Below are 71,336 nucleotides of genomic sequence, written 5' to 3'. Positions count from 1 at the left end.
CTTAGTTGTTTATAGTGCTTTTCTTCATATTTATTATTGAAGAATTGTTTTTGCCTGCTTGAGTATTAACTTTTTTCCTATCTAATCATTTACTTGTGATATGATAATAGCTGCTGTTCCTACAAGTTTCTGTTGTAGTAGACATTTTACATATGTAGTTGTCCCTGAGTATCTTTGGGAAATTGGTTCCAGAACCATCTGTAGATACTAAAATTTGAAGATGCTTAAGACCCTTATATAAAATGATGTAATCTTTGCACATTCTCTCATGTACGTCATGCATCACTTAACAATGGGAACACAGTCTGTAAAGTGCCTTGTTAGGCAAGTTCACTGTGTGAACATCAAGGAGTGTACTTAAACTAAGCAATAAAATCTTATGGGACTGCTGTCAAATATGCAGACTTTTGTTGACTTAAACATTAAGTGGCTTATGAATGTATTTGAAATAATCTCTGGGTTACTTATATTACCTAGCACCATGTAAAAGCTGTGTAAATAATTGTTACACTGCATTGTTTAATGATAAGAAAAAAGTCTGTACATATTTAGTACAGATAGATTTTTTCCAAATATTTTTTATCCATGATTGATTGAATCCGTGGATGCAGAAACCAAAGAAGTGGGACCTGTGGATATATGGAGAGCCAAATATATTATCTCAAATCTTCAGACAACCTTATGAGGTTGTATTGACTCTTTTATTGATGAGGAAGCTAAGAGTTTAATTTGTTCAAGATCATGCTGCTAGTAACAGAATTAGGCTTCAAATTTAGGACACTTAAGCCCCAAGGCCCATATACCACCCTACTATGCTGTCTTTCTTTTAATTCAGTAAATTCCTCAAATTTACCAATCCACAGATTACTGTCTTCCTCTAAGGTAATAAAGTATACCTTTTAATTATTGCTTGAGTGGCATACTATATGCCTAGTATGTGATTCCAGAAGACCAAAACTATATAAAAATGCAAATGGAGTGTTTGCTTGTAAGTTATGAATTGCTCATACTTAGAAAAAGAATGGAATGTTTCAAATAATGAAAACAGAGATAATATGTGTTCAGCCTAAAGTTTTGGCAGTCAGCTTAATTATTCCTAATTAGCTAGAATTAGAATTCATTTTTGTAGCCAGGCATGGTGGCTCACACTTGTAATCCCAGTACTTGGGAGGCTGAGACAGGAGGATCACGGGTTTGTGGCCAGACTTAGCTATTTAGTGAGGCCCTCCACAACTTAGTGAGACCCTGTTCTAAAATAAAGAATAAAAAATAGGGCTGGGGAAATAGCTCAGAGGTAGAATGACTCTGGGTTCTATCCACAGTACCCCACACACACACACAAAGATTTCTGCAAGATACTGTATTTAATGCAGTATTATATATCATAATTTGCTGCTCTTTTTTTCCTCTTCTAAAAAAAATATTGTCAGGAGCCGGGTATGGTGCTGCACACTTGCAATCCCCAGTACTTAGGAGGCTGAGACAGGAGGATCACAGGTTCAAAGCCATCCTCAGCAACTTGTGAGGTCTTCTGCAACTTAGTGAGACCCTGTTTCAAAATAAAGAATAGGGGTGGAGGTTTAACTCAAAGGTAGAATGCCCCTGGGTTCAATCCCCAGTACCACAAAAAAAGAAAAATATCATCGGGAAGTTAAAACTGAATAATGGTTTCTTTGTAATGCCCCGGATTTAATGCTCCAGAAGTGTAATTAAAATATATGAGAGTTAATGTGTCTTGTTTTTTATACTATTGTTACTTTTTCTCAGTTTAAATATTTATAGACTTTGCTACTGGAAAAGGAAGCATACAAAGTACAAATGACTTAGCTGCTTTCATTTGTCATTTTAGTCTAAACCAGAAATTCAGTATGCGCCACAGTTGGAGCAAGAGACGACAAATTTGAAAGAATCATCTCTAAGCAAAATGTCCTGTAAGTTTTATAGTAAATAGATTGGATGAAAGGATTAGCAGCCATAGCTGCTTCACCTCCAGTTTCCAAACTGCTGGTTCAGGAAAGGATCTGAGAATTTGCATTTCTTACAAGTTCCACATTCGCTGATGCTGCTAGTCTGGGGACCACACTTGAGAACCAATACTTCAAAATCACTTTGTGTTTTTCTGAGGATGCTTTGATTATGAAGTAATCATTCTGGTATTACCCAGTGAATTAACTAAATATTGAAACTACCCTCAAAGTTTGAGTCCCTTGTTCTATGTTCTCTGTACTAGAAGTAAAATTTAATTCATAGGAATAAAAAACAAAATTCTAAAGCAGAGGTATTACCATTTAAGTTTTACTAACTACCTATGTTAGATACTAACTTAATTACTCTCTGATTATATTGGTGGGTGGGAATGGGTAGATAATAGGACATAAGGCCATCTTTGATTATTATAAACCAGATTGTATCATTCAAGCCCACAAGTAGTTAAACAGCATCAATGTCAATAAGAATTTGAAAATAAGGCCGAGTGTGGTGGTGCACACTTGTAATCCCAGCATTTGGGAGGTTGAGACAGGAAGATCACAGTTCGCGGACAGCCTCAGCTACTTAGTGAGGCCCTTTGCAACTCATTAAGACCTTGTTTCAAAATAAAGAATAAAAAATAGGGCTGGGGGTGTAGCTCGGAGGTAGAATGTCCCTGGGTTCCATCCCCAATACCGGGGGGGAAAAAAAAAGGAAGCCTATAATGTGGGAGAATATGGTTTTTTTGTTGTTGTTTTGAAGTACTAGGGGATGGAACCCAGGGGCATTCTACCTCCAAGCTACATCCCAAGCCCTATTTTTTATTCTTTATTTTGAAACAGGGTCTCACTGAGTTGCAGAGGGCCTCACTAAGTAGCTGTGGGTGTCCGCGAACCACGATCCTTCTGTCTCAGCCTCCCAAATGTTGGGATTACGAGTGTGCACCACCAGACCTGGCTATGTATTTGGATTTTGATGTACCAAAGGAACTTTATACATATTATGAGACATGTCAGATAATACTTATAAAAACAATTAGATATCTATAGAATGTATATAGCTAGGTATAGTCATATGAGACTAGATTTTAGAATATGGGATATAATAAATGTACACCTTATTATTTCAGCAGATCTGCAAATGAGAAGTTCACAAGCACACAGGAACTATCTTGAAGATGGAGAAAGTGATGGCTTTTTAAGATGCCTCTCTCTGTATGTATTTTCCTTATGTCTATTGAAGATAAAATCTGGTTTATCAGAGAGTTACATTCCTTTTTTATTATTTGAAAATTATACTAGCAGCTCAAAAGTAAAAATATATATATTTTTTGTCTTTTCCCTTCCAAACTTGTACTTTTTTTTTTTTTTTTGGTGGTACTGGGGTTCCTGGAAGCCCTTCTACCTCCGGGCTACACTCCCAGACCTGTTTTTACATTTTTATTTGGAAACAGACCTATTTTACATTTTATTTCGAAGTGCGCGGCTGGCTTCAAACCTGCGCGATCCTCCTGTCTCTGCCTCCTAAATGCGGGGATTAAAAGCGTGCACCACCACGCCCGGCTTTTTCTTTTATATCTAAAACAGGGTAGCTGACCAGGTATAGCAGTGCAAGTTTGTAATCCCAGTATTTAGGAGGCTGAAAAGGGAGGATAAAAGGTTCTAGGCCATCTTCAGGAATTTAGACCTTTTGCAACTTAGGGAGATCCTGTTTCAAAATAAAAGAATAATGCTAGGCGTGGTGGTGCATGCTTGTAATCCCAGCATTTGGGAGGCTGAGACAGGAGGATCACAGTAAGCAGATAGCCTCAGCTACTTATTGAGGCCCTCTGCAACTCAATGAGATGCTGTTTTACATTTTTATTTGGAAATAGGGTCTCCTAAGCCAGCACGCGCGGCTGGCTTCGAACCTGCACGATCCTCCTGTCTCTGCCTCCCAAGCGCGGGGATTACAAGCATGCGCCACCACACCCAGCCTCCAAACTTGTACTTTTGAGTAATGTATTTAGAAGGTAGTATGCTTACTACTTTTTTTTGGTACTGGGAATTGAACCCAGGGGAATTCTGCCTCTGGGGCTATACCCCAGCCCATTTTATTTATTCATTTATTTATTTATTTATTTATTTATTTATTTATTTATTTATTTATTGATTGCGGTACTGGGAATTGAACCCAGGGCATTCTACCTCCAAGCTACATCCCCAGCCCTATTTTTCTTTATTTTGAAATGGGGTTTCACTGGGTTACAAGAGGGCCTTACTAAGTAGCAGAGGCTGTCCGTGAACCACAATTCTTCTGTCTTAGCCTCCCAAATGCTGGGATTACAAGCATGCGCCACCATACCTGGCCCTTTTTATTTTTTATTTTTATTTATTTATTTATTTATTTTTGGTGGTACTGGGGTTGGAACCCAGGGGCTTTTCTACCTTCGGGCTATACTCCCAGACCTATTTTATACTTTATTTGGAAACAGGGTCTCACTAAGTTGCTGAGAGCCTCACTCAGTAGCTGAGGCTGGCTGAACCTGTGCAATCCTCCTGTCTCAACCTTCCAAGCACTGGGATTACAAGAGTGCACCACTACACCTGGGTTCTTTTATTTTTTATATTGGAACAGTTTTGCTGAGTTGCTGAGGCTGGTCTTGAACCTGTGATTTTTCTGTCTCAGCCTTCCAAGTACTAGGACTATAGGCATGCATCACCTTTCCTGGTCATATTGCTATTTTTATTTATACATAATTGTACAAATTTGTGGGATACAATGTGATGTTTGACACATTGCATTGTATGCAATGTATAATAATTAAATTAGGAAATTATCGTATTCATTACCTCAAACATTTATCATTTCTTTGTGGTGAAACATTCAAAATTCTCTCTTCTAGTATTTTGGAATATATATCACTATTTATTGCACCCTACTATGCCATAGAACATTAGAACTTACTCTTTCTATCTCACTGTACTGTGTACCCATTGGCCAATCTTTTTTCTTCTTTGCTCTCTTGCTAATTTAGTAAGCCCAAACAAATATTTGGGGTTTCCCCACAATATAAGAGCATTCTTGTTAGGATTTCTTGATTAATGTTAAGAAATGTGCTTCTCCAGACATTTAAATTAAGTTCTGATTTCAAGTATGAATGAATGGTTCCTGGGCATGGTGTTGCACTGTATTAAAATTCAAACCGCTGGGCGTGGTGGCACACACTTGTAATCTCCATGCTTGGGAGGCGGAGACAGGAGGATAGCACAGGTTCAACGCCAGCCTTGCTGGCTTAAGAGACCCTGTTTCCAAATAAAATATTAAAAATAGGTCTGGGAGTGTAGCCCAGAGGTAGAAGGGTTCCATCCCCAATACACACACAAAAAAAATTCAAACCTATTAGCCAGACATGACACCCTGCACCTGTGATCCCAGAACTTGGAAGGCTGACACAGAAGGATTGCAGGTTCAAGGCCAGCCTCAGTGAGACCCTGTTTCAAAATAAAAAAAAGGGCAAGAGATATACCTTGGAGGTAGAATGCCCCTAGGTTCAATACCTTATAAAAATTTATTTCAAAACTTAGCTATTCTTTTTTTTTTTTTTTCCAGTACTGGGATGAAACCCAGGGACAGTCTACCTCCAAACTACATCCCTGGCCCTATTTTTTATTCTTTATTTTGGAACAAGGTCTTGCCGATTTGCAAAGAGCCTAAGTAGCTGAGGCTGGCTGCAAACCACAGTCCTCCTGTCTCAGCCTCCCAAATGAAGGGATTATAAGCATGCACCACCATGAACTTACCTGTTCTTTACGTTAACGTTTTTTTTTTTTTTTTTCAATACAAGGCATTGAACCCTGGAACATTCTACCTTCAAGCTACATCTCCAGCCCATTTTTCTTTTTTTCTTCTTTTTTTTTTTTTTAGTACTGGGGATGGAACCCAGGGGCATTCTACCTCCAAGCAACAACCCTGGCCCTATTTTTTATTCTTTATTTGGAAACAGGGTCTCACTAAGTCACAAATTGAGGCTGTCTGCAGACTGCATTCTCCTGTCTCAGGTTCTCAAATACTGGAATTAAAGCATCCACCACCATGCTAGGATTCCTATTTTTTTATTCTTTATTTGGAAACAGGATCTCACTAAGTTGTGGAGGGCCTCACTAAGTAGCTGAGCCTGGCTAAGAACCTGTGATCTTCCTCCTGTTATAGCCTCCCAAGTACTGGTATTATAAGCATGCACCACCATGCTCAGCTTTTACCTTAAGTTTTTGAGATAATGAGTTTTCTTAAAGTATCATTGTAATACCTTGTCAAAAATAATACATGACATTTATATGTCTATTCAATTTATAAAACACTTATTTGCCTTATTTAGTAATTAGAAAATATTCTATTTATACCACTTCTGCGTATTTTTCCAAAGGGACTGAAATCAGAAAATTATAAAAATAAATGCAAATCCGTGTTTATAGCAACACAATTCATAATAGCTAAATTAATGGAACAAACATAGGTGTATTCATTAATAGATGAATGGAGAGCCAGGTGGGGTGGTGCATGCTTATAATCCCAGCATTTGGAAGGCTGAGACAGGAGATTTGGGGTTCACGGCCAGCCTCAGCTACTTAGTGAGACCCTGTTTTAAAAAAAAAAGAATAAAAAATAGGGCTGGGGGTGTAGCTCAGAAGTCGAATGCCCCTGGGTTTCATCCCCAGTACTGAAAAAAAAAATTGATGAATGGATTACAAAATTATGGGATATACACATAATGGAATTCTTCTCAGCAATAAAGAAGAACAAAATCAAGGCTTGGTGCGCACGCCTATATTCCCAGTACTTGGGAGGCAGTGACAGGAGGATCAGAGATTCAAGGACAACCTCAGCAAGTAGTGAGACTCTCATCAACCTAGAGAGACCCTTTTTCCAAATAAGAAATAAAATTGAGCTGAGGATGTAGCTCAAAGGTAGAATGCCTCAGGGTTCAATCCCCCGTAGCACATACACAAAAATAATAAGGTAATGTCATTTGCAGGAAAATGGATGGACCTAGAGACTATTCAGTGAGATTAGCCAGTCACAGAAAGTGGAGAGTCATGTTTTCTCTCATATCCAGAAGCTAGAGAGCAATCAGAATACTAGAGGGACTTCAGATAATGGAAGAGAAAATCCAGTGGAGACAGACAGGGAGGTGGTGTAGGGAAAGGGGGTAGAGAGAGGGAGGACCAATGGATGAAAGAATCACTTCTATTGACTTTGCGTGAATATGTGAAAATACCTGTGTCATTCTCAATATCCTCTGTGGGGAGAAGGGAATGGGGAGGCAGGGGGTGGTAGGGGAGAAAGCCTACCAAGTGCTGTGTACATGTTATCACCATCACTGTAAACTACATTATGATATGAGACTATAATGCACCAGTAAACGTATATAAGAAAAAGAAAATACTCTTGACAATAATTTAGTTTAAGTTTGTAGAAAGCCAGTGTGTCTGATTTTATTATTATTGTCATTATTTATAAAAACTATGCAGCCATGATGCAGAAATTTTTTTTTTTTTTTTTTTTTTTTTTTTGACAGTGCTGGGGATGGAACCCAGGGGCATTCGACCTCTGAGCTACACACCTAGCCCTATTTTTTTTTTTTTCGGGTTTGGGGGTGGAACAAGGGCATTCCACCTTCAAGCTACATCCCCTGCCCTTTTATTTTTTTTTATTTATTTTTTATTTTTGGTGGTACTGGGGGTGGAACCCAGAGGCTTTCTACCTCTGAGCTATACTACCAGACCCATTTTATATTTTACTTGAAAACAGGGTCTCACTAAGTTGCTGAGAGCCTCACTAAGTAGCTGAGGCTGGCTTCGAACCTGTGTGATCCTCCTATCTCAGCCTCCCAAGCGCGGGGATTACAAGCATGCGCCACCACGCCCGGCTAGCCCTATTTTTTATTCTTTACTTTGAAACAGGGTCTCACTGAGTTGCAAAGGACCTCACTAAGTAGCTAAGGCTATCAGTGAACTGCAGTCATCCTGTCTCAGCCTCCCCGAATGCTGGGATTACAAGCATGTGCCACCATGCCCAGCTGCAGAAACTTTAGAAACGGGGGAAAGAGCATTCTATCACCCTAATACACTAGGTATTAACATTGTATTTCCTTCTATGAACATGTTGCCAAAGTTGTAAATTAGCACATTAAGCTTTTTTGTGTGTTTTCCAGTAAGTACATAATGTTGGTTGACCTTAATTATTATTAACATTCTCTAATTTTTTATATTATGAAATTGTAATATGACTAGTTTTTCTTTTTTTTTCTTTTTTTTCTTTCAGTAACTCTGGTTGGATTTTAACCACAACTCTTGTCCTCTCAGTGATGGTGTTGCTGTGGATTTGTTGTGCGGCTGTTGCTACAGCTGTAGAGCAGTATGTTCCCTCTGAGGTAAATTTAATTCTAACCCTTGGGCCATCCAGAGACTGAGCTATGTGATAAACCATTTGAAGTGCCTAATTTATTTAGCTAGAGAAACAAGCCTCTCTTCTAATAGAATGAGAGAAGATGCATTGGTTTTAATCTGGTTGAGGTTGGCACACATGAAAATTACAGGTTTGCGCCACAAGAATCATCATTTCAAGTTATCTGTAATGCTAATTACCATAGTGACATTTGCGTTGATTGACTTGAGTAAAGTGTCTCTCCTTGATTCTCTGAGACTGAAGAGAACTGTTGGTACCAGTTTCTAAGGTTGTATATAGAAGAAAAGTCTTATAGAACCACTAAATTTTTAAATTAAGTGCCACAAATTTTGAGTTTTTATTTCTTTAGAAGCAACCAGAGTGGAATATTCAGTTCCGAGTTACTGTGTTCTGGTAGCTGATACCAAGGGACAGAAGACTTATTTTAAGTTCTTATCTTCGAATTGAGATTTAATTGACTCAGACACTTCCATTGGTTTTATGTATATATGTATCAATCTAGACACCCTGTATAGGGAGGGAGTCAGGGGAAGCCCACCAAGTGCCACATGCATTATGTCACCATCAGTAAAAGTTAAAAAAAAATTAACTCAAACATAACTTTTAAGGTAAAGGATTTTGTTTAGGGAAAAGGCTATAATTTAATGGTTTAATTTAGCTTTCAAGAACAGAAAGTTTAAATCGGGGTATGATGGTGCACTCCTGTAATCCCTGTCTGTACATGGGAGGCTGAGACAGAAGAATCACAGGTTCAAGGACACCCTCAAATTTTTTTAAAAAACACCTATTTTGAACACCTGTTTCAAAAATAAAAATAAAAGATCTAATGGTCATGTATGTCCACACAAGTTTTTTACCCCATTATGATGTATGAATATAATGCACCAATAAAAAAATTTAAAAAAATCTAATGGTTGTAGCTTGAAGGTATAATGACCCAGGGTTCAATCCCCAGTACAAAAAAAAAAAAAATAATTGGAGGTTTTTTGTTTTGTTTTTTGTGGTACTGAGGATTAAACCCAGGGGCATTCTACCTCCAAGCTATATCCCCAGCCCTCATGATCTCACTAAGTTGATGGGAGTCTTAGTACTTGCTGAGGCTGTCCTCATACCTGCAATTGTCCTGTCTCAGTCTCCCAAGTACTGGGATTACAATTTGTGCCACCACACCAGCTAAGAAAGTTATTTATGTAATTAACTATAGAATAATGTTCATTGGCACCAAATCCAAATGAAATAAACTGGAGTTCTATTCTGTCTCCAAAGTACTATTGTACTCGTTTGTTAGACTCTAAGGGTTTTAAGTTTAATGTGTGGAAAAGTGTTTTTGACATCTACAGAGAGTTGGATTACATTTTATAACACTTTAAGTAAAAACAGTCCTCATTATCAAAGATGTTTATCGAATTATTTTTATCAAATATTGATAGATTAAATTATTATTTGGAAACTTACTTGGAGAGGTTTGTAATTATCCAAATTACTGATGTACGCTGATTTTCTTTCGCAGAAGCTGAGTATCTATGGTGACATGGAATTTGTGAATGAACAAAAGCTAAGCAGATATCCAGCTTCTTCTCTTGTGGTTGTACGAGCTAAGACTGAAGATCATGAAGAAGCAGGGCCTCTACCTACAAAAGTGAATCTTGCTCATTCAGAAATTTAAGCTTCATTTTAAAAGGTGTCATAGACACCTACATTTCCATTCCTCATAGAGCTTTTTAAAATGGTCTCATTGGATATAGGCCTTAAAAAATCACTATAAAGTGCAAATAAAGTTACCCAAATCTGTGATGACTGCATTTGCTGTAACTTTACCTGTATTTTTTTTTCCTAGTAACTTAAGACATGGGCATTTGGGGTTGTATTTTTATTTTACTAATATCTATAGCTACCTTGTTAGTTGTACTGGTTTTGGTTTTGTTTTGTTTTTCTTTTGGCCAAATTTTATGAGCTGATCACTGTTCTTCCCCACCTCCTGCCACAATACTGTCAAGTTATCTTAGTTAATAAATTGGATACTTAGTAGGATGTGATGCTTCTGCTCAGAAATGGCCCACAAATCTGCAATTTGAAATTTAGCAGAAAATGCTGTTTAATGACACTACGTTTTCGGGTGTATTGAACTGAAATCATTAAAATTTTATTTGAATAATTATATGCTGAAATTTGAGTATATGATTTTCCTGGTCTTCCCTCCTTCTGCTGACTAACCCAGAAAAGAAGGACGAACTATTCTGTCTCCTACCATATAACACTGAGTTGCAAAGGGCCTCACTAAGTAGCTGAGGCTGTTCGCAAACTGTGATCCTCCTGTCTCAGCCTCTCGAATGCTGGGATTTCAAGCATACCCCACCACTCCCAGCAAAACTTTTTGTTTTGACAGTTATATTCTTGTAATATATAGAATTAAGTATAGATTTCACTTGGCAAAAACTGGTATTACCATATTACATAATGGTAATACAGATGTAAAAATAAGTGATAGCAGATAACAGAATCTTTTTTTTTTTTTTTTTTTTTGGTGGTGCTGAGGATTGAACCTAGGGGCTTTCTGCCTTTGAGCTACATCCCCAGCCCTTCTTATTTTAAAATCTCGAAGCAGGGTCTTACTAAGTTGCTGAGGGTCTCACTAAGTTCCACAGATTTGGCTTCAAACCTGCAATTCTCCTGTCTCAGCCTCGTAAGTACTGGGATTGTAGGTGTCTGTGCCTACCATGCCCAGCTATACACCAGAATCTTAATGTGATTCAGTGTCATTCTGCAAAATTTTAGCTAAATTTGCAAGCCAGTACTTAAACAGAGCATCCTTACAGTTGCAGTCTGGGTGTCTGACTGAGGAGTGAGTCATACATGCACCTCATGGCTTCAGACTTCTCTGAGTTAGAAGAAAATATAGTTAACAGCTGACCAAGTAAGACTGTGGTCACAAAATATAGGTTTGGGGTTTTAAAAGTAGTTTGTCTATATTTGGAGAAGAAATGGCTAGAATGCTGTAAACGTATCCAGATGGGGGAAAGGAAGAGGAATTACCAGTCATTGCCAGGCACTGTCTCTTGTTATTGTGACAAAAATTATAAGATAGAAATAAGCCAAGCATGTTGGCACAAACTTGTAATCCCAGTACTTGTGGGAGGCTGATACAGGAGGATCTCAGATTCACAGCCAGCCTCAGCTACTTAGGCCCTCTGCAACTTAGTGAGACCCTGTTTCAAAATAAAGAATAAAAAGCCGGGCATGGTGGCTCATGCTTATAATATACCAGCTTTTGGGAGGCTGGGACCCAAAGATCGCAGTTTGCTGCCAGCCTCAGCTAAACTTAGGTCCTTTGCAACTCAGTGAGACCTTGTTTCAAAATAAAGAATAAAATATAGAGCTGAGGGTGTAGCTTGGAGGTAAAATGCCCCTGATCCATCCCTAGTGCTGCAAAAAAAATTAAAAAATAAATGAATGAAAGAAAGAATAAAAAATAGGGCTGGGGATGTAGCTCAGTGATAGAATGTCACTGGCTTCCATCCCTGGTAAGACACACACACACACACACACACACACACACACACACACACACACACAGAAATAGCTTGGCAGACCCAGTTGTCTTTTCTGTTTGTAGTACATACTTGATGTTCCTTAATCAAGCACAGATTGACTTGTGAAGCATCCAGTGAAGCAAACTGGGAAAAACACACAAGATGCTGTGGTCTTGGGAGGCTGAGACAGGAGGCTAGCAGGTCTGTGGCCAGCCTCAGCAACTTAGTGAAGGCCTCTCCAACTTGGTGAGACCCTGTTTCAAAAAGAAATAAATAAAAGTTGGGCGTGATGGCGCATGCTTGTAATCCCAGCATTCGGGAGGCTGAGACCGGAGGATCGCGGTTCGTGGACAGCCTCAGCTACTTAGGCCCTTTGCAACTCAGGGAGACCCGGTTTCAAAATGAATAAAAAATAGGGTTGTGGGTGTAGCTCAGAGGTAGAATGTCCCTGGGTTCCTTTCCCAGACCTGCTAAATAAATAAATAAATAAATAAATAAATAAATAAATAAAATTAGTCTGGGGATACAGTTTAGAGGTAGAATGCCCCGCTCCCAGTACCATGGAGAAAAAACTACAGTCTTGCAGGAGTCTGAGAACCCACTATTGGGAAAGGCCTCCCTTATAAAAACAGTGACACAAAAAAGATGTAGATAGAAGGAACAACCGATGCCGGGCGTGGTGGCGCACGCTTGTAATCCCCGCGCTTGGGAGGCAGAGACAGGAGGATCACGCAGGTTCGAAGCCAGCTGCGCGCGCTGGCTTAGGAGACCCTGTTTCCAAAAATAAAATAGGTCTGGGAGTGTAGCCCAGAGGTAGGAGGGCTTCCAGGAACCCCAGTACCACAAAAAAAAAAAAAAAAAGAAGGAACAACCAGCCACACAACTGTCCTATTCTCCCACCTTCCCTTTGCTTTATTTTTCTTTGCTTTTCAAATGAGATGCCTTCCTTCCTCTTGAAAGTGTCATGGGCAACACAAGAACTTCTGTGGGTTCATGGTTTTCATGGTGAAGGAATTCCAACATGTGCTAGTCAAAGATAAAGGCAGAGGCTTTAAGTAAGATACATGTCCAGTGGCCATCTCCAGAGCATGAGAGCCACTGCAGGGAGAGAGAAGCAAGAGCTGCAAGGCTGCCCCAGAGCTGCTCTAGAATGACCCAAAATGGCAAAGAGCTCTCCAGAGCTGTACTTACAAGAGCTCTGGATCACAAAAGGTGGGAATTCCTTTTGGGACAGGACTCCTCAGGGCAGGGGGAGCAGAGGCAGGAAGGTGTAAGTTCTTTGGGAGATCTTCCTGGAGGCAGACAAAGAAGAATTGCTGCAGGAACTTTCCAAGCCAGCCTATTATGATTTAAAGGTATGGGTTTGGCTTTTTTAAGAATAACCAAGGTCTGTTAATTGAAGAATTTATGTTTTAAAACTTTATCTTCCCTTCCCAATGTGTCTCCTTTCTACCTGAAATTTTATTTCTTCTGTTCTACTTCATTAAAAGTATGATCCAAGCTGGACAGGGTGGCATATGCATGTAATCCTAGTACTTGGGAGGCTGAGACAGGAGGATCACAGGTTTGAAGCCAGCCTCAAGTTCTTAGACCCTCTGCAGCTTAGTGAGACTCCATTTCAAAATAAAGACTAAAAAATAGGGCTGGGGTTGTAGCTTGGAGGTAGAATGCCCCTGGGTTTCAGTCCCAGTACCACACACACACACAAATGTATTAATCCAGGGCAAGGGGCTATTATGGCTCAATGGTAGAGTATGTGCCTGGATGCACAAAGCCCTGGGTTCAGTCTCCAGCACAGCAAAAAAGTATTGATCTAAGTATGGTCAAGTGAGACTCTTTCAAAATAAAGAATTAAAAAATGGGCCGGGCATGGTGGCGCATGCTTCTAATCCCAGAATATGAGAGGCTGAGATAGGAGGATCACAGTTTGCTGACAGCCTCAGCTACTTAGGCCCTTTGCAACTCATTGAGACCCTGTTTTAAAATAAAAAATAAAAAATAGGGCTGGGGGTGTCAACCGGAGGTAGAAAGTCCCTAGGTTCCATCCCCAGTACCATAAAAAAATTAATAATAATAATAATAATAATAATAATAATAATAATATAGGGTTGGGAGTGCAGCTCAGAGGTAGAATGCCCCTAGGTTCCATCCCCAGTACCACCAAAAAAAAAAAAAGCATAGATTAGATGGAGCTGGACAGACAAGATATAAAGAACCTTACTAAACCTGGACTTGATCCTGAGCACAGCACAGCAGAGTCATTACTAGACATTAAGCAGGAGAGACAGGTTTACCTGGACTAACGTGGGAGGCAGAACAGAGAGGCCGGTCCTGAGGCCGACAACACCTTAGCCACAGACGTTTTGTCTTAACACTTGATAGTGCTATTATTTCTCTTTATTTTACTTATGTCTTTAAGCTCTTACCTATAAGCTCTTTGTTCTCCACATTACTGTTTGGATGGTAAGACCACGACTGGTGTCTGGTCTTAGTCTCATTGAGAGCCGCCTAGCAAATTGGGAAGCCTGCCTCAGATTTTAGCTTTTCACAGGGTGCTTCAGATGGGGCAAACTCCTTTCCTTCCTTCCTTCCTTTCTTTCTTTCTTTCTTTCTTTCTTTCTTTCTTTCTTTCTTTCTTTCTTTCTGCATGTGTTTTACTGGGGACTGAACACTGTACCTCCCCAGCCCTTTTTATTTTATTTATTTATTTTTATTTATTGTGTGTGTGTGTGTGTGTGTGTGTGTGTGTGTGGTGCCGGGGATGGAACCCAGAGGCTTTCTACCTTTGGGCTATACTCCCAGACCTATTTTGTATTTTATTTGGAAACAGGGTCTCACTAAGTTGCTGAGAGCCTCACTAAGTAGCTGAGGTTGGCTTTGAACCTGTGCAATCCTCCTGTCTCAGCCTCCCAAGCGCGGGGATTACAAGCATGCGCCGCCACACCCGGCTTATTTATTTATTTATTTATTTATTTATTTATTTAGTGGGCCTGGGGATGGAACCCAGAGGTATTTGACTTCTGAGCTACACTCCCTGCCCTATTTTAATTTTTTTTTTTTTTTTTTTTTTTTTTTTTTTTTTTTTTGGTGGTACTGGGGGTGAAACCCAGGGGCTTTCTACCTCCGGGCTACACTCCCAGACCTTTTTTTTTTTTTTTTTTTTTGAAACAGGGTCTCTTAAGCCAGCACGGCTGGCTTCGAACCTGCGCAATCCTCCTGTCTCTGCCTCCCAAGCGCAGGGATTACAAGCGTGCGCCACCACGCCCGGCCCAGTCAGCTTTTTAATCTCCTTCCTTGACTCCTGTTCTAGACCACAGTTTGGGGCGGGGATTGCGATTTGGGGACGGCCTCCAGCGGGAAGCTAGACGGTGCACACAGTGCCAGCCTGACTCCTTGCAGTAATGAAGTTCTGGAGCACAGTCTCTGTGCCTTTTCTGAAGTTTGTAATTGTTGAAGTCAGCATTTCACTATTAACTCCTCTCTTCCTGTGATGTTAATCATTTATTTGTTTAGGACAGGGATTCTTTTTAATTTTGTATTGGTGCACTATAATTGTAAGTGATTTTAAGATTCATAGTGATACATGCATACATTTACATAACATTATTTGGCTTGTGTCCTTCTCAATACCACCTCTATCTTTCTCTCCTCCCTTCCTTGCCCCGGCCTTGTCCCTGCTATACGGATCTCTACTAGTTTTCATGAAGTCCTTTTCTTTTCTTTCCCCTCACCCCCAGCTTCCACATATGAGAAAAAAAAATACAGCCCTTGATCTTCTGAGTCTGGCTATCTTATTGACATGATGTGGAACCGTGATTCTAAATTTATTTGTGCCATTGGTGGCCTTTTCAGTGATCCATGTAAGTCTATAGACCCCTTCTCAGAATGCCTTCAAATACATAAATGTGAAGGATTGTAAAGGAAATATATTAAAACACAATTATTAGCCAGGTGTAGGTGTGCATGCCTGTAATCCCAGTACTTGGAAGGCTGAGACAGGAGGATCACAGGTTCGAGGACAGTCTCAGCAACATGGGGAGACTCTAAGCAAGCTAGTGAAATCCTATTTCAGAACAAAACAAAACAAAATGCAGAGTGCGGTGGCGCGCGCTTGTAATCCCAGCGCTTGGGAGGCTGAGACAGGAGGATCGCGCAGGTTCAAAGCCAGCCTCAGCTACTTAATGAGACTCTCAGCAACTTAGTGAGATCCTGTTTCCAAATAAAATATGTTAAAAAAAATAGGTCTTGGAGTATAGCCCGGAGGTAGAAAGCCTCCAGGTTCTACCCCTTCTACCACCGAAAAAAAATAAAAAAGCTGGAGGGTGTAGCTCCAAGATAGAATGCCCCTACAAAACATGCAAATATTAAAGTATTTTCAAAAGTTTATGATCCACTCATATATGAACTTCTTCACTAACACAATAAATCAAGCAGAAGTTCTAAAATGTACATAATTTCAAAGGTTTTTTTTTTTTTTTTTTTTTTTTTTTTTGCAGTACTGAGGATGGAACCCAGGGGCATTCTACATCCGAGCTACACCCCAGCCCTGTTTTTTATTCTTTGTATATATACAAAGAATAAATACATATATATATTGGGTCTGGGGATGGAACCCAGGGACTTTCTACCTCTGAGCTACACCCCCTGCCCTATATTTTATTTTGAAACAGGGTCTCACTAAGTTGTGGAGGGCCTCACTACGTAGCTGAGGCTGTCTGTGAACCGTGATCCTTGGGTCTCAGCTTCCTGAATGCTGGGATTACAAGTGCGCGCCACCGCCGGCTAATTTTCTTTCTTTCTTTCTTTCTTTCTTTCTTTCTTTCTTTCTTTCTTTCTTTCTTTCTTTCTTTCTTTTTTTCTTTTTTTTGGTGGTACTGGGGATGGAACCCAGGGGGCTTCTACCTCCTGGCTACACTCCCAGACCTATTTTATATTTTTATTTGGAAACAGGGTTTCTTAAGCCAGCTGAGGCTGGCTTTGAACCTGCACGATCCTCCTGTCTCAGCCTCCCAAGCGCGGGGATTACAAGTGTGCACCACCACACCCGGCTACACGCCAGCTAATTTCAAAGTTTAACAAACCACTAATTTAGAGGTTGTCCAATTTTACTTTGTTGTTTTAAAAGTAAATTATTCTATGATGCACCAATAAAAGCATATAAAAAGCTTTACTGCAAAAATAAAAAGTTTGCTGGGCGTGGTGGCGCACGCTTGTAATCTCCGCGCTTGGGAGGCAGAGACAGGAGGGCCACAGGTTCGAAGCCAGCCTTGCTGGTTTAAGAGACCCTGTTTCCAAATGAAAAAAACATATATAAAATAGGTCTGGGAGTGCAGCCCGGAGGTAGAAGGGTTTCCAGAAACCCCAGTACCACCAAAAAAAAAAAAAAAAAAAAAAAGTAAGTTATTTTTGTTTGCTTACTCAATTCTAAATTATTTAGGTTAATCTTACTACCTCTTTTATGCATTTTATATTTGAGTTGGTTTTGCAGTTTTAGAAAGTAATAATTGAGAACTTGAGTAAAAAGAAATTGCAACTATTGGAAATGACAATCTTCAACAAAAGCTTTTGATAATGTCACCTTTGGTGTGTACCATCACACCACCTTTAAGGAGCTCCAAGTCCGTGTCAATTCCACAGTGCTTAACTGTATACACCTTAGTAGAATTTGCATCATCTGCATTAAACAATCTTTTAATGCTACCTTGGGAAAGTGCCTACTTACACGATTCACAGTGGAGTTTCTTTGCTGATTCCCCATGACATTTGCAAAACCTTTTCTAAGTCTCACACAGCTGCATAAATGGATCCTTATAGCATCCTCTAGGAAAGCAGGGTGGAATTTAATGTCTCTTTTTTTTGTTTTTTTTTTTTTTTTTTTTTTTGGTTACAGAGTATTGAATCCAGAGGTATTCTACCTCTGAGCTCCACTCCCAGCCCTATTGTGTGTGTGTGTGTGTTTGTGTGTAGGGGGTACTGAGGATGGAACCCAGGAACATTCTACCTCCAAGCTATACCGCCAGCCCTATATTTTTATTCTTTATTTTGAAACAGGGTCTCACTAAGTAGCTGAGGCTGTCCATGAACCGTGATCCTCCTATCTCAGCCTCCCAAATGCTGAGATTACAAGTGTGCGCCACTATACCTGGCTGGTGTTGTTGTTGTTGTTTGTTTGTTTGTTTGTTTGTTTAATTTGGAAACAGGATCTTATTAGGTTGCTGAGGCTGTCCTCAAACCTGCGATCCTTCTGCTTCAGCCTCCCAAATACTGAGGTTACAAATGTATGTCACCACGCCTGGCTCAATATCTCCATTTTACAGTGGAGGAAACAGTCTTAGGACAAGTGGCCAGCCAGGAATCCCAGAAGACATTGGGAGGAGTGATAAGTGTGGAGACAGGAGACACAGCTCTCTCGGGGCTCTGGGTCCATCTGACTGTGGTGCCCACTCAGCACTGTGCTGAAGTCCCAGCCCTTTCCAACATCTCTGTAACTAGAAACAAATCAGGGCACCCAGAAACAACATTCCACCCTCCAAGGCTCACTCACTGCCTCGTAAACTCTTTCTTTCTTCTTCTTCTTTATTTATTTACTCGTGGGAGGGGGTGCACACACGCGTGGGTTTTGCTGGGGATTACACCCAGGAGTGTTCTACCTCTGAGCTACACCTCCAGCCTTATTTTATGTTTTATTTGGAAACAGGTTCTCACTGAGTTGTAGAGGGCTTCACTAAGTTGATGAGACTGGCTTCAAACTTGTGATCCTCCTGTGTTAGCCTCCCAAGTACTGGGATTACAAGTGGTTGCCACCACGTTGGGCCTGAAGTCACCCTAAGCAAGTGACAAGCTACAGACTGGGAGACAGATGTGTGACCCCTGTAGGCAATTACTCAAATGAAGCGTAGCCGGGGAGCCGCCCAGGTGTCTCAGTGCCGGGGCTACTGAGGGCCAGTCAGGGTTGCCGTGTTCAGGAATTTTCCAGTTGTCTCCTAATGCTATGCTGGCCTCCTTTCTGCATTAGTGTGACATCCGTGACAGCCATCTGGCCCCTCTCCAGGCCAAACACAACTTTGAGGAGGTCTTGGATAAATATTTCTACATCTACAAACCAGGCCTGGTGCTCAACTTCTATATGGTTTAAATGGCTGCAAATGACTTGTTCCTCAAGACCCCCAATGAAGGCACCAAAACAGCTGCTGATACTGCAGCCCTGGGGTGGGGACAGAGGAGCCCCACAGCCCAGCTCTTCCAGGACGCACCTGCTCACTGCCCTCTCCAGGCCTGCAGCCCACCCGGCACCTCCTCCTCGGCCACCAGAAGAAAGGGACCCAGCTGCATCTAAGCCATCAGAAGATTGTACCCTGCCTCTGGGCCATGGCTGTGGGCAGAGGCCACGGTCATGTGAGGCTCTGATTGCCCCAATAAACTGTGGTACTTCCCCTCACTCCTCAAAAGAGAATATGCCAGTAAGAAGAAAGCAAACCACTCATTGTTAAATGGGAAACATATATGAAAATACAATTAACCAGGAATGACATCTATATGGCCAATGTAGTGTTTTTTTGTTTTGTTTTGTTTTGTTGTGTGTGTGTGTGTGTGTGTGTGTGTGTGTGTGTGTGTTGGGGATGGAACCTAGGAGCATTTTACCTCGGAGCTACACCTCCAGCCCTATTTTAATTTTTGCTTTTGCTGAGGTTGATGCTGAGGCTGTCCCTGAACCTGCAATCTTCCTGTCTCAGCCTCCCAAGTACTGAGGTCACAGGTGTGCACCACCATACCTGGCTGTCGAGGTAGTGGGTTTTGTTGTTGTTTCGTTTGTTTGTTTTTGCGGAACTGGGAATTGAAGTTAGGGGTGGGCATTCTACCTCCAGGCTATACCCTTAGCCCATTTTCTATTTTTTATTTGGAAACACGGTCTTACCAAGTTTCTGAGAGTCACGAATTTGCTGAGGCTGGCTTGGAACCTGTGATCCTCCTCTCAGCCTCCCAAGTACTGGGATTACAGGCTTCTTAAATTTTTTTGAAACTTCTTTCCAAGGGGCAGGCTGGGGCAGGGGCACAGGTGGGGCAGCACTGGGGCAAATGAGAGTGAGCTCGGCCTGGTGCTGGGCAGGAGGGGAGGATAGAGAGAACCACCTGGTGGGGTACCACTTGCTTGAGAAATAAGTAGAAAAGACGTTTAGAGAGGTCGATGAGAAAGCTGAGGCTCCTGAGGGCAAGTGACTTCTCCTGGGTCACACAGCTAGTGGCAGGACTGTTTGGGCTCTTTGCTCCAAGCTTGTGCTCTTGCTAGGGGTTGGCCCAGTTGAGGCCCAGGGAGGCCAGCAGGGTGGAAGCAGAGGTTGTAGGATGCAACCCAAGTCCTTTCTTCTCCACACCGTAACCATCTCAGTAATTGCCTCCCACAAGGACAAGAACAAGCACTGAAGGCCCTGCGGGAGGTTCCCCCTGACAGATAGAGAACACATGGGCCCACGCTCAGTTTCTGAACAGGAGCATGGCTGCAGCAGTTGGGGCTGGCCACCCAGGCATCACCCCCTGCGAGGGTGAAAGCGAAGCTAGCTGCCATCAAGGCTGCCCACCTGCTCTGAGGATGGAGCACTTTTTGGGCTGGGGCCACCATATGCTTTGGGCAAGTCCCCTCATCCTCCCCACTTGAGTTCCCCCTTCTATAAACAAAGCCATCCAGAGGTTGTGGGCCTCCTCGAGGACCCGGTGGACCCAGCAGCCCTGTGTCTATTCTCTCCAGTCTACTCTCACCTGCAAGAGGCTGCCGCTTAGAGCTGCTGCTAGAACTCTACACTCCCTGACCTGCCAGTCATCCTCCCTGCTTTAAAAGGGGACACCTGAGAGGGCAAGAGTGCCCCTCCCCATACTGGTGAGCTGCTGGTGGAAGTCAGGAAGTCTAATGGAGCCAGCGTGGGGGTGCACGCTTGTAATCCCAGTACTTGGGAGGCTGAGACAGGAGGGAACTGGTGTGTGTCCTGGTGTGTAGGCGTGGCATTGTGAGCCAGGCTGATAGGTCCCGAAACAGAAAGAGCTGAGGGGCGTGGGGATGTGTGGAGAACACTAACTAGATTTCATCTTGCATCCAACTGCCTTTGATACTTTGGAGGAGACAGGTTAAAAAGGATTCTGAGGTTGGGACTGTGATTGATTAATGATGTCTGCCATGGGAGTAAGAGTGGAGAGTTATCTCATACCTGGTAACCATTTGTTATTCCTGGACCAGCTGGTCTCCTGCAGCCTCTGGCCTTCCTCGACTCTGTCATCTTGTGTATGCGGAGGAGCAGAGTACTGGAAATTGAACCATGGGTTATTCTACCTCTGAGCTATGCTACAACCCTGGCCCTTTTCCTTTTTCTTTTTATTTATTTATTTATTTATTTATTTATTTATTTATTTTTTGCAGGTCTGGGGATGGAGCCCCAGGGGCTTTCGACCTCCGAGCTACACCCCCTGCCCTATTTTTTTTTTAATTCTTTATTTTGAAACAAGGTCTCACTGAGTTGCGGAGAGCCTAAGTAGCTGAGGCAACCGTGATCCTCTGGTCTCAGCCTCCCATATGCTGGGATTACAAGCGTGTGCCACCACGCTCAGTTTCTTTTTAATTTTGTGAAATAGAGTCTCACTAAATTCCTGAGGCTCACCTGAAACCTGCAATCCTCCTGTATCTGCCTTCCAAGTACTGAGATTACAGGCCTGTGCTGCTATACCCGACGAGGGATCTGGCCTTTATTTCCCAATGCAAAATGAACAGTCCATTGCAGGCTAGAAACCCATGGGAATCAGAAGCAAGTTGGCAGGGGAGCCCCACCTGAAACCCTTGAACTTATTTTAGGAGGTGACGCCTCCCCTGGCTTGGTGAGGGTCCTTGAACCAGTCCCTAAGCTTCCAAGGCAGTGGTGCACTGCAACAGGCTGCTGGGGAAACTGCACCTGCTGGCTGGGTGGAAGGGATTATTCAAGGCAGCGACCAGCCCCTCTGACAACATCTGCGGGAAGGGGAATAAAAGTGCACATACCCATGTTTTTTGTTTTTGTTTTGGCATTGGTGGTTGAACTCCGGGTCATTCTATCCCCAAATTACCCCCAGCCATATTTTATTTTTATTTGGAAACACAGTCTAGCTAGGTTGATAAGAGTCTCACTATTTGCTGAGACTGCCCTCAAACCTGAGATTCTCTTGTCTAAGAATCTCAAGTATTAGGATTTCAGGTGTGTGCCACCATGCCTGGCTCTCCCCTAGCTATTCTTATTTTTTGTTTTGAAATAGGGTCTTTCTGAGTTGCTGAGAGTTTCACTAAGTTGTTGAGGCTGACCTTATATCTGTGAGCCTCCTGTTTCAGCCCCCCAAGTACTAGGATTACAGGCATAAACCAGCACACTCGGCTAACATTGCCACCTTTCTTTCCCCCACCCCCAGTGGTCAGGAATTTTATTATCAAAACAAGAGATCATAACAGAAGACAAATAAATTAGTTGTTTTGACAATTTTAGATTTGAGGGCTTCTCTATGAACAGATCAGCTCCATATGTAAACACACTACTACCCCAAACAAAAACAAGTGTTCTGAGACAAGCAACATGTACAGTGACAAGAAATAAAAGGCAGTTCCTCTACTCTTCCTCAGTGAAATGTTAAGTTGTATAATGGTATGAGATTCATTTTGGTGAAATAAGCTTTTGTGATAGAAATTTTTAACTCCTTCACCTCCACTCAAAAAAAGTTTCAGGCCCTGACCCTACACAGATCAAAATAAGATGACACTAATTTCACATGCACCTCAAATCTGTAATTAAATGTAATACCATCTCCTTTAACTCTAAGAAAGTTTAACATTTTCTTAACTCTAAAAAAAGCTGGGGGTGTAGCTCAGTGGTGCATTTGCCTGGCGTATAAGACCCCAAGTTTGATCCCTAGCACTGCACTGCCAAAAAAAATAAAAGCTTAATATCCACTTATAAGTATCAAATCAGTACGCTCAATTTTTTTCCCTAAGGAAATTTTCAACCAAATCAGAGTTAAACTAATCTCACTTTAAAGTGCAAGAAGGGATATGCATGACTAGTATTTGTTCTGTGATAAGAAGAGAAGCATTCTTCCAACAAACTGGCTGCAGGACAGAGCGCTCCACTGGGTTGAGCAAAAAACTAAAAGACTCCAGTTTCAGCCTAGAAAGATGGGAGTCCCACTAAGTCTAGCTGTTGACTCTGCTTAGATCCCATGTCCTAGGTTCTCCCGACAGAGCTGGAACACAGCACAAGCACAGTCACTCACACTTGTCAGCAGGCATCTCTACGCCAAGACATGTCAATGGCTCACACAGTTTTAGTGTGACTTTAAAATAAAGACAAGCTTTGCACTAATGATCAAAATCGTTTGTATCTAGCACTAGCCTCATAGACTTTTTAAATATATTATTCCTATGTCAGAGCCAAAGTCAAGGGGGAGTGAGGTGCAAGAAACCCTTCATCCAGAATCCCAGAGATAGAAAGCCCTCTAGAAGCCAGTGGGCGTGAGCACATTCAAGTCTCGGGGTTTGAGATTATGGGTCCGTGGCGGTAGTTTCTTCCCTTCTGTCACTGGGACATCCATCTTGGGAGGTTTGAAAGTTGCTGGATCTTCAGCCATCCTGGTGGCCTGCGCACGGATCAGCTCCATGGGAGAGGGCTTCTGGGCTCCTTTGTAGGCCTGGATGGCAAAACCTCCAGAATCAGACTTCTGAAGGGGTCTTGGTCCAAAGAGGCTCCACTTATCTGATGAGTTTCTATCCTTATCCCCACTTCCAGGATCCATGGTGCCAAGATTTGGGTCAGGTAAGGCTGTAGAGGAACCACAACTGAACCAGCCTCTGGACCTCTGCTTCGGGGAAGAGTGAGGGCTACTGTCCGGGGTAGACTGGGCTGATGCAGGCTGCTTCTCTTCTCTTGATGTCTCTCCACTCTGTAGCTTTAGTTTGTGGAGTGCTTCTGCCACTCGGAGGTACTTGGTCTCCTCGGTGGTAAGGCCCTTATGAGGTGTGTAGCCAGCATCTCTCAGCCCTGCTTGTTGCTCAAAACGATGAATGCTGTCCTGGGTCTGTTTTGTGATCAGAGAATTCATGATGACATGGGTAGCTTTAGCCTTCACCACCGGGACCTTGTCCGCACTGTCAGTGACCGCTGACCGGGTCATGGCAGCAGGGGATACACTGGCCTCTGCTTCCTCCGCCTTGGCGAGGTGCTGATACTTGCGCTCTGGAATCACTGGCTTCCAGGGGATGCTGCCCATGTCGGATGGAGGAGGAGTCATGGGCGCAGTGTCCTCGAGGGCATCATCATAGCTGAATGCCCGGCGGCACATCCCGATGGGTAGGGACATCTTGCCTAGAGGCCCATTAGGCCCAAGAGCAGGCACTTCAGGTTGTCTTGAAGCCATTGAAAGACTTGAATCCACGTGCTTTTTCTATACAGAATTCGGAGCTGAGTCCCTGCCACCACAATGAAATGTCACCACTACGCTGACAGAGAGATGTTAATGAGGAACATTTTCCAGCTGCTGCAAATTAGCCAACTGTCCCAGGAAGAGTCCATCCAGTGTTTCAGTTCCCCGCTGCCGCCTAGCTGCCTGGGGCCACAACACCAACACTAGAGAGGCTCCGAGGACCCGCCTCTTCCGAGAGGCTGTGGCGCAGTCCAGACCCAGGCCATCTTGAACCGTCTCTACACAGCAGGACCCCGACCGCGGAGCGTCTGCATTGTCACCTTTCTAAAGACAATAATTCAAAATTGTGTTTGCTTTATAAATTTGGTGGCCAGTGCATCCTCTGTCAACCTACATTAGCTATTTAATTGAACAGAAGAACATCAGTGAGAAAATGTTCCTGCTTCCTAGCCACTGAGAGGTAACCTGGAACCTCATGCATCTGTCGCCTGGAGATTCTGCAGCCGCCTCTGTGTGGCTTGGAGCAGCTTCTCCCTCTCTGAACTCAGGCTCTTCTTCTGTCCAATGGAGGGAGGACTCCACCCTGGGGTGTTGCTGTTGAGCAAGGCAGCAGAGTAGGGAGAGGACCCACAGCAGAGCAGGGCGTGGCCTCCTGCCTCCCCCTCAGGCTGCCCTGGTGACCTGGCAGGGTTCCTGCGCTGAGTCCTTTGCACCCAGCCCCAGGTCCTGGAGATAGGGAGCTGAAGATATGAACAAGATCTTACCCCAGGTAAGTACCGGAGGAGCCCGGCTGACAGGGGGCCTGGAAGTCCAGAGGGGTGCGCCAAGGTGCTGAGCTGAGTCAGCCCCGCCCTGCCCTGGGTCGGCGCACACACGGTGGGAGCACCCAACAGGTGAGCCAGCCAGACGGGGCCAGCCAGACAGCCGCCAGCCAGACAGCGCAGTGCAGGTGGCAGGTGCTGGGAGGGAGGCAGGTGCAGAGGCCAGGAGCCCTGGCACGGTGTGAGGGCACCAGGGAAGTCCCCCGGGGAGGAACAGCCCGGGCGGGTCCCAGGGGACAGTAGAGGAAAGAGCCCTGGGCAGAGGTGGAAGTGGGCAGCAGGAGGGATGAGTGTGGGGCGTTCATCATGCTCTGACCACCATCTGGGCCGAGGCGGGCATCGCCTCTCCTAAGCCCACCTGGCTCTACTCTCTTGCAGGGAGACGCTGCTGCTGGAGGCAAAGCCTGCCCTGGAGCACAAGGTAAAGGCTGGGACTGCGGGATGGGGCGGCCTTGAAGGGACGGGTGGCTATGAGGGTACAGGAGGGTCCGAGGCCCCCACTATCCTTCTGACCCCGTGCTGATGTCGCCTGCTCCCGGCTTCCCAGCCAGCCAGCTGGGACCGCTCGCCTCATAGGACTGTTCATCCTCTCCATACACAAGCACTTATTGAGTACCTACTGTGCGCCATGTACCGCACAAGCACTGCACTCCATACAGTACTCACAGGTAACATCAGAAAAAAGAGCCCAAGCCCCGGGTATGGTGGTGACTTGGGAGGCTGAGACTGAATGACCAGAGGTTCAAGGCCAGCCTCAGCAGTCTAGCAAGACCCTCAGGAACTTGACGAGATCCTGTTCCAAAACCAAAATAAAAAGGGATGGAGTGAGCCGGGCGTGGTGGCGCACGCTTGTAATCCCCGCGCTTGGGAGGCAGAGACAGGAGGATGGCGCAGGTTCAAAGCTAGCCCCGCGCGCTGGCTTAGGAGACCCTGTTTCCAAATAAAAATGCAAAAATAGGTCTGGGAGTGTAGCCCGGAGGTAGAAGGGCTTCCAGGAACCCCAGTACCACCAAAAAAAAAAAAAAAGAAAAAAAAAAGGGATGGAGTGTACCTCAGAGGTAGAACAGCAGAGTTCAATCTCCAATAACTCCCCCCACCAAAAAAAAAAAAAAAAAAAAAAGGAAAAAGAGAGAAAAAAGCCCTGGAGTCAAATTCCTGGTTCAGGGAGTAACGGGGCAGTTCTCTTCACCTCTGAGGATAAAGTACATCAGGACCACACTTTTTGTGTGTGTGTGTGGTACTGGGGGTGGAACCCAGAGGCTTTCTACCTCCAGGCTATACTCCCAGACCTATTTTATATTTTATTTGGAAACAGGGTCTCACTAAGTTGCTGAGAGCCTCACTAAGTAGCTGAGGCTGGCTTCGAATCTGTGCAATCCTCCTGCCTCAGCCTCCCAGCGCTGGGATTACAGGTGTAATCCAACACCTGGCAGGACCACACTTCTTTAGCACCTGTTATATGCCGCTGATGTGCTGTGCAGGCAGAGCCGTTCTCTTTGCCTCTAGAAATAAAGGAAATAGCTGGGTATGGTGGTGCAGGATTATAATCCCAGCCCTTGGGAGGTTGAGACCAGAGGATGGAGGTTCTCAGCCAGCCTCCACTACTTAGTGAGGCCCTCCGCAACTCAGTGAGGCCCTGTTTCAAAATAAAGAACAACAACAACAAAAAAAATAGAGCAGGGGGTGTAGCTCAGAGGTAGAATGCCCCTGGGTTCAATCCCCAATGCTACAACAAAACAAAACAAAAATTAGAAATAAAAGAAAGTAGGAACACACACACACACACACACACACACACACACATACACACACACATACACACACACACACACACACGTTGCTGAGAGCCTTGTTAGATTGCTGAGGCTTACCTTGAGGCTGTGACCCTTCTGTCTCAGCCTCCCAAATCCTGGGATTACAGGCATGTGCCACCACGCCCGGCTGGAACACACATTTATCGAGGCTCTCCTCTATGCCCTGTCTTGGCCCACATTTGATCCACCAGGAAAGAAACTCAGAGAAGCAGATGACAATAATAGCTATAACAGACCAGCCCCTATTATGTGCCTGGCACTGCCTGATCTTGTTCAATCCTCAGAAGAGCTAAGGGGGCTGGTGAGGGTATAACAGATGAGGCAGCTAAGGCTCAGAGAAGTTGGGTGACCAGGTCCAGGCCACATAGCTGGGAGGTGGGAAAGGCAGGGTTGGAAATTGAACTGTGGTCCCTTTGGTTACAAAGCCCAGGGCCCGGCTCTTCCTCCCTGGTGTCTGCTCAGGGTGGGTGTGATCACCCTGAGCTTCCTCTCTCTGGGAGGGAGGGGCTCCTGCCAGTTTCCTGGGGCATCTGCAGCTGATGTGAGCTTGGCTCTGGGTTCTGTGTTGAGTCTCCCATGACCCTCCCTTGCACCTGGCCTGTGCTGCGCAAACATTTGGGAAGTTGCTGCCTGGCTGAGCAGGACGCCTCTCCTTCCAGCTTCCTGCTGTCTCCCTGGTTACCTGAGTTTGCCCTGTGTTTGACAAGGCAGTCACCGGCTGGGGCTGCCCGGCTCACTGGTCTTAGATTACACAGGGCCTTCTGTCATCTTACTTTTGTCTCTCACCCACACGCCCTCCGCCAGGCCTCCTCTGCTTCTGCACCCTCTTCCTGGGATGCCCTCTCTGCACCCTTATCCCCGGTGCTTCTGAGTGCCCTGCGTGGAGTTCGTATGCACCTAGCCACTGCTCTCCCAACGCCTTAACACCTGCCACTGAGCTGCTACTGAGCCGGCCCAGGTCTCACTGGCAAGCCGCTCTGGGCACCTGAGCGAATTCGATGAAAATGACTCAAACTGACCCAGACTGAGGGCCTCAGTCGGATCTCTGGGTCAGCGCATTCACAAAGTCTTCTACAGAGCGCCTACTGTGCGCCTGCCCAGAGATGGACCTGGGCAGATGACTCTGGAGCCACAGGGATGACTCAGACCTGTTCCTGCCCCGTCTCTGAGGTAATTGGCCTGTTTCCAAGTAAGAAATAAAATCAGTCTGGAGGTACAACTCAGAGGTGGAATGCCTGTGGTTCAATTTCCAGTACCACTAAATAAATAAGTATATAAATAAATTCATAAATAAGTACATAAATAAACAAATAAGTAAATAAATGGTGAAGCCAGGCATGATGGCATATGCCCGTAATCCCAGTACTTGAGAGGCTGAGACAGGAGGATCGTAGGTTCAAGACCGGCCTCAGCTACTCATCAAGACTCTAAGCAGCCTAATGAGACCTTGTTTGAAAAAAGAACATAAAATGGGGTGGGGTAATTTATGTGTATTCAAAATGTTAACAACAGTTATCTCTGAAGGGTGATATCATAGGACATTTTTAATTTCTTCTTTTTTGGTGTGTTACGGGGGATGAAACCCAGGGGCATTCATCTCTGAGCTACACTCCCAGCCCTATTTTTTATTCTTTATTTTGAAACAGAGTCTCACTGAGTTGCAAAGGGCCTCACTAAGTAGCTGAGGCTGTTCATAACCCGCCATCCTCCGGTCTCACCCTCCCAAATGCTGGGATTACAAGTGTGTGCCACCATGCCTGGCTTTAATTTCTTCTTTGATGCATCTCTGTCTTCTAATGTTCATAAGTTGAGCTAACTAATTTTGTGATTTAGATGAAAAACCAACAAATACTGTTTCATAATAAATTCAGTCACGAAAAACAATTGGAGATAGTATTTGGTAGTGTTACACGGACCTCCTATGGTGCATTCATTTCTTTATTCTTTTTTTTTTTTTTTTTTTTGCTGGTCTGGGGATGGAACCCAGGGGCATTCTACCTCCGAGCTACAACCCCTGCCCTATTTTTTTTTATTCTTTATTTTGAAACCGGGTCTCACTGATTTGCGAAGGGCCTCACTAAGTAGCTGAGGCTGTCCGCGAACCGCAATCATCCGGTCTCAGCCTCCCGAATGCTGGGATTACAAGCGTGCGCCACCACACCCGGCTCTTTATTCATTTTGAAAATATGTACAGGACTGCTATAAGAATTAAATGAGTTAATATCGTAGAAACAGTTAATAAATATTAGTTCTAGTCAGTTGATAGTAAGTATGAACATGCAGAAGCTAGGGAGAAAATGGGTCATAGGAGGAACTCCAGACAAAGAAGGAGAAACCTTAGATGAGCAAAAACGGCTACCTAACTGAGGGGGATGGAAGGGGGAAGAGAGAAATTCCCTAATGTACATGATGTACATTCATGAACATACCAAAGTCAATCACTAAGCCAAACATGAGCAGGAGGAGGATGGAGGGGATGGGATGGGAATTAGGTAAGAGCTAATTGAGTGATGTGTGCATGTATGCCTCTACCATCTTGTATCACATTGAGATGTATGACTACAATGGAATAATAATAATAATAATAATAATAATAATAATAATAGTGTCTGGAAGCTGGACATGGTGGTGCATGCTTGTAAACCAGTATTTGGGAGGCTGAGACAGGAGGATCATGGTTTTCGGACAGCCTCAGCTACTTAGTGAGGCCCTCTGCAACTCAGTGAGACCCTGTTTCAAAATAAAGAATAAAATATAGGGCTGGGGGTGTCACTTGGAGGTCAAATGTCCCTGGGTTCTAACCCCAGTTCTACAAAAAGAGGGGGAATTGGGGGTATAACTCAGAGGTAGAAAACCCATGGGTTCAATCCTCACACACTAAATAAAGAAAGAAAGAGAGAGAAAGGGTGGTTTTGAAAAAAAAAAAAAAAAGACTGGCTGTGAGGGCCTGGTGTCAGGTCTGCCCTGTGATAGGGAGTGCACACGCAGGTGTCCATCTCTCCCTGTGTCCTGTGAAGGCTGCCTGGGAGGATGGGAGGATGAGGCGGGGAGCCCAGCCGGGGGGGGGTGCCTTGGTGGTGGTGGACCGGCCCGCAGGGAGAAGCCAGAGCATCTGGAGGCCTCAAGACCTGCCACCCTGGTGGGGGAGGGGACCCCCGGCCACAGCTGGCCGCTCCTCACCACGCATCCCGCCCTCACAGCTCACTGCGGCCCCCTCTGTGGCTCGCGACGCAGGGCCTGGCTCACGGCCTTCCTGCTGCTGCTGCTGGCCATGCTCACCGCCCTCATCGCCCTGGTCGCCATCCTTGGACTCCCTTTGCGCACACCAGGTCAGGGTGATAAGGGGAGGCTAAGTTAGACCTGCTGGGAGGGTGTAGGGGAGCTGGGAGAAATCCTTAAGACACTTACAGACACCTGCATACACACGGATATGTACACCTCTGTGCCCCTGTTTGCACACCCATGACCTGAGTCGTGGAAGGACCCACCGCTAGGTGACCTGCTCTCAGAAGCCTTCCCTGACCCCGGGCTGGTGAGGAGGCTCCTCTTGCCTCCTTAACCCCATGTCACTTCCCAGGCCTGCACGCCTGGCTGGTATGTCCCCTGAGTGGTCTGCCTCCTCCACAATGGACAGGGATGTGGCCAAGACATCCTTGCGGCCTCAGCCTCGGTGGAGGCAACCCAGCGCAGCCCCTGCCCTCCCAGAGCTGTGTGGAGACTGTTGGTCCAATAAGCAGCCCTGCTAGGGTGGGGCTCTGGGCTCTGGGAGGCTGGACCAGGGTTCTGATCCCATCTGGGAGTTAGGTGGGCACCTTGGGGAAGCAAAAGGAACTGAAAGGAGAGGAGAAATGGAGATTGGTTAGTGGAGAGCCTGTCAGGAAAAGCACCGCAGGCATAGGGAACAGCTTGTACAGAGTCCCTGGGGTGGGAGGAGGATGAGGGACTGTAGACAGCCAGTGGACAAGGAGAGCGACGCAGCAGGTGGGGCCAGGTGCCCACAGGTCCTGTGGTTGCATGTACGTGTGTGTGTGTGTGTGTGTGTGTGTGTGTGTGTGTGTGTGTATGTGGGCCCATGCACGGAGGTGCAGTGTCTGCATGTGAGCATGTATGCGTCTGTGTGTGCATGTCTGCATGTGTCTGTGTCGGTGTAGGTGTTCCCAGGCACTGCCCCTCACTAGCCCAGGTAGTTCCAGACATTGCACGCACACACACAAATACACACAGTCAAATCTGCTGCCACACGAGTGGGCACCATGGACACATGCACAGTTTGGGGCAGGGACACTGGCCCACCCCGCCAGCCAGTCTCTCCTTTAATCCTCTAGGACAGCCCTGAGGGTGGGTGCATGGGTGTCCCCCTCCCTGTGGGGGGATAATGCTGGCATTTCGCAGGAGTTTTCAGGGGGACAAAAGGATAAAATTGGGAAAGTGCTTTGCAGTCTATAAAGCTGTACCCAGATGAGAGATATGGCATTCAGTCCTCAGACAGCCCGAGTATACAATGACAAGCTGACCCTGTACCAGAAGGTCCATCATTAAAAGCACTCATTGAGTCAGGCGTGGTGGCGCACGCTTATAATCCCTGCGCTTGGGAGGCTGAGACAGGAGGATCGCACAGATTTGAAGCCAGCCTCAGCTACTTAGTGAGGCTCTCGGCAACTTAGTGAGACCCTGTTTTCAAATAAAATATAAAATAGGTCTGAGAGTATAGCCCAGAGGTAGAAAGGCCCTGGGTTCCACCCCCAGTACCACACACAAAAAAAATAATAAAATTAAAAAATAAAAATAAAAGCACTCTTTGAATGTGCTGCCTCAGAGCTTGTGAGACTGCAGAGACATTCTCACTAGAGGAGAACCGTGACTTAGCTACACATTCTATGTTCTACGAGTATCTGCAGAGAAGCTTTGACTGCACTCCACAGTCCTACAGGAGCATGCTGTGATCCCCATTTTGCAGGGCTTAGAGCCCCCCTCAGGCAAGCCCTCCCTGTGCCTGGACTCAGGCGCGGGGGGAGGGGTCTGCCCTGTGGCTCTCTGAATACCACCGTGACTCTCGGGGTCCTCCTCTGCCCACTCAGGGGCACGGGTCTGCCTGACACCAGCCAACAGGACAGGCTTCTTATGCCACAACTGGAGGACCTGCATCCCCGCCAGCGCGGTGTGTGACGGCATTCGCTCCTGTCCCCACAGTGAGGACGAGGATGAGCACTTGTGCAGTGAGTACCAGGGTGGTCCCCACCTCAGCCCCTTGAGCTGTGCTGAAGCTGGAGCATCTCCAAGCACCTAGGCCCCCTCGAGGCCCATGCTTTTGACGATGTGGTCTTTTCAGCCCCACCCTGTCCCAGGTACACACAGTGCTCAGGAGGCTTCCACGGTGCAGCCCACTCCTGGGGAATCTTCACCCTGCCTTTGAGGTGGAGTTCAAGTGCTGCCTCCTCCAGGAAGCCCTCCAGACTCCCACACTAGATTAAGGGCCCGCTTCAGCCCTGGTGCCTCCCAGCATCCCAGCCACAGTCAAGCCAGTGTCCCATCTGCAGCCCCATCAGACTGAACCCCTCTGCTGTAGTTCCCGTGTGTGTGATCTTGGAGCCCATTGCTCGACACAGACAGGTGTCCAGAAGGACTTACCAAGTGAACGAGTGAATGGGTGAAGAAATGAATGGGAAGACCAGCCCCACACCCTGGAGACCCGACCGTTCTCAGAAGAAAGGAGAAAACATAAAATCAATACCTGAGTCCACAGTGGGGAGAGAGCCCGATGAGCCAGAAAGGGGAGCTGAGCAGGGAGGAGCTAAGGGAAAAACCCTGGAGTCTTTTTGTGTGTGTGTGTGTGGTGGTACTGGGGTTCCTGGAAGCCCTTCTACCTCCGGGATACACTCCCAGACCTATTTTTATATTTTTTTTATTTGGAAACAGGGTCTCTTAAGCCTATTTTTATATTTTTTTATTTGGAAACAGGGTCTCTTAAGCTCCTAACCTGTGCCATCCTCCTGTCTTCGCCTCCCAAGCGTGAGGGATTACAAGCGTGTGCCACCACGCCCGGCTTTTTTTTTTTTTTTTTTTTTTTTTTTTTGCAGGTCTGGGGATGGAATCCAGAGGCATTCAACCTCCAAACTACACCCCCTGCCCAATTTTTTATTCTTTATTTTGTAACAGGGTCTCACTGAGTTGCAGAGGGCCTCACTAAGTAGCTGAGGCTGTCCGCGAACCGTGATCCTCCGGTCTCATCCCTGGAGTCTTAAGAGAGATCTGGAGAGCCGGTCCACGCCTCAGCTCCTACCCGACTCCTCTGCAGCAAGCCCACGCAGGCCTCCCAGCCCCCACCTGCATCCTCCTGGGATGGAGGCTCCCCACCTGAGGCAGCTGTCTCAGCACGACGGCTTTCCCATGGGAGGGGCCTCGGCCTGAGCTTAGACTGGCTCCAGGGGTCCTCTCATCAAAATCTGTCCTCCATGGCAGCAGCTCTGCATGGGTTGGGGGATTGCTCTGACACCCTTGAGTGTCCCCCTCTCCAGGTCAGGCCCTGAGCTCCCATAGTCACCCTCCTGGTGACCAAGTCCCCAGTCCTCTCACTCTACCAGTGACCACAGACGGACCCCATACAGGCCCCAGAAGCAGCCATCGCACTGCGGGTTGGATCTGACCAGCCCACGGAACAACAGCTTAGGCTTATTCCTTTCCAGGTTTTTTTTTTTTTTTTTTGTACTGGGGATGAAACCCAGGGGCATTCCACCTCTGAGCTACACCCCCAGCCTATTTTTTATTCTTATTTTGAAACAGGATTTCACTGAGTTGCAAAGGGCCTCACTAAGTAGCTGAACCACAATCCCCCTTTTCAGCCTCTCAAATGCTGGGATTACAAGCATGGACCCCCACACCTGACCCAGGTCTGGGTTTTATATCTCTAGTGATGTGGCCTGAGCTTATGTGAATTTGGGGTAGCCCTGTCACATGGCTGCCTAACCCAGAACCCAGTTTCAAAAAAGGTGTTCTGATGGCCGGGCCTGGTGGTACTTGCCTATTAGTAATCTCAGTACTTGGGAGGCTGAGGCAGGAGAATTGCAGGTTCAAAGTCAGCCTCACTCTCATGAGTGATAATAGGAGATAGCTTATTAATCTTTATTCCAGAAAATAACTTGAAATAAATGTTTTTCTAATACCAGGGGGAAAAAAAAGGCCTCAGCAACTAAACTTTGGGTGGAGCTCAGAGGTAGAATGTCCCACTGGGGGCTCAATCCTAGTACCACAGAGAGAGGGGGGGAGGGAGGGGGGGAGAGAGACAGACAGAGACGGAGAGGGAGAGGGAGAGGGAGAGGGAGGGAGAGGGAGAAGAGAGATGCTCCAAGTCCCTCTCAGGAGGCACCTAAGACTAGGCTATATCCCTGAACCCAGAGACCCTTGTGTTAGAAGTCATGTTTACACCCCTTAGATTCCAGTTGGAGACAGCTCCCTGGAGGTGAAGGAGCTTAAAGCTGGACCTGGCAGTGGGGTGGTTTGGGACAGGGGTCAAGGAGACGCTTCTGGAGGGAGAACTAGTGAAAGTGATGGTGCCATGGAGGAGACAGAGTCGGGTAGGGAGTGAGGAAGGACCAGGCTCCTTTCTGGGCCTCTTCTCTCGCTGGGTGCACAGGGAAGGGGTGCTCCTTCCCGTGGCCCTGACCTCTACAGGAGCCCTCCTGTGCCTTCCAGGGACAGATAGGAGGTGACCTTGAGTTTGGCAACTACAGAGTGGCCAGGATGATCCACCTCCAGGTGGCCTGAGACCTCCGTGTCCAGATATGGACTTCATCCTGCTCATCCGCCCCTCTGCAGGAGATGTGCCCCGGAGCCTCCCCAGCTTCCTCGTGGCCCCGTGTGGAGACCCAGCCTCCTGGATCTACTCAGACCAGAAGTGTGACGGGACCAACAACTGCGGGGACTGCTCGGATGAGCTGAGCCCAGGTGGGGGTCTGGGCACGGCGGGGCTGGAGGAGGTGGCCAGGCAGCGGCCAGAAGACAGAGGCTGACCAGGGGCCTCTGGTGTTCCCCCTGCTTGCCTTCCCTGCATTCTAGGAAGTCATTTTCTACTCTGACTTGAATACTCCGGGACGGGGTGCTCACTACCACTCCGCTGGCTCCTCCTGTAAGGCCATTCTTCTGTGGTGGGGAACTTGCCTTCCAGGGCACAGACAGCACCCCGGAGCCCAGAGGCTGTCACACCAGAGGCGTGTACATGGCCCATCTGGGATGGGAACCTGAACCCCATGTCCTCCGTGCCTTGTACTAGGCAGGAACCTCGGGCCCTGGTTTATATGTGGGTCAACCAAAGCCCCCAAAGAGAAGGGACCTTGGGGGAAAGCCCAGGCCTTGTGGCTCCATGTCTAGAATCCTGCTCCAGAGTTTCCTTTCCGTCCCCTCCCAGTGTGGACTCCAGGACAGGCTCTTAGCCTGGGCTGGGGCTGGAGTCAGATTCTGGTAGGCCCATCCCAAGACTCAAATCACACTGATGACAGAAGGAAGGGTGGAGCCCTCGAGAGGTCCAGGCAGGCTTCTCAGGAGAGGTGACATGGGAGCCGGCATTAGTGAGTAGATAGGGTTAATCTCAGCGAATCCCAAGGCAAGAGGATCACAAGTTTGAGGCCAGCCTCAGCAACTCAGCGAGACTCTGTCTCAAAGTAAAAATGAGAAGGGCTACGGGGGTAGCTCAGTGGTACCAGCACACCCCACACCCTAGGTTAGGTTCAGTCAGAGAGAGAGAGAGAGAGAGAGAGAGAGAGAGAGAGAGAGAGAAGGGGATGGGAGGGTAGGGTAGGGTAGGGTAGGAGAGGAAAGGAGAGGAGAGGAGAGGAGAGGAGAGGAGAGGAGAGAAGAGAAGAGAAGAGAAGAGAAGAGAAGAGAAGAGAAGAGAAGAGAAGAGAAGAGAAGAGAGGAGAGGAGGAGAGGGACTGAGATTTCAACAGGCAGGGGCTGGAAGGCAGGGGCTGGGTAAGGGATGGAAGTCCGAGGCACTCTCAGGGAACTGGTGTGGCTAGAGTCAGGATGAAGCAGGGAGGAAAAGAGGGGTGACGAGGAGAAACAAGAGGCACCCACTAACATTTGAGCATTTCCTGTCTTCCTTCAGTTAATAGCAACCTTGAACAGATGAAGAAACCAGGGCTCAAATAGGGCCCTGTCCGAGTTGTGAATCTCACTTTCTGTTGCAGGAAAACCAAGAATACAGTCAGCACACGTCAGATGGGGTGGGCTCTGGGGAGCTATGGCAGGTTCCAGGGTGAGGGAGTGCCCTGGTGCACGGGCGTTCGGGGCACAGCAGCTGCTCTTCTGACGCTCTTGTCTCCACAGTGACCGTGTGTCCACCCTGCGGGCCTGGGTGGTGGCGCTGCACGTCAGCTTTCTTCAAGTACTGCAGCTGTATCCCAAGGACTCTCTGCCGGGATGGCGTGCAGCACTGCTCTGACTGGTCCGATGAGTACTCCTGTCCTGGACCCTGAATGGCCGGCCCCTGGGCCAGCGAGAGGAGTGGGTGGGACGGCACCTGTAACCCGTTCCATGAATATCAGATCACTGATCCCGAGGGCAGGAAGGAGACTTCCAGATCATCTAGTGGAATCTACACACCATGTCTCAGTAGGAGTTCCGTTCCTACCTGCAAGCTGCTCAGCCTCTGCTTGAACGACCCCAGCGACAGGGAGCTCACTACCATGTCAGTAAGTTTCTAATAAAGACCAGGAGAATCGGCCTCCATGATTACAGGCCTGTCTCTGAGACCACATAGAAATCTGTTCCTTGCCAGGCGTGGTGGCGCACGCTTGTAATCCCAGCATTCGGGAGGCTGAGACCTGGAGGATCGCGGTTCGCGGACAGCCTCAGCTACTTAGTGAGGCCCTCTGCAACTCAGTGAGACCCGGTTTCAAAATAAAGAATAAAAAATAGGGCAGGGGGTGTAGCTCGGAGGTCAAATGCCCCTGGGTTCCATCCCCAGACCCGCAAAAAAAAAAAAAAAAAAAGAAATCTGTTCCTTGCTGAGGAGTTTAGCCCTCCTGGAGGGCACAAAACTAAATCAGAAGCTGCTTCCTGCCCCTTGGTGCCCAAGGCAGGCATTGCTGGGTTTAGAGGAGACTCACATTTTCTCACCTCTGTTACCGTAGTTGGCCCTACTACCTGATCACGAGACTGTGCCTGAGACGGGGCCTTGCTCATCCCATCCGTGGGAAGCACCCAGGGGGCTGTAGAATGGAAGGCCTGGAGGAAGGGCAGCTGCAGGCTGCCTCTCCACCCTCCATCCTTCCCGCCCTCTGCCCTGCCACAGAGCTCCATCACCCATGCCTGACGGGGAACAGCCCGGGGTCCTAAGGAAGGGATTATACTTTGGTCCCGCAGCTGGAATGAGCCGTCTCTCTGCACACGTCTCCAGGATCACAACTCCCATTAGACACATGAAGAAGCTAAGGCCCAGAGAGGGATATGACTTGCCCAGGGCCTGATAGCAAAGTCTGGGCTGGAACTGGGACTCAAATACAGTCAAGCCCCTCAGCCCCAAGACCTTCCTGGCTACCAGTATGGTCCAGTGTGTCATCCCTTGGCGGAGCAGCTCTGTAGGCAGAGGCAGTGTGAGAGACAGCAAGTGTCCCATTCTTATTCTGAGAGTTGCAGAATCTGACCAGTAGAAGGGTTCCCAGTGAAGGCAATATACCTGCTGGGCCAAGCCAGGAGCCCGGTGCTGGGCCCTCAGAGAAGAGCCTGGGTCCTGGCACACAAGGAGCCCAGGGCCTTAGAAAGCCCAGCCTCACACTCCAGAGGGATGGGGTGGGGCAGCACCAAGTGCTGGCCCCAAGGAGAGACCTCTAGGAGCCTGAGCAACTGAGAGCTGGCTCCGGGCTCTGGCACTTTGGCTGTCTTTCTTTCCAACCTCAGCCAAGACAGAAACTGGAGGAGCTCGTGGGTATCCTTAGTTCTGATGCCTGACCTGGGCAGCCTTCCTTCCCAGGAGGCCTGCTCACTGTCCTGGGGCCAGGGGAGTTTCCAGAGGAAGGCCATGTGAACCAAGTATGCAGGTGTGACAGGGACTGTCCAACAGGCCGGACTGGCCAATGAATAGGGTGGTAGAGAAGGTAAGAGGAGAAGGGGAGGGAGCAGGGGCCTAGTGGCAGCAGGTGCAGTGTGTCACATTTCACCTGAGTTAGGATGTCCTCAGGGGATGAAGCGCTGGGGATTGAACCTAGGGGCATTCTACTTCCAAGCTGTAGCCCGACCCCTTCATTTTCTTTCTTTCTTCCTCTCTTCCTCTCTTTCTTTCTTTCTTTCTTTCTTTCTTTTTTTTTTTTTTTTTTTTTTTTTGCCAGATATGGTGGCTCAGGCCTATAATCCCAGCACTTGGGAGATTGAATAAGGAGGATCCCTGATTCAGGAAGCCTCAGCAATGTAGTGAAATTCTCAGCAATGTAGTAAAACTCTGTTTCAAAACAAAAAATTAAAAAAAGCTGGGGGTATAGCTCAGAGGTAGAATGCTCCTGGGTTCAGTCCCTGGTACTACAAACACAAACATTTTTTTTTTTGGTAGGTATTGAAAATGGAACTCAGGGGCATTCTACCTCCAAGCAACACTCCCAGCCCTATTTTTTTATTCTTTATGTTGAAACAGGGTCTCACTGAGTTGCAAAGGGCCTCACTAAGTAGCTGAGGCTGTCCACAAACCGCAATCCTCCTGTTTCAACCTCCCAAATGCTGGGATTATAAGCTTGTGCCACCATGCCTGGTTTACAAACATTCTTTTTGAAACAGGATCTGACCAAGTTGCTGAGGCTGTCCTCAAACCTGCAATCCTCCTCTCTCAGCCTCCCAAATCCTGGGATTACAGGCATGCATCACTGCACCCCACAAAACTGGACTTTTTAAATTATTATTATTTTTTGGTGGTACTGGGGATGGAACCCAGGGGCCTTCTACCTCCAGGTTATACTCCCAGACCTATTTTATGTTTTTTTAATTTGGAAACAGGGTCTCTTAAGCCAGCTTAGGCTGGCATCGAACCTGCACGATCCTCCTGTGTCAGCTTCCCAAACGTGAGGATTACAAGCGTGCATCACCACACCAGCTGGACTGTTTATTATTTCCTTCCTTTCTTCCTTCCTTCCTCCCTCCCTCCCTCTTTCTTTCTTTCTTTCTTTCTTTCTTTCTTTCTTTCTTTCTTTCTTTCTATCACCATGCCAGCTGGACTGTTTATTTCCTTCCTTCCTTCCTTCCTTTCTTCCTTCCTCCCTCCCTCCCTCTTTCTTTCTTTCTTTCTTTCTTTCTTTCTTTCTTTCTTTCACTTTTTGTGGCACTGGGGATGGAACCCAGGGGCATTCTACCAACAAGATACATTCCTAGCCCTATTTTTATTATTATTTATTTATTTATTTTTGCAGGTTTGGGGATGGAACCCAGGGACATTCGACCTCTGAGCTACACCCCCTGCCCTATTTTTTATTCTTTTTTTTTTTTTTTTTTTTTGGTGGTACTGGGGTTCCTGGAAGCCCTTCTACCTCCGGGCTACACTCCCAGACCTATTTTTATATTTTTATTTGGAAACAGGGTCTCCTAAGCCAGCGTGCGTGGCTGGCTTCGAACCTGTGCGATCCTCCTGTCTCTGCCTCCCAAGCGCGGGGATTACAAGCATGCACCACCACGCCCAGCTTATTTTTTTATTTTTTATTTTTTTGTGGTTCCGGGGGTGGAGTCCAAAGGCTTTCTACTTCTAGGCTATACTCCCAGCCCTATTTTTTATATTTTATTTGGAAACAGGGTCTCACTAAGTTGCGGAGGGCCTCACTAAGTAGCCGAGGCTGTCCGCGAACCACAATCCTCCTGTCTCAGCCTCCCAAATGCTGGGATTACAAGTGTGCTACACCACGCCCGGCTTATTCTTTATTTTTTTGAAACAGGGTCTCACTGAGTTGCAAAGGGCCTCACTAAGTAGTAGCTGAGGCTGTCTTTGAAATGTGATCCTCCTGTTTTAGCCTCCTAAATGCTGGGATTACAAGTGTGTGCCACCACGCCCAGCTTTCTGAACTGGTTTCCCCCCCTATAGATGTACTCTCCAATTCAATCTGGGCTGCCACAAAGACAGACAGAAAGCACAGGGATTATTTTCTCTTGCATCCTAGTGCAAACTAATTGAACAAGAGCAAAACAGTGAAGAATGTTCACTGTCTATCAGTGGACGCTGTGAAGTGATTTTAAAGTCCCGAAAACTTCTTGTTCTGGGAGGGAGGACATTAAAGGGCATGCGACTGGTGGGGGCAGAACCAGATATGCAAACTCTGAAGCCCAAGCATTTGCCAGTATGGATTGCTGTTCTGAGCTTGTCTGGAGGTGTGGGAAGGCTTACCTACAAAGGGCACCTCAGTGGGGCCTAGAAAAAGAAAGGTACAGGTGGGTGCAGGGCTGCAAGGGTGCTGGGATGGGCGGGGCCCAGTGGCAGCGCAAGGAGGATGCCTGGCAGCTGAAGGAGCATGACACGCCCCTGGGCCTGGAACATGCCGAGGACCTGGGCTGCAGGGAAGGACCTGAGGGGCCAGGGTGCTGGCCGGTTTTCAGCAGGAAGAGTACATTGGATTCCTCCTTCTGCAGAGGCGCTGCAAAGAAGGCTAACTTGCGGCCCAGAGAGGGAGTGAAAGCTAGCCTGAGTGCCTACTAGTGGCTGCCGTGAGTCTCAGCAGCCAGTGTTTAGCCAGCATTTAGTCCCTGCTGGGCACCCCTTGACCTCTGGAAATCCGTGCTCTCAGGTTCTCACAACTCTCTCAGGATCCTGATTGGATTACTTGCACTTTCCAGAGGCACAGAGAGATCAAGTTACTTGCTTAAGATCATACAGCTTTTAGGACACAGAGCCAGGATCTAAACTTTGATCGACCCCAAACCCAGAACCCATCACAGGTCTCCGGTTTTATCACTTTCTCAGCCAGCTTTCCCGGGGGGAGGAGGAGGGAGCTGAAGCCCAAGCCAGGGGGCTGCAGTCTGTAAACAGGAAGTGGACAAGGTTGGCAAAACCGGTGTCTATCCTTTTTTTGTTTACTGGTTCTTCCTTCCAGAAAGAAGCAGGTGCCATAGCAATCTCCCTAGCAGCACTCTACCAGCAGCCCAACAGCAATGGCCCCATGTCAGCAGAGCAGCCAGAAGCAAGAACCCAGCAGCCCGTGTCAATATTTGCACTTCCCCGCCTCTCTGGCCCCTGCAACAAAATCAGGACTTCAAGTACAACAGGTTCTTTGCTGTGCAAACACGCAGGGATAGATTAATGGAATTCAAAGTGGATCAGTCCTGGCCCCAGGGTTTGGACTGGAAATCTGTCTGGTTTAACTGTCTGCCTTTGCTGTTTGCCGGGAGCTCTCCTTTCATCCTTAGGCTCACAGAACCACAGACCTTAGCGCTGGGACCTCAGGGCCAAGCAGGCTGTGACAAAAGAGGACACTGCTTCCCAGAGGGGAAAGGGACCAGCCCCAAACTGCACTGCCTAGCAGCGGTCACTGGGAGTTTCAAGGGCCACCAGCAATTCCAGGGCCAGGTGCAAGCAATTTATCCAAATTCTAAACATACACGTCCACATAACAGTGCCCACACTTTTGTGGGGATACATTCCAAGACCCCTAGTAAATGGGCAAGAGCAACAAACACTATGCATACCATTTTTTTCTATATATATAACACCTGTGATAAAGTTTAATTTAAGCTGGGAGTGGTGGCACAAGATGTAATCCTATTACTTGGGAGGCTGAGACAGGAGGATTGCAGGGATTATTTTTGTTGTTGTTTTTGGCGGTACTGGGGTTCCTGGAAGCCCTTCTACTTCCGGGATACACTCCCAGACCTATTTTTTATATTTTTATTTGGAAACAGGGTCTCCAAAGCCAGTACGGCTGGCTTCGAACCTGCATCATCTTCCTGTCTTCACTTCCCAAGCGCAGGGATTACAAACAACCTAGTGAGACCGTTTCCAATTAAGAAATAAAATCGGACTAGGGGTGTAGCTCAGAGGTAGAAAGTCCCTGGGTTCAATCCCCAGTACCAAAAATATTTTTTAATAAAGTTTAAGATGGGTGTGGTGGCACACACTTGTAATCCCAGTACTTGGGAGGCTGAGACAGGAGGATCACAGTTGGCAGAGAGCCTCAGATACTTAGTGAGGTCCTCCGTAACTTAGTGAGGCCTTGCTTAAAAATATAAGAATAGCTGGGCGTGGTGGCGCACACTTGCAATCCCTGCGCTTGGGAGGCTGAGACAGGAGGATCGCACAGGTTTGAAGCCAGCCTCAGCTACTTAGTGAGGCTCTCAGCAACTTAGTGAGACCCTGTTTCCAAATAAAATATAAAATAGGTCTGAGAGTATAGCCTGGAAGTAGAAAGCCTCTGGGTTCCACCCCGAGTACCACCAAAAAATAAAATAAAATAATAAAAAATTGGGCTGGGGTGTATCTTGGAGGTAGAATGCCCTTGGGTTTCAACTCCAGTACTGCCAAAAAAAAAAAAAGTTTAATTTATAAATTAGGAACAGTAAGAGATGAACAATAACTAATGATAATAGAACAGCAAGATGCTGTAATAAAGTTGCTGGCAATACTTCTCCTGTGCTTCAGAGCCATTAGTAAATCAAATAAAGCCTTGTTTCAAAATAAAGAATAAAAAATAGGACTAGGGGTGTAGCTCAGAGGCAGAATTCCCCTGGGTTCCATCCCCAGTACACACACACACACACACACCAAATAAGGGTTACTTGAACACAAGCACTGTGATACACAGGATATGAAGGCTGACTCACAGAAGGACAGTGTATACAGCACGGATGTGCTGGACAAAGCCATGATTCACATACCAGGAGATTTCATCCACACTATGCAGAATAGTACACAATGGACAACTTGTGAATTTTTATTCCTGGAAGTGTGTGTGTGTGTGTGTGTGTTACCTGAATTCAGTGGCATCCTACCTATGTGCTAAACCCCAGCTTGCTTTCACAGTACTGGAGATGGAACCCAGAGGCATTCTACCTCCAAGCTACACCCCAGCTCTAATTTTTATTCTTTATTTTAAAACAGGGTCTCACTGAGTTGCAAGGGGCCTAAGTTGCTGAGGCTGTCCAAGAACTGAGATTCTCCTGTCTCAGCCTCCCAAATGTTGGGATTACAAGCATGTGCCACCACGTCCAGCTTTATTTTTGGTTTTGAAACAGGTTTCACTAGGTTGCTGAGTCTCAGTATGTTGCTGAGGCTATTCTCGAACCAGTGATTCTCTTGTCTCAGCCTCCCAAATACTAGGATTACAGGCATGTACCACCATACTTGGTTTATTCCTAGAATTTTTCACGTAATAATTCTAGGCTGTAGATGATCACAGGTAAATAAAGCTTTGGAAAATCAAGCCAGACCTGGTGGCACATGCCTATAATTCCAGTATTTGGAAGGCTGAGAGAGGAGGATCACAGGTTCACTGTCAGCCTCACCAATTTAGCAAGGCCCTCAGAAACTTAATAAAATCCTGTTTCACAATAAAAAATAAAATAGGTCAGCTGGGTGTTTTGGCGCACACTTGTAATCCTAGTACTTGGGAAGCTGAGACTGGAAGATCCGGGTTTGCAGCTAGTTTTAGCTACTTAGTGAGGCACTCCACACTTAGTAAGACCCTGTTTCAAAATAAAGAATAAAAAAAAATAGGGTTAAAAGTATAGCTCAGAGGTAGAATGTCCCTGGGTTTTATCCCCTCCCCAGTACCTTAAAAAAAAAAAAAAAAAAAAAAAGGTCTGGGGGTGTAGCTTGGAGGTAGACTGCCTCTAGGTCTATCTTCCAGTACCTAAAATAAAAATAAAAATAAATAAATTTAGCCGGGCGTTGTGACGCACACTTGTAATCCCAGGATTTGGGAGGTTGAGACCAGAGAATCGCAGTTCGCGGATAGCTTTAGCTACTTAGTGAGGCCCTCCGCAACTTAGTGAGGCCCTGTTTCAAAATAAAGAATAAAAAAAACTAGGGCAGGGGGTGTAGCTCAGAGGTCAAATGCCCCCAGGTTTCCATCCCCAGATTTGCAAAAAAATAAAAATAAAAATAAATAAATAAATTTAAGAAATAAGACCTTGGAAAGTGATACCTCAAATAAGAGGGGGACATACATGTATGATTATAATGCGTGTGTACGTATAAAATTTTTTTCTTTTTTGGTACTGAGGATTGACCCCAGGGGCATCTACTTCAAAGCTACATCTTCAGCCCTACTTTTTATTCTTTATTTTGAAACAGAGCCTCACTAAGGTGTAGAGGGCCTCACTAAGTAGCTGAGGCTGGCCATGAATCTACGATCCTCCTGTCTCAGCCTCCCAAGTGCTGGGATTACAAGTGTGTGCCACCATGCCTGGCTTCCCTTTTTATTTTGAAACAGGGCCTTACTAAGTTGCTGAGGTTAGCCTTGAATCCGTGAGCCTCCTGTCTCAGCATCCCAAGCACTAGGATTACAGGTATGCACCTCCATGCCTGGATAACAACTTGTTTTGCTGTTTTTTTGTACCGAGGATTAAACCCAGGGGTATTCTACCTCCAGGCTACACCCCAGTCCTTTTTTTAATTTTTTTTTATTTTGGAAACAGGGTCTTGCAAAGTTGCTAAAGCTGGCCTCCAACCTGTGGTCCTCCTGTTTCAGCATCCCACCACGTGTTTTTTAAAAATAAAACTTTAGTAAATGGTAACTTATTTAAGAAGGCACTGTCAGGTGGGGCTGTAGTGTAGTAGTAGAGAACTTGCCTAATATGCATGAGGCCCTGGGTTCAACACTCAGAACTGCAAACAAAACAAAACCAGAATGGGCTTTGGACTTGGCTGCAAAGAAATATAAATTCTAATTCTGTCACTTTATAAATTCTGTGACCTTAAACGAGTTGCTTAAGTTGAAGCTGAGTTGCCGTAACTAAATTGGTGCTCGTATCCATATTCCATGGCTGGCATGGTCAAGGCACGGCACAGAGGAGGCAGCCGGCTGCACAAATGCATTCCATTTGCTGGGCCAACTGAAGTAGTAACAAACCACACTAAGCTGCCTTGTTAGTTTCCATGTCCTTTCATCCCAAAGTGTTATTTCCTGTGGCTCCCGTCTATAGTCTCCAAGCAAAACTTAAGGACAGCAAAAAGATTTATTTGAAAAAATTACTATGTATTGAAAATATACATTAGAAATTATTACATACTTCCATAGCATTCCCCTCCCCCACCAAAAAGTAGAAATATCTGCTTGCTATGCTAATGCCATAGGTAAATTCAAACAAAAAGTAAATCATCATTGGTCCCCACTCCTCATACACCAGAGTGAGGGGAGAAAGGCCAACTTTTATCTGCCAGTCAGTAGGAATTTAACAAGTCCCAGTCTTCCACAGTAAGACACACATATTTCTGCTTTGAAGACTGAGAAGAGTTATTTTGTTCCTTCTCCGACTCCTCAAAAACTCTCTTCTTGCCCTTCTTTGCCTCGTGGCTCGAAGCACCTTCCCGTTTCAACAACGGATCGTGGCAGTCCAAGGCTTTCTCTTTATAGAACTGGAGCTTCCCAGAAGAGTTCATGTGGGTGTCTGCCAAGGGACACTTCCTGGAGGCTTCCTCCAGCACCCGCTTCCGATCTGTGAGCAAGAGAAGGGAAGGGTGACTAGGGTGGCACGGGAATGCCCACATAGGTCTAGAGAGGACCAAGGGAAATGACCATGGACCAACGGGTGGGATGGGACTCAGTATACTTTGTAGAGTGTACTGTGAAGAACAGGGCCGTGGGCAGCACCAGCACAGGTAGAAACGTGGACTCAGGCTGGACTCTGGTGAGTGAGTCTGGGCAAGGGACTTGTCTGGGATTCAGTTTTCTCATCTTTCTAGGAAATAAAACCTATTTCCTAAGGATGACTTGAAGATAAAATGCTTAGCACAAGGCTTGGAGCACACCAAGAGCTCAAAAATGATTAGCTATTATTATTCAAGCTCTGAGTGTAACTCTGCCTTCCAAGAGCCAAGTCTGTGGCTTGATTCCAGCTGACAGTAGTCTTACTGTTTCCTTTTGGGTATGCCCAGATTCTCTTTTTTTTTTTTGGGGGGGGGGTACTGAGGATTGAACCCAGGTGAATTCTACCTCTGAGCTACAACCCCAGCTCTTTTTTATTATTTTAAAACATGTTCGCCGGGCGTGGTGGTGCATGCTTGTAATCTCCGCGCTTGGGAGGCAGAGACAGGAGGATCGTGCAGGTTCAAAGCCAGCCGCGCTGGCTTAAGAGACCCTGTTTCCAAAAATAAAAAAGCATAAAATAGGTCTGGGAGTGTAGCCCAGAGGTAGAGGGACTCCAGTAACCCCAGTACCAAAAAAAAAAAATAATAATAATAATCTAAAAAAATAATAAAATTAAATTAAAAAACAGGTTCTAAGTTGCAAAGGGCTTCACTTAAGTTGCTGAAGCTGGCTGTGAGCCTGTGATCCTCCTGTCTTAGTCTCCCAGGTAGGATTACAAGTGTTTACCACCATGCCAGCTGCTATGCCCAGATTCTTATTTTGACACTTTTATTTTTCCTTCCCTTTGATTTCATCACCTAATTCCTTTTTTAAAAAGAATCACGGTAGCCGGGCATGGTGGCGCACGCTTGTAGTCCCCATGCTTGGGAAGCGGAGACAGGAGGATTGCACAGGTTCAAAGCCAGCCTCGCTGGCTTAAGAGACCCTGTTTAAAAAAAAAATTAAATTAAAAAAAAAAAATATATATATATATATATTAGGTCTGGGAGTATAGCCCAGAGGTAGAAGGGTTCCACCTCCAGTTCCACCAAAAAAAAAAAAAAAAAAAAAAAAAAGAATCACGGTACAATATACCTAAAATTCACCATTTTAACCATTTTTAAGTGTATAATTCAGTGGTGTTGAGCACATTCACATGGTGAAATCACCACCATTTATCTCCAGAACTTTTTATCTTAAAAAACTAAAACTTTATTAAATAACAACTTCCTATTTTTCCTCCCTCTATGCCCCAATAACCACTAATTCTACTTTCTCTATGAATCTTAACTACTCTGGGATTCTCATAGGAGAACAATCATAATGCATTTGTCCTTTTGGAACTAGCTTATTTCACTTCGTATAATGTCTTCAAGGTTCACGTATTAAAATTTCCTTCGTTTTTACTAAGTTGCGGATGCTGGCCTCAGACCTGTGATCCTCCAGTCTCAGTCTACCAAATACCAAGATTACAGGTATGTGCTACCATATCCAGCTCCTTACTTCTTAAGATTGAGTAATACTCCGCTGTATGTAAATACTACATTTATCCATGCATCTGTTGATGGGCACTTGGGTTGCTTCCACCTTTTTTTTGATGGTGCTACGTAGAACTTAGGGTCTCCTCACACATGCTAGGCAAGCATTCTGCCTCTGGAACCTAGGGGCATTCTACCTCTGAGCTACACCCCAGGACCCATTCTACCTTTCTTGGTACACTTACTTTTTTTTTTTTTTTAGTTTTCTGTTACCTGTGCAATCACAAATATTATTTGGAACATGACAAAATATAAATAATTAACTTGGCAGAGGCCAAGACAGGAGATTGCAGGTTTGCGGCAGTCTCAGCTACTCAGTGAGGTCCTCCCCAACTTAGTGAGACCCTGTTTCCAAATAACGAATAAAAAATAGGACTGAGGGGTGTAGCTCAGAGGTAGAATGCCCTTGGGTTCAATCCCCAGGTCTGAAAAATAGAAAAAGCTGTATTTATGCTGGATGTTGGTGCTCAGAGCTAGGTGTAAACTTACACTCTAAGCTGCACTGACACAAATCTTAGTGATCATAAATAAGTCAATACTACCATAATTATTAATTTTCCTAATGGAAAGAAGACAAGCTGGTTGCTTTAAAGGTAAAAAAACCTCAAGGGCAAGCTAGGAGTGGTGGCATACACTTGTAATTCCAGCACTTGGGAGGCTGAAACAGGAGGATCGTAGGTTCACAGCCAGCCTCAGAAATTTAGTGAGGTCCTCTGCAACTTAGTGAGACCTTTATTAAAAAAAAAAAAAAAAGAATAAAATATAGGGCTAGGGGTTTAGCTCGGAGGTAGAATGCCCCTGGGTTCCATCCCCAGTACTGCAAACAAACAAACAACCCTCTAGTGAAAAGCTCCAAAAGAAAGGGAATTTCTCACAGAAGTATGGAGATGCCTTTCGAGATACGGCAACTTTTCTTGGTTTTGTGGCTTCCGTAGTCACACGCTCCCACTGCAGAACAATCTAAAAGGTATATGAAAAGATTTGAGTCCAAACATAATCTCAAGTTTTTAATCACACGTCTTCTTTGTTCCTCTTGCTCCCTTTCCATTGACACAAACCTCTGTGGTCAACTTTACTTCCTATGACTTGTGGAAGAATAAGACCAGATACAGACAAGTCTGGATACTCTGTTCTCATGCAAAGGTTGAGTCAAAAATCAACCACTGGATATATGCATCTGTAAGACTCAGGCAAGTACATAAGCCTGACTCCTTATTTCCTTATTCCAGGCTAGAAATAAACTGAATCCTTAAACACTAAAATTTAAAACCTTAGTCGTAATACTTTTACATGTTCTTAGATTCCCTCATGCCTTAAAATATACCAACTGTAACTCAAACTTTCATGTGTGTAAAATGCCCACATTTCCATATTCTCACAACACTTCATGATAAGTTTTTTTAAACTGTTGCTTACAAGTGTATTTTTATTACAAGGTACTACAAGTTCTTTTAGAACTTTGGTTTAGTATAAACTATACATAAATAAAAGAAAAGGAAGGAAATGATGATTTCAGTATATCATGAGTAACAAGGATTTTACATTTCATATCCATTATGGTGTGTGAGAAAATGATCATAAAGAAAGTTAGAAAAACATTTTCAGGTCAGAGCAACACAAAAGTTTAAGAACACAGTTCTTGAGGTAGCTGTACCATCTACTAGCTAGAGGACCCTTGGCAAAAAATTTAATTTCTGAATCTGTAAAAAAGGGAGTAAAAGTACATATTCCATAGGTCTGTTACAAGGATTAAGTAACATATATGAAGGGGTTAGTAGGGTGTCTGGCATACAGAAAGCATATGGTAACACTAGTTGTGGACCTCCTATGACATTTTCCTCAGTATGAAAAATGGGGCCAAGATGGACTAAATGAACCTGGAGACTTAGTGAGAAACAGAGAAACTGTCCTTTCACAAGCAGATATAAGAATGTCAATAAGAGACCGGGCGTGGTGGCGCACGCTTATAACCCCCGCGCTTGGGAGGCGGAGACAGAAGGATCATGCAGGTTCGAGACAGAAGGATCATGCAGGTTCAAAACCAGCCTCGCTGGCTTAAGAGACCCTGTTTCCAAATAAAAATATAAAATAGGTCTGGGAGTGTAGTTCCTGGGTTTCCAGGAACCCCAGTACCAAAAAAAAAAAAAAAAAAAAAGAATGTCAATAAGAAGAGCTATTTGGGGACAGGGAGTTTGGTTGTGGGCAGATGAATGTGGGGTGCCAGGCAGAGATTTGTGGAAACATCTGGAAGTGGGTCTAGTATCTGAGAGGTTGAGTCATTCTCATGGGGACGATTAAAGCCCTGGGGAAGTGAGTAAAGGTGTGAGCGAGAGAGAGCAGGAATTAGCAATGAGAGGAAAAGCCAGAGACATGCAGGTTCACATCAAATACTGCAGAAAAGCCAGAGGTGGAGAATGAGTTTGTCTGTCAGTCCTTCCAGAGGATATTTCTGGGAGAATGGCAGAGGCCATACCTAGACTGCAGGGGTAAGGCACTGAGCAGGCCACATGCAGGAGGGAGAGGTAAGACCAGGAAACAATACTAAGATAGGAGGACTGGAGGTTTGAGGTCAGCCTCAGCAATGTGGCAAGACTCAGCAACCTAGTGAGGCCCTGTTTCAAAACAGAAAATAAGAAAAGGGCCGGGGGATGTAGCACAGAAGTAGAATGCCACTAAATTCAATCCCCTGTACCCTGCCCTCTTCACAGGCACACAAAGAATGGGATAAAATAAAAGTTGGGTGTGTGGTGGCTGACACCTGTAATTACAGAAACTCGCCTGTAATTCCAGCAATTTGGGAGGCTGAGGCAGAAGGATCCCAAGTTTGAGGCTAGCCTTGGCAATTTAGTGATCCTTTCTCAAAATAATAAGTAAAAATGAGTGAGGATAATAGCTCAGTGGTAGAGTGCCCCTGAATTGAATAGGAAGGAAGGAAGGAAGGACGGACGGGCAGGCAGTACAGTACTTGAGAGGCTGAGACAGGAAGATTGCAGATTTAAGGACAGTCTCAGCAACTCAATGAGGCTCTCAGCAACCTAGTTGAGACCCTGTTTCAAGACAAAAAAGAAATAGGGTTGATGGTGTAGCTTGGAGGTAGAATGCAGTACCCCTCACTCCATGAAAAAAAAAGAAAAGAATGCACAGTTGTCCTGGGAGGTAAGAAACATGTTGGAACAAGATAAGAAAATAGCTACCTAAGGGTGACTGTAGTGGGGAGATGGGGAAAATAATTATTAGTAAATAGCAGAAGCAGCTGGACACCTTTGAGAATAGGACAGGCAAAGGAAAGAGCCTGTTACTGAAGTAGTGCACCTGTTCTTCTTATTAGAGAGAAGGAAGTAAAAGTTGACTGAAGAAGTGAAGACATTTTGAGACAGAGATAAAAAAGGAAGTGGGTCTCTGCCAGCAGCCTCTGCTTCCTCTGCTCAGAATGAGCGCAGGAGCATGGGTCAGGCTGAAGCAGTTTCAATGAAGGATCAGCCAGAGATGAGGCAGGTTGTCACTGCCAAGCACCAGGGCCAGCTGAGGCTGGATGGCAGGGGCGGTGCCAGTCGAATCAAATTCCTTTCAGCAGACTGCTAGGTTTTACTCGGTCCTTAGCAAGCCCTGTAAGAGGAGTCCTGGCTTCTGCATTTTACTGACAAAGACTCAACGTTACCTTTTATCAGACAGCTATGGATTGCTGAGTCAGGATCCCAAACCCAGGTTTCTTTGATTCCTCAACCCATGCTGTTTCTGCCATGTCTCCTGTCACCTAGCTCCATCGAGCCTTTACAGAACCACCCACGTCTACCCCAAGTTCGCTGGATGCATCTCTGCCAGGGCAACAAACTCTGGCAATCATTTAATCACGCACATTCTGGATCAAGCGTGATGATCTCCCTTCTTTCTTACCTACGGGGAGGGGAGGCAATACTCAGGCAGCTGAATACATCCACCTTGGGCCCGGTCCCAGAGATATCTAAGCTGTTTAGTTTTCTAAAAGAAAGGAGGTATCCAATTCCTGCATTTGTGATGTAAGGGTTACTTAGATGTCAAAATCAAGGCAGTCACCTGTTGTACCTGTGGCTAAAATGCCAACTACAAGCTCAGACTAAAGGTCCAGGCGATGACAAAGCATAAACAATTGAGAGGTCAAATGTTTCAGAGCTAAGGCTCTGAGCCTCAGGGGGATCCAGGACAAAAGAGCTTGGTGGGTCCTTCGGCCTCCACCAGGAAACATTTGTTACAGCGCCTGAAGGGGGAGGTAGGTACCAGGCACAGGCGAGCTGACATCTACTCATGCTGTCCTGCCAGCTCCTTAATGACTTCCTACTTAAGACTATACTTTAGCAAGTGGAGAAGGCGCATGGAGAAGACAGGAGACTCAAAGTCAAGTCCTCTCACTGGCAAGACTCAGTGAGAGAAGGACCAATGACATTTCCTTCCTGAGGATCTGGGAGGTAAGAAAGGGAAGTCAAGCCTGAATTCTTATCAGTGTGACACTAATTAGTTCTCTCTCCAGTAACCACATATTGCAAAGAAAATCTGTCCCGAAGTTAGGTAAGATCGTTTTTTTGCACTGCAAGCCAGTATTCACTTGTTTTCTGAGTTATTTCCTCCTAGATTCAGTAAGGATTTGGCACAATCTAGTGATCAGAGTATGAGATGTAAGGTTCCACATTCAAACTAAATCCTTTTGTAAGTAGATGGGCCAGATTTAGCTTGCCAGTGTTTCTGACTTGAGGTGAAGACGACAACAACAATTCAGTCAAGGAATACCAAAAGAATCAGTGTTTGTTGAGCTGGGCGTGGTGGCGCACACTTGTAATACCCATGCTTGGGAGGCGGAGACAGGAGGATCGCACAGGTTCGAAGCCAGCCTCAGCTACTTAGTGAGGCTCTCAGCAACTCAGTGAGACCCTGTTTTCAAATAAAGTATAAAATGGGTCTGGGAGTATAGCCTTGAGGTAGAAAAGCCCCTGGGTTCTACCCCCAGTACCACAAAAAATAAAAAATAAAAATAGTGTTTGTTCAATGTGTTAAGACACCTGGAATTAAAATGAAAAGGAGAGAAAAATCGGGAGTACCTGGTCAGCCCAGCCCTCTGTCTTGCAGTTACTATGATCAAATTCCTTCAAAGGCACTTTGGAGTGAACAAGGCCTATGTGGGTCTGCAGCTTGTGCTTGACGGCTTTGATGTCCTGGGGAGGGAGAGACAGACCAGAAATGCAGACTGTTATGAGGCAACTTTATACAACATTATGTAAATATACTTCTAGGGTACTTGCTAAGTGACAAGAGCAAAGTGCCGAATCTTGTTAAGATTTTTTTTTTTTTTTGGTGGCTCTGGGGGTGGAACCCAGGGGCATTCGACCTCCGAGCTACACCCCCTGCCCTATTTTTTATTCTTTATTTTGAAACAGGGTCTCACTGATTTGCAGGGGGCCTCACTAAGTAGCTGAGGCTGTCTGCGAACCGCGATCCTCCGGTCTCAGCCTCCTGAATGCTGGGATTACAAGCGTGCGGCACCACGCCCGGGTCCCTTGTTAATATTTACAGTCAGAAGCAACTTAATTACCCAGACCATCTCTAGCAGAATATATACATTTGGCCAATTCTATTTGCTTCCAACAGCAAATAGTGAGCATCAATCCTCTCTTGATCTTTATTTATTTTTTGTGTGATACTGGGGGTAGAACCCAGGGACTTTTCTACCTCCAGGCTATACTGCCAGACCTATTTTTATACTTTATTTGGAAACAGGGTTTCACTAAGTTGCTGAGAGCCTCACTAAATAGCTGAGGCTCTGCATCCTCCTGTCTCACAGTCTCCCAAGCACGTGGATTACAAGCATGCGCCACCATGCCTGGCTGCATCATTCCTTTCTAAATACCAATTAGCAAAAATAAAGAATCAAATAGAGTATGGGAATCTGAGAGAAGAAACCAAAAGCCTTACCTTGAGCCCGGTCCCAGAGATATCTAAGCAGCTGAGTTTTCTAAAAGAAAGGAGGTATCCAATTCCTGCATCTGTGATGTCAGGGTTACCTAGATGTCAAAATCAAGGCAGTCATCTATTATAACTGTGGCTAAAATGTTAGCCACAAAAGGTCCAGGCAATGATAAACTATAACTATTGAGTGGGCAAACATTTCAGAGTAAATCAAATACAGGGATCTTTCTTCCCTCTTTGTAATGGCAAGCAGCCACACTAGGTATCTGCTTCAGATCCTTTTTAGCTCTACCTAGGAGTCTGGGATGAGCAAAACAATAAATGAACCAGGTAGTGATCCTATAGAGTTTAACTTGGAACCATATGAAAACTGTATATATAGACATGAATTAAAATGGTTCAACACATTTTATTCATAGGCATTTATCTAAAGTAAAAGCATTTACCTATTTTTAAGAGATCTTCATAGGTACTTAAGAGCTACTTTCTTTTCCTTTTCCTTTTTTTTTTTTTTTTTTTGGTACTGAGGAGTGAACTCAGGGATAGTCTATCACTAAGCTATACCCCAAGCCCTTTTTGATTTTTTGTTTCAAACAGGTATCACTGAGTTGTTGAGGATCTGGCAAATTTGCTGAGGCTGGCCTCAAACCTGTGATCTTTCTGTCTCAGGAAGTTCTGAGATTGTAGGCATGCACCATCAGGCCCAGCTTCATGACTCTAAATTGCATTTTCTTTGGTTAGTCAGAAGCAACTTAATTACACAGACTATCTCTAGCAGAAAATACACATTTTATAGGCATGCACGATGTGCCTATAATCCCAATATGTGGGCTGCTAAGACAGGAGGACTATAGGTTCAAGACCAGCCTTAGATACTTAATGAAATTCTCAGCAACCTAGTGAGACCCTGTTTCTTTGTGTGTGTGGAACTGGGGACTGAACCTAGGGGCATTCTACCTCCAAACTACACCCCCAACCCTATTTTTTATTCTTTCTTTATTGTTTTTGGTGGTACTAGGGGTGGAAGACCCAGAGGCTTTCTACCTCTGAGCTATACTCCCAGACCTATTTTATACTTTATTTGGAAACAGGGTCTCACTAAGGTGCTGAGGCTGGCTTTGAACCTGTGCAACCCTCCTGTCTCAGCCTCCCAAACGCGGGGATTACAACAGTCCGCCACCACACCCACCTTTATTCTTTATTTTGAAACTGGGTATCACTAAATTGTGGTAAACTTCACTAAGTAGCTGAGGCTGGCCTTGAACCTGTGATCCTCCTGTTTCAGCCTCCCAAGTACTGGGATTATAGGAGTGTGTCACCATGTCTGGCACAAGACCTTGTTTCTAAACAAAAAATTAAAAGGGCTGGAGTGTAGTTTGGAGGTAGAATGCCTCAGGGTTCAATTCCCAGTACCAATAAATAAATAACATTTTTTTCCAGAAACTTTCCTTATTTACATTCTCACATGAGAACACTGCATTTAGCAATGTCTTCTTGGACATATGCACAGTACCTGGCAACTGGGGGTATAACTCAGTGCTAAAATGCTTCCGAGCATGCTCAGTGCCTGGGGTTTGAGCCCCAGCACACCACAAATACATACATACACACACACACGGGAGAAAAGAAATTGCTGAATGGTTGACTGAATACACTTCCCTGGGAGGTAGGGTAGGAGGGCATTTGTTTTTTCTTACACAGGCTAACACCAAAATGAGGCTCAGGTAATTTATATGGCTGCTAATGAAAGTAGCAGAGCAAAGAGGGCCTCTGACCTCACACCCCTGGCCTTTTCTATTCTTTTTTTGGTGTTTTGGATAGAAACAGGAATTGGAAATATGGAACACTTCATGAATTTGCATGTGATCCTTGCGCGGGGACCATGCCAGTATTCTCCGTATTGTTCCAGTTTTAGTATGTGTGCTGCCAATGCGAGCAATGGCTCCTCCTAGTCTCTTGGCACCATGCCACCTGCCACAGATTCAATGCATGCTTGGTAAAGCTGCCAGTGATCGTGCTGACTTCCTACCACTGAAGTCACTACCTGATTGATCCTGAGTAAGTCATCACAACTGTGGATTCATCCAACCTTTCATCAGGTAAGCATGGATAAAAAGGACCTATCTGATAGGCACCATGGGTCAGAGACTCAAAGACATTTGGCTCTCCTTTTTGTATGCTGCGAATATAGGAAGGCGGCCCTGTCTATATGTGAGAGGCACGAGAGATATAAGGGGCTTTCCTGCCCTGTGGGAAGCGGCACAGTGCTAGGAAGGCCTGTGCAGTCGGTGGGAGCCTGTGGCTGGAGTCCTGCTCTGCCACTACATTGCTATGGCACCTAGAAGGTTAGCTTTCCTTTATTACCTCTAAAACGAAGGGGAAGAACCAGATGGTCCCCAAAGCCATTCTTCCAACATTAATACTCTGTGACTGCTAATAACACTTACAAGACAAGTCTAGCAGTGTCAGGTTCTCAAGGCCTCTCTTCAGCACTCGAACTGGCGCTGTCATTTTCCGCACCCCAGCATCAGACAAACAATTATCCTTCAGGTGGAGTTGAGTTACACTAGGCAAAGTCCATTAATAAATTAAAGTGAGTTTGAGAACATACTCTGAAACATTTACAAATATAACACATCCACAGGCTGGGTGTGGTGGCATATGTCTGCAATCCCAGTACTTGGGAGGCTAAGACAGGAGGTATCACAAATTCCTGGCCAGACACAGGAACTTAGACCCTCCTCAACTTAGTAAAACCTTGTTTCAAAATAAAAAAATAAGAGCTGGGCGTGGTGGTGCACACTTATAATCCCCACGCTTGGGAGGCGGAGACAGGAAGCCGCACTGGCTTAAGAGACCCTGTTTCCAAAATTAAAAAATAAGGTCTGGGAGTGTAGCCTGGAGGTAGACGGGTTTCCAGGAACCCCAGTACCACAAAAAAAAAAAAAAAAAAAAATAGCTGGGCGTGGTGGCGCATGCTTGTAATCCCCGCGCTTGGGAGGCAGAGACAGGAGGATCGCGCAGGTTCGAAAGCCAGCTGCGCGCACTGGCTTAGGAGACCCTGTTTCCAAAATGAAAATGTAAAAATAGGTCTGGGAGTGTAGCCCAGAAGTAGAAGGGCTTCCAGGAACCCCAGTACCACCAAAAAAAAAAAAAATAATAATAATAATAATAATAATAATTAATAAAATAAAATAAAGCCAGGCATGGTGGCCCGCACTTGTAATCCCATCATTTGGGAGGCTGAAACAGGAGGATCACAGTTCGCGGACAGCCTCAGCTACTTAGTGAGGCCCTTTGCAACTCAGTGAGACCCTGTTTCAAAAATTAAAAGGAATAAAAATAGGGTTGGGGGTGTAGCTTGGAGGGAGAATGCCCTGGGTTCCACCCCTAGTACTGCAAATAATAATAATAATATGAATAAAATAAATAAATAAAAAATAAAAAGGTCTGGTGGTATAGCTTAGAGGTAGAATGCCCCTGGGTTCAATCCTCTGTAACACACACACGCGCGCGCATAGAAAAGAAAAAAGAAAAAAAGATCCTCTACCATCTGCTACTTCACACCTAATGCACTGAAAAGAATTAATGCTCTTTGGGGGAGGTTATTTCAGTTATAAAATCAGAACTAATGTAGGGGTCAAAGTGTCATGTAGTACTAATCTCAGATGGCAGAGGGCACTAAAGAATATGGTAATGAGGTAAACAGACTTCTATTAAGGGATAAATATACTTTAACACAAAAGCTGCATTTTGGATAAACTATTTGAAAAATCAAAAACATTCTAAATAGGTAAGGAAAGCCTGCTAAAGCACGCCTATAAGAATTTTTTTGTAAAGCAAGCAGTACTCTAATTCTAACCAGCTTCATGAATCTAGATATTCAGATTAGATTTATTAGGATATACACATAATACAATTCATCCAGCTAACCTGAAATTGATGTATATGCTCTACTGTGCTTTACACAAGAAACGTGAGTCTTGGTGCTAACTAGCTTCACACAAAACACCTTTGGACGGGGCAGTATGTAGGTGTCACTGTCAGAAGCAGGCCCCATTAGCAGGTCACATTTAGGTTTTTTGTTTTGTGGTACTATGAATTGAGCCCAGAGCCATTTTACCTCTGATCTACAAACTCTTTTTGTTTTGAAATGGTCTCACTAAAGTTGCTGAGGATAACCTCGAACCTGCAATACTCTTGTCTCGGCCTTCCATATACTGGGATTACAGGTGTGCATCACCACGCTAGGCTCAGATGCAGGTTTAGAAAGCTGTTATCTCTCTAGGTGTTTATGAACTATAAATGAATCCATCTGGCCTCCACCCTACTAGTCAAACTGAGTAATTTAGGAATATAAAATATCCACAGGCAGCCGGGCATGGTGGCGCACGCTTGTAGTCCCAGCATTCGGGAGGCAGAGATCAGAGAATTGTGGTTTACAGACAGCCTCAGCTACTTAGTGAGGCCCTCTACAACTCAGTGAGACCCAGTTTCAAAATAAAGAATAAAAAATAGGGCAGGGGGTGTAGCTCGGAGGTCGAATGCCCCTGGGTTCCATCCCTAGACCCCCCCCCAAAAAAAAATCCACAGGCTGGGTGTGGTGGCACATGCCTGTAATCCCAGTACTGCTGAGACAGGAGGATCAGATTACTGATCCTTACTAATCTGACTCAGATTACTCAGTCCAGCTAATAAAGTGAGTTACTTTGGCTATTTGTGAAAGGTATAAACAGGACCATTTTTCAAATATGATTCACGAGGATGATTTAGATGTCTTTAATAGTTAATTTTCTTTATAATTTATAGTTTGGTAATAGTTAAAATAGCAAACAACATCTGTAAGAAATAGTGTAATTTTTCATCTTTTGCTAGAATAAACAGCAAAAATTTTCAATCCAGGTAGCTTCAGGTACTACATGTTAAAATAAGTTATTCAGAAAAAAGAACCAACTGATTCAATTTCCTGAGGGCTGTTCAATCTAAATAGCATATAACAAGTAAATAGAAATTGAAAATGTTCAGAAACAATAACAATAAGCAAATAAACACAGGAATGGAAAGTAATTGGCACTGTTTAAGATAATTCCACTGGAACATGCTTTAAAACTGTAATAAAAACAATTCATCTGTAAGTGGTATTAGGTCAGTACCTGGACAGGGCCTCATTGGTGAGATGTTCTAGAAGTTCATGCTCATCTCCCAGCTTGCAACAAGAAAGATCCAGGCGGGTCAGTTCCCGGAAAGATTTAATCTCCTCAAGTTTTTCTGAAATCACCAGATACCTATGGAGTGTGGAGAGCAGTCAACAGCTTTTCCTTTTTAAAAAAAAAAAAAAAAATTTCACCTGGGCATGGTGGTGCACACCTATAATCTCAGTACTTGGGAGATGAAACAGGAGGACCACAGGTTCAAAGCCAACCTCAACAACTTAGCAAGGTGCTCAGCAACTCAGTGAGACCCTGTTTCCAAATAAAAAATCAGGCTGGGCATAGTGGCACACGTTTGTAATCCTATCATTTGGGAGGATCTGGGTTTGCAGACAGCCTCAGCTACTTAGTGAGGCTTTTTGCAACTCAGACCCTGTTTCAAAATAAGGAATAAAAATTAGGGCTGGGGGTGTAGATCAGAGGTAGAATACCACTGGGTTCCATCCCCAGTACCACAAAAAAATAAAAATAAACATAAAATTAAAAAATTAAGATCTGGGAATGTAGTGTGGCTAAATTCAATCTCCAGCAACACACACACACACACAAACACACACACAAGTTCAATTTATGGCTTTGTGCCACAATATCCCATCATCCCACAGTACTGTTTAATAAGCAGACTTTACTTTTGACTATCTGGGCACTGGTTGAATTTATTTAATAGTAAATGCCCTGGCCAGGTGTGGTGACACATGCTTGTAATCCCAGAGCTTGGGAGGTTGAAATAGAAAGATTCTAGGTTCAAGGACAGCCTCAGCAACTTAGTGAGACCTTGTTTCAGAACTAACTAAATAGATGGGTTGGGTGCTGAGCATGGTGGCACATACTTGTAATCCCAGTATTTGGGAGGCTGAGATGAAGCTGTATGTTCGAGGCCAGCCTCAGCTACTTAGTAAAGTCCTCCACAACTTAGTGAGATACTGTTTCAAAATAAAAAATAAAAAATAGGGCTGGTGCTGGTATAGCTCAGAGGTAGAATGCCACTGGGTTTGATCTCCAGTATCTCAAAAAATGAAAACTAAAAATAAAAAAATAAATAAATGCCTCTAAAGTCTTTGTACATTATGGTGGAATAAACCTTTCAAAATAAAAGTATACAGCCGGCGTGGTAGCGCATGCTTGTAATCCCAGCATTTAGGAGGCTAAGGCAGGAGGATCGTGGTTCGTGGCCAGCCTCAGCTACTTAGTGAGGCCTTTTGCAATTCAGTGAGACCCTGTTTCAAAATAAAGAATAAAAAATAGGATTGGAGTGTAGCTCGGAGGTAGACTGCCCCTGGGTTTCATCCATCCCCAGTACTGAAAAAAATAAAAATATACAAGTAACGGCAAATCACAAAAGGAAACATCTGCTTTTTAAATTAGACAAGATGTATCTCGGCATTAGTGTCTGAACCTTATTTGAAAATTTTCAAACTTTAGGCTATTCAAACTTTTATTTTGGTGTTACTAAGGATTGAAATTAGAGAGCTGAACTCCTTAGCCCTATTTTATGTTGAAACAGGGTCCTACACCTAGTTACTGTGCACTGGTCTTGAACCTATGATCCTCCTTTCTCAGCCTCCTAAATACTGGGATTATAGATATGCACCACTGCACACAGCTATTCAAACTTTTAATTACTAATTTTTTTTTTTTTTTGGCAGAACTGGAGATTGAGTCCAGGGACAGTCTACCTCTGAGCTACAGCCCCAAACCTATTTTTTATTTTGAAATAGGGTCTCACTAAGTTGCAGAGGGCCTCAAGAAGTAGCTGAGGCTGACCTTGAACCTAGGTTCCTCATATCTCAGCTTCCCAAGTATTGGGATAACACACATGTGCCACCACCCCCAGCAGTTAATTATTTGCTCTTTTAAAGTTGCTTTATCTAATGCTCAATACCTAGTGATTTGAAAACTAAAAGCCAAGAACTGAACTCTTATCTGTACATCCTCAAAAATACACCAGAGGTATCAGGCAGGCAAGTCTCATTTATCTTTCCCACTCAAACACAAGTTTGAGAACGGTTGACTCCACAGGCCTCTGTTATCCTACTAACTACTCCAAAAGTACGCACACCATGACTCTCATCTAGATCCTTATTAAGACAAACCATGAAGCAAGAGCAACTTAATTACACCGGAGCACCTTGCCAAATTGTTATCAGGAAGCATCAGGAAAGCTGTGGAGAGGAAAAGGCAATCAAAACAGCATTCCTAGGCACAGGCTGGGCTCCACCCTACCTTTAGTGTTCATCTACTTCAGATGAGTAAGTGAAAATAAATGAAAGGGATTAGGTGTGACAGGAACCAGAGATGTGGAGATCCTCAGAGGCCAGGAAAACTGACTCAGCCAAGAGCAGGTCTTCCTCATCCACTCGCCTCTTGGAGGTCTGAATGTTCACAGCAGGACAGAGTGCTAGGACCAGTGGAGTCATGCTTAAAGTTCACACCTCAACCAGGCAGGGTGGAGCACACCTGTAATCCCAGTACTTTGGAGGCTGAGAAAGGAGGATCACAGGTTTAAGGGTTGCCTCAGCAAGTAGAGAGACTTTAGTAATCTAGTAAGACTGTTTTATTATTATTATTTTTGGTGGTACTGGGGTTCCTGGAAACCCTTCTACTTCCAGGCAACACTCCCAGACATACATACATACATACATATATATTATACATATTATATATATATATATATATATTTTTTTTTTTTTTTTTTTTTTTTAAATTTGGAAACAGGGTCTCTTAAGCCAGCAGGGCTGGCTTCGAACCTGCGCGATCCTCCTGTCTCTACCTCCCAAGCGCTGGGATTACAAGCGTGCGCCACCACGCCCGACTAGTAAGACTGTTTTAAAACAAAAAAATAGCCAGGTGTGGTGGCGCACGCTTGTAATCCCCGTGCTTGGGGGGGCGGAGACAGGAGGATCGCGCAGGTTCGAAGCCAGCTGCGTGCGCTGGCTTAGGAGACCCTGTTTCTAAATAAAAATATAAAATAGGTCTGGGGAGTGTAGCCCGGAGGTAGAAGGGCTTCCAGGAACCCCAGTACCACCAAAAGTAAATAAATAAAATAGAGAGGGCTGGGGTTGTAGCTCAGAGGTAGAATGCCCCCAGGTTCAATCCCTAGTAAAACACACACACACACACAGTTCTCATCTCAACCAGGTGTGGTGGTACACACATGTAATCCCAGTACTTGTGGGCTGAGACAGGAGGATTGCATGTTCAAGGACAGTCTCAGCAATTTAGTGAGACAGTTTCAAAATAAAAATAACATAGGGCTGGGGCGTCTAGTTCAGAGGTATAATGTTCCTGGGTTCAATTCTCAGTACCAAGGGGTGGGGGGAAAAGAATGTTCACATCTCTCTTCTGTTAGCAGAATCATAGTTGCTAAAAACACTATGAACTTATCAAGGGCAAAAGGTAGGCTGGATTTCTTTCTCCATCCAAACAAAATTAGATGTACTCAAACTGATTGCTGGCTTGAATGCTAGATACAGATGGCTTGAGCCATTAGTGCCCCCCCTTTAAACAGTGGAACCTCAGCTGCATGGAGACTAAGCTCAGCTGGGTACACAAATGAGCCTTATTTATTCAGATGATTTTAATGGCACTGTAAATAAAGCTGCTGTTTTCCACCTTCCAATCACAGGACTTAAGTGTATTAATGGGGATTTAAGGGATTACTGGCAATCAGAAAGGAAAACACGCATCCTTTGTTCAATTAACCAAAAGATATTTAGTAATTCTGAAACAAGGGTTGTCTGTGAAGAACATAACACTGTAATATGATTAAGAAACACTACAAAGCCGGGCGTGGTGGCGCACGCTTGTAATCCCAGCATTCGGGAGGCTGAGACCGGAGGATCGCGGTTCGCGGACAGCCTCAGCTACTTAATGAGGCCCTCTGCAGCTCAGTGAGACCTGGTTTCAAAATAACGAATAAAAAATAGGGCAGGGGCTGTAGCTCAGAGGTCGAATACCCCTGGGTTCCATCCCCAGACCCGCAAAAAAAAAAAAAAAAGAAACACTACAAAACTCAAGGCTGAGGACCCTACATGCTAGGCCACACACAACACTAGATGACATAAATCAGCTTCAAGTTATGTGCAAACTAGTCTTCTAATTTGACCTTTAACAGGTCAGAACAGGACAGTGGAGGCAACAGAAAGAGCACAGACATTTAGTGTCAGACAAATGAGAGTTTGGATTCTAACAGCCCTAATCATTTCTATAACATGATAAAGTTACTTAAGCTTTTGAGCTTCAATTTCTCCAGCTACGAAATGGAGCTTATTCTTATTCTTTTCAGAATTTAGAAAATCAGAAATAATATTTTTTACTTTATTTTCTAGTTGTACAGAAGATTGAACCCAGAGGCATACCCCAGCCTTACTTTTTTTTTTTTTTTTTTTTTTTTTGGTGGTACTGGGGTTCCTGGAAGCCCTTCTACCTCCGGGCTGCACTGCCAGACCTATTTTATATTTTTATTTTGGAAACAGGGTCTCTTAAGCCAGCAGGCTGGCTTGGAACCAGCGTGATCCTCCTGTCTCCGCCTCCCAAGCACGGGGATTACAAGCGTGAGCCACCACACCCAGCTTGACTATTTTTTTTTTGGTGGGACCGGGGTTCCTGGAAGCCCTTCTACCTCCGGGCTACACTCCCAGACCTATTTTATATTTTTGAAACAGGGTCTCTTACGCCAGCACGGCTGGCTTCGAACCTGCGCGATCCTCCTGTCTCCGCCTCCCAAGCGCGGGGATTACAAGTGTGTGCCACCACACCCGGCTATGACTATTTTTTAAATTAGTAGATTTTCTGAAAGTGTTTTTACATGATGGTGGAATATTTTAAATAAATATACAAAAGTACGAACTGAAACAAGTCACAAGAAGAAGCATATGCTTCATTAGAAAATAGGCCTTGGAAGCCAGGCTTGGTGCCACAGGCTTGTAATCCTAGTACTTGGGAGGCTGAGACAGGAGGATTACATGTTCACAGCCAGCCGCAGCTACTTAGTGAAGTCCTCTGCAACAACTTAGTGAGACTCTGTTTCTAAATAGTAAAAAATAAAGCTGGGGGTGCAGCTCGGGGGGTAGAATGTCCCTAGGGTTCAATCCTCAGGATGGCAAAAAAAAAAAAAAAAAAAAAAAAAGACAGGCCTTGGTATTGAGACCTTATCTATTTCCCAACCTTAGGATAGTTGAAATTTCAATCACTTACTCTTTTAGGGTTACTTCTTCCTTTCTTTCTTTCTTTCTTTCTTTCTTTTCTTTCTTTCTTTCTTTCTTTTTCAGCACTAAGATGGAGCCCAGGGGCAGTCTACCTCCAAGTGACAACCCCCAGCCCTATTTTTTATACTTTATTTTGAAAGAGTCTCATTGAGTTGCAAAGGGCCTCTCACTAAGTAGCCAAGGATGCCTGCAAATCATGATCCTCCTGTCTCAACCTCCCAAATGCTAGGATTACAAGTATGCACCACCACGCCTGGCTTAGGGTTACTTGTAAATCTAACAATCAATATCTAGTGGTCTTAAACTGAAACAGGGCCAAGAGTTCTAGGTAGTAACTTTCACAAGCCCAAGGATATACCAAGAGACATTTGGTGGGTCGCATCTTATCTTTTCTATCTTCTTCTATTAGAAAAGTTGGTTGCAGTTGGGCAGTTGGGCATGGAGGCACACACATGCAGTTCAACAGACAGCCTCAGCTACTTAGTGAGGCCCTGTGCAACTCTGTGAAACCTTGTTTCAAAATAAAGAATAAAAAATAGGGCTGGGGGTATCAATCAGAGGTAAATGCCCCTGGGTTCCATCCCCAGTACCACAAAAAAAAAAAAAAAAAAAAAAAAGCAGGCCTTGGTATTGAGACCTTATCTATTTCCCAATCTTAGGATATTTGAAATTTCAATCACTCATTCTTTTAGAGTTACTTTTAAATTTAACAATCAATATCTAGTGGTCTTGAAACTGAAACAGGGCCAAGAATTCTGGGTACTAACTTTCACAAGCCCAAGGACATACCAAGAGATATTTGGTGGGTCACATCTTATCTTCCCTATCTTCTCCTATTTAAAAAGTTGGTTGCAAAGTATTTTCTACCTAATGGAGGAAATGTGGCCATCAACCAATTATTCTAAAATATTTTCAAAATAAAGCTAAGTGTCATATGAGAGATGAAGGGGGAAAAAAGTGATTTTTCTCAAAATGATCAACCAGTTTGTATTTGGAAGTTTCAAACTAAAGTACTATCTGATAGGGGAAGCTCCCAAGCTCAATCCACTAAGCTCTGTGCCTGAGAGAGTAAGCACTCACTAAACACACTGGACACCCACCTGTTTCGCAAGCACAGGGAGCAAAGCACCAGACTTCCGTAGGCCTCGGTGAATTTCTGTAGAGCCCTCAGCCCCGCACCGGGCTCTGTAAACTTCTGTCTGGCCTCAGCAGCAGAGAACAGCTTTTCAGCAATCTGCTCAGGAAAGCCAATGAGGGAATCAATGTGATCAACATTGTCGGAGATGAAGCCCAGGACGAGGCTGAAGAGGGATCTGGCAGAGTACCGAAGGTTCCCCTCCCGGGTGTATGTGAAGATGAAGTGATCAGTCTTCTCCTTCTGTGCAGTATCGTCTTCCCTGTTCATGCAAAGCTCCACAGAGAAGCCTTTGGGAAACAGTCTGAACGGCCTTGGCTGCTGCAGACTACTGACACCATCAAGAGCCAAACTGACCATGTGTAGCTGCCCACTTTCTCGCACATAGATGGGCCCTGGGTCCAGGTGATGTTCTGAGTTGAGGTAGTAAGACATTGCCTCGGTTGCAACTATAAAAGCAAGGCACAGGAAGTAAATCCAATTAAAATGCCATCTGTAACATGTAACTTCATCTTGCTTGCCCAGAGCTTCATGAACCTACCGAGCAGGCCTTGTGGCTGGCGTGAGGAAAGCAAAGCTCATCAGCTAGCTGGAACTCTGGCTACTAAAGTGCCTCTCTAATTGTCGCTACAGTACATGAAAGGCCTCTTCTTACCGTTTTTCTTGCCTGTCTGGGTGATGTACTAATCTTTCAGAGCCCAGCTGGAATCTGGAGAAATTATCACAAATTATCAGCAACAATTCTTTTACAAGTAATCCATGGCAGCAGCACAGCATATATTAGCAAAACAATTGGGCCAGGCATGGTGGTGCACCACCTTACTCCTAGAACTTGAGAGGCTATTACAGGAGGCTAGCCTCAGTAATTTAGCAAGAATCTGTTTCAAAATAAAAATTAAAAAAGGGGTCCAGGGTGTAGCCTGGAGGTGGAATGCTCTGAGTTCAATCCCCAGTATCAAAAAACAACAAAACAAAACAAAACAATAAAAAAACAAGCCAGGCATGGTGGCGCAGGCTTGTAATCCCTGCGCTTGGGAGGCTGAGACAGGAGGATTGCACAAGTTCGAACCCAGCCTCAGCTACTGAGTGAGGCTCTCAGCAAATTAGTGAGACCCTGTTTCCAAATAAAGTAAAATATAGGTCTGGGAGTATATCCCGGAGGTAGAAAGCCTCTGGGTTCCACTCAGAGTACCACCAAAAAACAAAACAAAACAAAACAGAAACACTGTAAGTGTCCAACCACTGCAGTGTTAAGTCAATTATCCATTCCATACAATGGAATGTTATGGAGCCATTAAAATAATAGGATTAAAAATCTTAACACACAGAAAAAAAGACTAGAAACAAGTGCCCGTTGCCTTGACACCTCCTAAACACATTGCGGTACTTGGCTCACTTTTCTGCTACTGATTTGTTTCTGGACCTGATCTCCACTGCTTTGAGCTCCTTGAGAGAAGCTATCGTGCTTAGTTCATTCAAACTTCCTAACCAGTGCTCTGGCACATTAGAGTCCCTGAGTAGCTAGTTGTGGAATTAAATTTTACTCACTTGCTAAACCTTCCATAAACCACAAGCAACAGAATTTTTTTTTTTATCTACAAATAAGGCTTCCATCACAAGAGCTAAACAAAAGCTATTCTAGATCTTGACAACATCATATCTACTAATGTTCTATTATGGCACTTTGTTTTTTCTTTTGCAGTACTGAGGATGGAGCCCAGGGGCATTCTACCTCCGAGCTACACCCCCAGCTCTATTTTTTATTCTTTAATTTGAAACAGGGTCTCTCTGAGTTGCAAAGAGTCTCATTATGTAGCTGAGGCTATCCGCAAACCATGATCCTCCTGTCTCAGCCTCCCAAATGCTGGTATTACAAGCGTGCGCCACCACACCCGGCTCTATTATGGCACTTTTGAAGTTAAAAAAAAAATTGGGTACGTCTGCAATTATGTGGGTGACAGTGTGCACCTAAAACTATTTGGAATAAATACTTATATTTCCTGAGTGATTGGAAGATCTCAAACTACATGGGAAACTGCTATGTTAAACAACGTGAAAATATCTGATTATCATTTCTAGAACAATTTAAAGGGAAGAGAGAGGTAAAACTTATATAATATAGGCCTAATATCCCTTAAGACTCTGAAATTATCTCTAAAAGACTCAGATTGCCTTTTAGAGTGCGCCAACTTGGCTTCTTCTGCATCAATGCAGGGCCACAATGTGGCCCTGAAGTTTACAAGTGTCAGCACACAATTAAGTCAGTAATCAAAAATGCTGAGTCTTTGGAGATCAAACAATGATCTTGTTTGTGCGAATCAGTACTATTCATGTTCATCCCTAGGATAATTATGTGTATAAAGTACATCAGAAAAGAAGGCTCAGCCTAGCCCTAGAGCCTCACCCTTTCCCAATCACCTCCTTATACCCTACTCACCATGTCACACTACTTAGTAAACTGGCCATGCCCTTTCATCCCACTGGACATGGCCTATTCTACTCCCTTTGGACAGAGCATCCTTCACTGCCTTGATCTAGCTAATTCCCACTTATTAACACAGTTCCACAACCCCTCTCCTGAGAAACCTTCCCTAACCCCTACACCAGTACATGTTGGTCTAGTTTTCCCAGAGCAACAAGTATCTCCTTCTACAAAGCACTTAGCACCAAGCACCATATCTGTTCATTTGTTACTAGACCCAGAGCTGTGAGCTCTTTGAAGGCAAGGTACTTATTTAATTCTTCTCTCCCAGGCCTGACATAGTGCCTAGAACTGAGTATGCCCTCAATAGACATTTGCTGAACTGAGTAAGAAGGATGAGACCTCAAAGGGACAGATTTAGTGCTCTGAATTGCAGGGCCTGCTGATACTGTTGCTAGGAGCCAGCTCCTCTTCCAGGCAACAGCTTCAGGCTCCTCCCTCATTTGCCAGACCCTTGTGCAGGTGGGAAAAGTAGAGAAGATAGATAAAAGGAGTATATTGCTACCAGTACTACCAGGAAAACAACAAAGTAGGAAAAAAATCCTGCCACAGTGCCAGCTCTAATAACTCATACCCTCCTCTTGCCAGCATTCAGTATCTACTGCTAAGGAGATGTCTCACTTTTTCTCAGCTCTTCTTCCAGTAGGGGTCTGGTTCATTCAACCTCACAGATCTTAATCCTATAAGAAAATGCAAATCTCCAGTCTTTATTCCTCATAGCTCTACTCTACCTGCAGATCAGAAAGTAGACACCAGGTATGGCCCCAATGAGAAAAGACTTGATATTTATTTATTTATTTATTTATTTTGTGGGTCTGGGGATGGAACCCAGGGCATTTGACCTCCGAGCTACACCCCCTGCCCTATTTTTTTTATTCTTTATTTTGAAACAGGATCTCACTAAGTTGCAGACGGCCTCACTAAGTAGCTGAGGCTGTCCGCGAACCGCGATCCTCCGGTCTCAGCCTCCTGAATGCTGGAATTACAAGCGTGCGCCACCACGCCGGGCTTAAGACTTGATTTTAATAGTAGAAAGGCAAATTCTATGGAAGATAACATTGTAATGGCTCAGCCCACTGTGAGCTCCCTGAGCAATGAAACTGTGTCTGCATATCTGTACTACTTATAATCCTCGTCTCTGGTAGTAACCTTTCACATTTTACTATGAAGTAAAATGAACAAATGGTCTGTTGATGGTTGAATGAATGGATGATGACCATTTCAGATGAAAATGAGAAAAGTACGAGTCCATCCAGCAGGGGGCACAAGCAGTCTGGGACCAGAGTTGAGGATGCTAACCCTTGCCCAAAATCCTGGCAGTTTCAGCTTTCAGAGATCATTTAAAAAAAAAAAAAAGGAACCAGGCGTGGTGGTGCATGCTTCCAGCATTCAGGAAGCTGAGACGGGAGGATCTCTGACAGCCTCAGCTACTTAGTAAGGCCCTCTGCAACTCAGTGAGACCCTGTTTCAAAATAAAGAATAAAAAATAGGGTGGGAGTGTAACTCGGAGGTAGAATGCTCCGGGATTCCATCCCCAGTGCCGCAAAAAAAAAAAGAAGAAAAAAAAAAAAAAGGCAGTTATGACAGTATTTTATATTTAGATAACTCATCAACTGCTATTTTTCTTCCTAAATAATGGAAAAAATTCAGTGTTTCCTGAAGAGTAGTATCACATTGTTTGTCCAGACAGTACTCCAAGGCCTGTTGTTGTTTAACTATGGGATTTGAGGAATTGACCTTGATTCAGGGAATCCTAGTGACCTTTAATTGCTACTACAAAATTTGTACATCCTGTATTCTTCAAATAAGGTGTTTCCTGGGAGTTTGTGAGGTACTATAAGATGATTTAAAGTTTAACATTTGAACCTTTCAAGGTAAAGAACCATAAAGGCAAGATGATTCTATACAAGCTTTTATACTTGGCTTTGCCTGTCCCTAACTATTGCACATGGTGGTCTATTATAAACTGACCCCTCAAGAGACAGGGCCTGTTCTATACAAGGATAAAAACTTCATACAAGCTAGAAAATTAAAGTAGTTGGTATCTAAATGTCCAACATAGATGGGTAGTAGGTATATTATTTATTATGTCAACAGAGTGACAGACATTCTGATGGGTCTCCTAAACTGCTTACAAAGAGGAAGCTTTGGGCATCACACAAAAATACTATAATAAATAGAGCAGATATTAGTGTCTGGTCACCACAAGGGAGCTAAAGTTACCACAAAGCATATCATTTCTTCAAATAAATAAAATATAACCTTACTACACTGAAAATTTAACTCGCTACAGTTTCTTTGAATAGAAGATAAAATAGTTGATAACTAAATATGACAATTTTTCAGACCTTGAAACCAGTTTACTAAGCAAAAAAGAATGATTATACTAGTCAAGTGAACTGAAGAAAGAAAAGCAAGAGGCAACAGGTTAACAGTGTTAAAACTGTGAACGGAACCTATGGCTATATAGTTTGTTTTTTTTTTCCCTTTGTGGTACTGGGGGTTGAACTCAGGGGCAATCTACCATTGAGCTAAACCCCCAGCCTTGTTTTTTTAATTTTTATTTTGAAACTGTCTATGCTAGGTTGCTGAGTCTCAGCTATATTGCTGAGACTGATCTGGAACCTGTGATTCTTCTGTCTCAGCCTCTCAGGTATCAGGATTACAAGCCTAGGCCACCATGCCTGGCTATGACTATATAATTTGAAAAGAAAAAAAATCCACCTAATTTTAGTAGATAAAATAAATTAATAAACTCCTAAGAACAAGAGATTACAGTAATGATGATGTTAATGATACTGGATGTAATGGCTACCATTTATTAAGTACCTACCAGTTTGCCAAGAACTGTGGTAGGTACTATATAAAATGATGTCATGTATTCATCAATCCTATGAGGTCAATATTGCCACTTAATAGATGAAAAGGCTCAGAGAAATAAAGCTACTTAAGGAAGAGAGTAAGGGGCAGAGCCAAAATTCAATCTCAGGCCCATATTGCTCCAAAGTCCAAGCTCTTCCAAGCAAGATGCTGTCACTCAATAAAAATATGACATCAGCCTTAAGGATTAAAAAAATGTTTAAAAATCTCATCCACTTGTTTGATCCTTCTAGTATTCACTGGATCAAGCTGGGGTTTGGGGGACGGAGAGAAGATTAAAAAACAGTGGACTTCTTAGGGAAGAGTTGGTGGGAAGGGATCCAGGACAGAGTTACAATGACACCTCTTTCTTCTCTCTGCTAGGGCAAAAATTAGCCACATCCAAAAACCAGAAAAACATCTGTCAACCTATGACTTTCATCCCAAGGTTGCAGACACCTCTGGTTTACTTGGAAAACAGTGCTTGAGAAAACCACATAAAATCCTGAACAGAAACTAGTTCTAAACTACCTATAACAATCCACCTTCATTGTTCCGTGTCATGGCATTATTCAATTTTCAATTCTCCCACCACTTTTTCCCTGTAACTTGCACTTCTCTACCTGCTTTCTCCCCCACACACCCTTTCTTCCTCCCCCATGCTCCAAAGGCTCACATCACACCCAGCTCCCTACTTTCCCCAAGAGAAAACTAACCTTTCCCATATCCTGATACTTGCCTAACTCTAGAGCTTCTCACACAAAATCCAATCCCCACACCAAAACCCAACCCCGCCCGCCCTTCACCAGCTCCCAGCTCCTCTGCCCCCTCAGACCTCACACCCTTCCAATCCCTCCAAACGTGGCTTCCAGTCCCCAGACCCAATCCCTCCTCCACCTGCCTGTCGTCCTGCCCGCCACGCCATTCCACCCACACTTCCCTCCTTCACCGTCCATTCTTCCCTTCTTCAGCGGTGCTCCCCTCTCCTAGAAGCCCCATCTCTCCACCCCTCTCCATAGCTTGCGTCCTCTACTTCCCAAATCCCACCCCTCACTATCCCCCACTTCTCAATCCACAGCCCAACTTCTTTCTTCCCTGCGCCCAGGACCCCACCCCTTCTCCTATTCCAACCCTAGCTCCTTTCCTCCACGCACCCCTCAAATTCCTTTCCCCTTCCACGTCCCCCAGGACAAGCCTTCCTCCCTCTCAGTTCCCACGCACCCCGGAGCGG

General features: G+C 44.8%; 4 protein-coding genes across 8 annotated transcripts in view; 2 read left to right on the top strand and 2 right to left on the bottom strand.

The window, feature by feature from the left end:
* TMEM59 (transmembrane protein 59) overlaps nt 1-10,081 on the top strand; it is a gene marked incomplete at both ends in the record, with an annotated part of 24,160 nt that extends 14,079 nt beyond the window's left edge. For 3 of the 5 annotated variants that reach the window (XM_080692824.1, XM_080692822.1, XM_080692820.1), the window contains 4 exons: nt 1,850-1,931; nt 3,098-3,182; nt 8,272-8,380; nt 9,926-10,081. In XM_080692824.1, the coding sequence (XP_080548950.1) occupies nt 1,850-1,931; nt 3,098-3,182; nt 8,272-8,380; nt 9,926-10,081 (432 nt within the window). The remainder of the gene's footprint in view (nt 1-1,849; nt 1,932-3,097; nt 3,183-8,271; nt 8,381-9,925) is intronic. The other 2 variants (XM_080692823.1, XM_080692821.1) reach the window with 1 other exon arrangement.
* A 13,360-nt stretch (nt 10,082-23,441) lies between these two features.
* LOC308260487 (putative monooxygenase p33MONOX) lies at nt 23,442-24,359 on the bottom strand (the record flags this gene model as incomplete). The annotated part of the gene is made up of 1 exon (XM_080691836.1): nt 23,442-24,359. One exon carries the CDS (start codon nt 24,357-24,359, stop codon nt 23,442-23,444), a length of 918 nt encoding a protein of 305 aa, XP_080547962.1.
* Nucleotides 24,360-25,814: 1,455 nt separating this feature from the next.
* On the top strand, nt 25,815-36,470 carry LDLRAD1 (low density lipoprotein receptor class A domain containing 1; the record flags this gene model as incomplete). The annotated part of the gene is made up of 5 exons (XM_080691423.1): nt 25,815-25,854; nt 30,201-30,329; nt 32,079-32,216; nt 34,813-34,941; nt 36,322-36,470. The coding sequence occupies 5 exons, from the start codon at nt 25,815-25,817 to the stop codon at nt 36,468-36,470; spliced, it is 585 nt and encodes a 194-aa protein (XP_080547549.1).
* An 8,864-nt stretch (nt 36,471-45,334) lies between these two features.
* LRRC42 (leucine rich repeat containing 42) lies at nt 45,335-65,199 on the bottom strand (the record flags this gene model as incomplete). The annotated part of the gene is made up of 7 exons (XM_080693122.1): nt 45,335-45,609; nt 48,154-48,238; nt 52,348-52,461; nt 53,219-53,307; nt 55,660-55,778; nt 58,366-58,497; nt 64,730-65,199. 7 exons carry the CDS (start codon nt 65,197-65,199, stop codon nt 45,335-45,337), a joined length of 1,284 nt encoding a protein of 427 aa, XP_080549248.1.
* Nucleotides 65,200-71,336: the final 6,137 nt, after the last annotated feature.

Source organism: Muscardinus avellanarius (assembly GCF_963383645.1).
Source record: "Muscardinus avellanarius genome assembly, chromosome: 3".
In the NCBI taxonomy this organism is placed as follows: Eukaryota; Metazoa; Chordata; class Mammalia; order Rodentia; family Gliridae; genus Muscardinus; species Muscardinus avellanarius.
This window is presented reverse-complemented; position numbering and strand designations above follow the sequence as displayed.